This window comes from Paramormyrops kingsleyae, chromosome 16 (genome assembly GCF_048594095.1).
Source record: "Paramormyrops kingsleyae isolate MSU_618 chromosome 16, PKINGS_0.4, whole genome shotgun sequence".
Lineage (NCBI taxonomy): Eukaryota > Metazoa > Chordata > Actinopteri > Osteoglossiformes > Mormyridae > Paramormyrops > Paramormyrops kingsleyae.
Genome location: NC_132812.1, coordinates 2,592,282 through 2,653,229, shown reverse-complemented (window position 1 = coordinate 2,653,229; position 60,948 = coordinate 2,592,282). Strand labels below are relative to the sequence as shown.

At 42.3% G+C, this 60,948-nt stretch overlaps 1 protein-coding gene across 2 annotated transcripts; it reads left to right on the top strand.

The window, feature by feature from the left end:
• Positions 1 to 533: 533 nt before the first annotated feature.
• Positions 534 to 28,586, top strand: tbx15 (T-box transcription factor 15). 2 transcript variants are annotated; one of them, XM_023837141.2, is made up of 8 exons: positions 534 to 1,027; positions 8,429 to 8,636; positions 11,287 to 11,388; positions 12,580 to 12,751; positions 15,101 to 15,268; positions 21,130 to 21,194; positions 23,769 to 23,866; positions 24,395 to 28,586. In XM_023837141.2, exons 1-8 carry the CDS (start codon positions 826 to 828, stop codon positions 25,204 to 25,206), a joined length of 1,827 nt encoding a protein of 608 aa, XP_023692909.1. In that variant the 5' UTR covers positions 534 to 825; the 3' UTR covers positions 25,207 to 28,586. The 2 variants fall into 2 exon arrangements, with proteins under 2 accessions (XP_023692909.1, XP_023692910.1); XM_023837142.2 differs by having other exon boundaries at positions 836 to 1,134.
• The last annotated feature ends 32,362 nt before the right edge of the window (positions 28,587 to 60,948 follow it).

Here is a 60,948-nt window from a genome sequence, read left to right as displayed (position 1 = left end):
AAATCACACAGATTAATGCAAAACTGACAAGTGTAGTAGTCTCAAATAAAATGAAAACATTCTCTTGCTTTTGCACAAAACAATTTATAGTATTTGATTAACGTTTCTTAACGCATCGATTATTTATTCGGTATTTTTAGAATTACGCATACATCATGTTATAAAATTTATGTGTCCACGTTCTGTGAACCATTAGGTAACTGGATCCATGAATTTACATTAAATGAAATGTTAAAGTTGTATTCGTATTCGTTGTAGATTGCACTTTAAATTAAACGACTTTATATTGTTTTAATGATAAAAACAGGCCTATCTCACACAATCAGCACGTTCAATAGTGTGCGCTTTCTGACCTGAGTTAATTTGGTGCATAACGTCTTGTAAAGGCAGTCCACTTTAAGGTTCCAGCGCTAAAAGTTACAGTTACACTTTTCTGCCATTGGAGGAAATATTTTGGGTCTTTCTGTTTTGGCTGTTCTTATTGGACACACAAGACCCGACAAGGGATGAGAGGGTTGCCCTTAGTCCTTCGGAAAAGTGCTCCAGAAGTGTGTATCAATCAGAGTGAAAGAGGGAAGGAAACAGAAGAGGAAAGGCAGAGAGGAGGGACACAAAGCCAGACACCATCACAACAAAGTTCTCTGAGGCACTAGCTAGCGGAAGAATGTCAACTCAGCACCCATGAAGTTTAATGCTGCTAATTAGTTATAGTGATTGGATTTCTTTTTACTATATCGCTACATCTTATTCTCATTTTAATCATTCTTTGTATCCCATTCTTCTCTTGGAAAGAGTTTTTTCTTGGTTGGATTTGCCGTATAAGAAATGAGTGACAGGAGGCGATCTGCCGCCGCTCTGAGTTCGAGAGCTCACGCCTTCTCGGTGGAAGCCCTGATAGGGACAAACAAGAAGAGGAAGCTCCGCGGCTGGGAAGGGAAGGAGCTGCAATTGTCCATAGCCAGCCTTGCAACAAACGGACAGTTGGGAGACAGCGAGGATACCGCACATTGTCTGGATATGGACCCTGGTTAGTGTATGATACCCAGTTTATCCTAAAACGCAATTTTTGTAAAAAGAAAAAAAGGAAAGAAAAAAGGAGTTTTAAAATCAAATGCTGTTACACATATGTGGCACGTAAGTTTATGATTTAATGACCTATACCTGATCAGAAATTATTACACACACACACACATATACACACACACACACACACACACACATATATACATATATATATATATATATATATATATATATATATATATATATATATATATATATATATATATATATATATATTCCCTGTGAAGAACGGGTTCCATTCTCTCAAAATCTACAGTTGCGGTTATATGATCCTAATGGAGTGTGGAAGACTATATTTATTAGACTAGAATATTAATAATCTCGTGTGAATATGAAAAAGTCTGCATTTAAATTGCCACGTATACAGCAGGTTTTGATTATAAAAACGTGGATGATACCCCTTGTAAATATTAATTGAGCAAGTTAATCTTTGAACTGTAACAGGCCATAATTACCCTTACAAAAGTTGGTTTCAAAATGATGGTATAAAACTACTTTTATTGTAAAAGTACAAGGTGATGATAAGGGGCTAACAGTAAGTTTGGTGAACGTATTATTTAAATGATTTTGAGATAGGTACGTGCATTGTATACGTTTATGTTGTATACTGTTTTCTGCAATTCCAGTTTGCTCAACCTATTTCGGACGCATACATAACATTTCAGTTGTAATATATCTGCCTAAATTGTTGTATGCTGCGGTAAAACACGTTTCAAGTGTATATATAATGAAATATTAACTTCGATATCTGATGTAACCTGCTCAGGCCGATAACATACGATTCAGTGTCAGTTAAACATCGGATAAAAAAGAAATAATCGTCTTCCAATTAATATTAATTATATTAAGTAATGAGTTTGATATTTTACGAATAAATGAATATTTCATGTCCATGTTAATAAATTAATTTTGGTATGCCAATACGGTTTAACACGCGATGTTTTCCAAAGGTTTCTAAGGTTATTTTTATATATGTCTACCAGGGTTGAAGCAAACAATTTTGTGCGTGTGTGCGCGCACCGGCGCTCGCGTGCGGGAAACTCAATCATAAATACCAATAATTTGAACGGAATCTTAATATTTATTTTCTCTATATTCATGCAGTAATATGAACTTGTCTTTCTAGGCCGAACAAATACAAGTTACGATTTAGGAATGGTATCAATATATTTTAATTGCAGCATCACGACAGGGATTCAGTGTGAAATCCACCACGTAAAGACTCAAAATTAAAGCGTACATACCGTTATATTATTTATTTAAGTTGTATCGATGAAACGCAAATGTTCATTGAAATGATAATGAAATATCGTATGAAAAATACACGCACCACAACACACAACTGTTGTTATATTGGGCCCACAGCTTACAGATGGGTGCAATGGCTAGTGATTCCTATTTCATAAGTCTAATTAGGGCACTGTTCCACAACCTGACAACTGAGCTTCACCATTTACTAATTCATAGTAGCATTAATATGAACTACACTACTCTGGGTGCACTTGTCCAATCAATACCAGTCTGCTTCTTCACAATAACAACACGCCACACGTTTTTCTGAGTTTGAAGAAACACTGCCATGAGGAAATACACGTATATTGGCAGTTTGTTTTGCTGAACATATTTAAAAAGTATTTTTAATAAGTAACAAAAAAAAAAACAAGGACAAAACATAGCAAAAAGTTAAAGTTGCACAAAATCGTACTGTAAAGGTACTAATCAGTTCATTTCCATTATAGTTGTTAGATATATAATCGGAAGTTCTACGCTGTGTTATATATGTCTTTCCCTTAAATAAATGTGATTAATTTGGAAATAAGAAATAAATGAGAAATAAATGATTAGTTTGAAAATGAAAATTACAATATCGGAAGTAAAATATACATATACCTGCGATGGGTTGGCGCCCCGTCCTATAGATTATTCACGTGCGCGCATAGCCTTCGGAATAGGCCCCGCACCCTCGCGATATAGGAAATAAATGGATGGATGGATGGATGGATGGAAATACATACATATACACAGAATAACTTTATAAACACAGCGCTGGCCGTTTCACACAAAGTGACATGGTAATTGAATCTAACAGATTGAATATTACTTCTGATTACATTTATTGTTTATTATACAGTGAAATTAGAACTGGGCTGTTGAATTCAGGAGCATCGCTCGACTAGTGCATATAGTCATGTTCTCGGTGAGGTTATCGACCAAGGCAAAAAAAAGCGCTAAAAGTATCAGGCATTAAATTGAATTTCTAGGTTTTTTTTATGAATGTGAAATATAATTTATTGGCAAAAACATTATAAATCACGCCATGCGTGAATTAACTGCTTGAAATTGATAGAATAGAATACAGAAAACTAATAAATGCATTAAGAAACAATAGTATGCAACACAAATATTAGTTAATTGTAAAACTGACTTTTTTTTTCCATCGGCGACCCATTAAGAAGCCACGGTCACAGCTGGAAGTTGTTTTGAACCTAAGTAGCCTATTATGTTTAAAATGCTTTTAGGAAATGTACAAATGATCATTTGTTAATTTCACCGTCATTATTTAACTAATACCACGATATCGATTGGTTGGTGTGGATTATATCAGTCTTCTAGGGCCATATGTGCGCGTACATTTGATTGAATCGACTTGTTGAAGCTAAATGCAAGGAAATTTTAACTGAATATACGTTGCATTTTAATATATAGGCATACAAGCACAAATAATGATTATTCTTGCTTAAATATATTGCAAATGACGAACGTTATAGTAATTCAAGACCTTGTAAAATAGTCCAAACTATTTGCCCTCTAGAAAGTATTGCCTGACGTGAAACAAAATTCTTTTAAATAATAATAACAAATTTTAAAATTTGAAGCGCATAGACTGTTGGAAAAAGTAACTACATGTCATGATACAAGAGCTTGATGAAGCGCAATTATAACAGGCAATGGACGCTGTATAATGAGAATCTAAGCTGGGAAACGGGCGCTCATTTCGGCGATTCCTTTTATAATGATGTATAGCTTTTGCCATCGTCTCCATTTCTCGCTACAGGATACTCGATATATTACAAAGGCTTATACGCGCCTTCAACCGACGACGGTTTACGTCCACGGGATGGCGAGCTGTTTCAGAGTGTGGAGTTGATTGAAAAGGTGCCTGGATCCAAGCCGTTGAAAGGAAGTTTCTTGGCAGCATCGTCTTCAGGATCGGGGTGTCCTGACTTTCAGAGCGACGGGAGGTTCTACGCTCATTGAAAACAGCTCGATTCTGCGCTGGGCTGTTCTGTTTTGTGTAAACTTTGTCTTGTGTCCCATTTTAAGCCAGAAAATAAACCTTATTGCGGGGTATCAATTTTGGGAAATACAGGAAATATTTATACTTCCCAGCGTTCTTTTTGAACTTCCCATCGTTTAAATTATGCATGCGTGATCTTCATTAAGCTTGGCGAATAAATTAAGTGATTTAATTCCTATGCATCCTACAAGAAACCGTAGATAACTTACATAGATTAAGTTTCCTAATAAGTGTGGTTCTTGGAGAGACAATGTTAGTTGTTTGTTGAGTTGTCAATTATTGCGGAACTTCGGGTTGAACAGATCACCGTGAGTAATAGCCTTATTTCGTAAGAGAGCATTATCAGTCATCTTTGTTTGTGTGTAAATATGTACATATACAAATATTTCAGTGGAAATCATCAATATGTTTAGGTCTCCAGTTCAGTACAAGTTTTTAGTCCAAGAAATTCCTAACGATGATCACACGTTATTCTTTAACAGATGTTTTTAATAATGTATTTTTTATATAACATATTTTGGAAAAAAAGTACTCGTGAAATATTTCATTTGTATTTAAAAGTAATACATTTTAAAAACATAGTTAAATTATGTCATATAAAATAACAAAAATATGCATTATATATATAATATTATATTCCAAACAAGTTAGTATATAAATACTCCACCTTTTTTGTCTCTGCTTATCATGGTAATAAGCTTTTGAACTGGTTTGAAATTTTAACTTTACAAAATTTTAGTTTTATTAATAATTATAATTATTAGTGATAGTTGTAGTAGTATTTAGACAAATATAGATAATTTTGGACTAGTGATGTCTAGGGAATTGAGTAGAGAACTGTACTCATTTTTATTAGAGTGTTTAGAATGTGTTACACACACACACACCCAAACCCAAATCACTGCCGTATGTACCAGGTTATGTGCCATATTGTCCAGAAAAGTCCTGTGACTTGAAATGGCATGCATATATATATATATATGACAGATGTGAAATTGTTATTTATAAATTATATAATGAATTGTTATTTGTGTGTGTGTATATATATATATATATATATATATGTGTGTGTGTGTGTGTGTGTGCATTACTAAGGGGATTTCTTTTGCACTGTACTGATTCTATTAAAACTGCATTTCTTTGGAAATATTAATATGAGATTATTTAGGCTCACCACAGTGTGGGGTGCATTTACCAGGGTTATTGGATTATTTTTCCCTTTCATAAATGACCAATAACCATTTATTGCATTCAGATTGCTACTTAAAGACAATACATTGTATGTATTTGAAGTATATTATTCAGAAAAACAATTGAGAGAGGAGCTCTATAAATCTGAAAGCCAGTTGGGTTAAATAGTGGAAAACAGTTCCCTAACTTCGGGAAAATAACTTGAGGAAAGTAATGAACAGAAATTCTGCACTGGCTGAAGCTCCAGTTTAAAAAACCAGTTAATACTGTGATATATAAATGCTTCTCCAGGCTTGGGGGACTGTGGAATTGTCATTACAGTAATGTTGACATCAGTCTGTATGGATCTTAACCTGTGACAATTTGATCTCAAGTTCTTTGGTATTTATGGGCCCCCCAGTTTTACAAATATTTGCCCAACATGATAAAATAGTCCAGAAGTGATTGAGGGTTAAGTGCTGTTACATATCCTTATAGCATACAGCGAAGTCCTACTCTGAAACTCTTATGCTTACAGGTTGCTGTATTCATTAGATCACTAAATTCTGTCAAGACATCAAGACTTTAAAAAAAGTCACATTCCATGTAGAGAACATGAAAATGTGTGGCTTGTTAAACTAGCTCAAGAAACATTCAATTAGGTTTAGCTTATTGTTTCCAGCAGTGAAAAGAAATCTGGGTAACATCACATATTACAGAAAAAATGGGGGCATCTTGATGAGCGTGCAAATAAACAATAGGACAGGACCTATCCGGCCACGTTCACTGGCTCAGGAGAAGACGGGCTCTCTTTTTGGCCTTGGTTTTTTGTTTGCCAGTGGTGGTGGTCTTTCGTCTCTCCCTTAATGTGGCTGGTACACTAGACTGTCTTAGACCTGACCACTCTGTCTCCCTGAAGTGCTAGGGTGGTATGGGGGGATTGTTGTTGAGGTCAGGCCTTGATACACACTTTGACCAACTGTCAGGCATTCTTTGTGACATCCTGCATGCACCCTCTCCTTTCTGAACTCTACTGGAAATTTGATTAAAATAACAAGTTATTCAGAAATATTCAGAGGTTGATTTAAAAATAACAGAAAAACTCCAATCAAAATGAAAACATTTATTCATTTTTGTTAGACTATCTCCTAAATCAAAATTTCAACCTTTTTTTAAACTGAGTCCCTCAAAAGAAAATAGGCTCAGGACCCCCCACCCACTGTCAATAATAGAGGTGACATAGGTGGCCTAGGGCTCCACTGGGCTTTGACCAGCACTGGTTCTGCCACTACTGCATGATCACATATTTCACTAAGAACCAAGCATTTCTCCCCTTGAGTATCTTTCTAGTTGTGTGAAGTGGATTTCACCCCCGGTCAAAAAGCCCTGTGCTAAATGTTCTTTATAAAATTAAAATCAAACCCAAATTACTGCCGTATGTACCAGGTTATGTGCCATATTGTCAGGGAAAGCCCTGTGACTTGAAATGGCATGCAGGTTTGTGCCTTGGGACACTGCAAGTTAATTTTGATGGCAAATAATTTAGGGCAGAATGTACCACTAATGACTTCAACAAAGCTGTGTGTTGACGTGCAAGGTGCCCTCACAGCCAACACTTAACGCGCCACCAAGGCAATATGTAGTGCCTGGTAAAAGTAAAATCGCAAATAATAATAATAATAATAATAATAATAATACATTTTATTTATATAGTGCTTTTACAAGAACTCAAAGTCGCCTTACAGAGTGAGTACACAGAAAACAGATTACACAAATACACATTATGCATACGGAAGGTTGAATGCCTGAGCAAAAAGAAAGGTTTTTAGCTTGGTATTAAAATCTGAACCAGAGGTCGATAAACGGATGGTAGTAGGTAGTGAGTTCCAAAGGTGGGGAGCTAAACGGGAGAATGCACGGTCACCATAGCTATCAAATTTGGAAGTGGGGATGAGGAGAGAGCCAGCAGAGGAAGATCTAAGACTGCGGGGAGGCTGGTATTGGTAGAAGCAAATCAGTAAGATATGGGGGACCTTGATTATTAAGAGCCTTAAATGTCAGAAGCAGTATTTTGAAATGAATGTGCTCTTTTATAGGGAGCCTGTGCAGGCTCTGCAGAACGGGTGTGCTGTGCTGATGGGAAGGGGTGTGGTTAAGGAGGCAGGCAGCAGAGTTTTGAACTATCTGAAGTTTATGAAGAGATTTAGCGGAGATACCAGCAAGTAGTGAGTTACAGTAGTCAAGACGGCTAGAGATAAAGGCATGAATGAGGGACTCGGCAGCAAATGCATCCTTGGAGTATTACATACATGTATCTGAAGTACAGTATTCACTACACTTATACGATGTATAACTGCGTATGTGACAAACATGAATTTTGAACTTGAAATTAAATGTAACTTATGTCAATATTACATAGATATGGGGTATGTATTTGAAGCGTTCAATACAAAACTTTCCTTTCTAGAGGGTTCCAAAAATTTGGTGGCAAATATGAACACATTGTACATAGTTTTTCTATTACTATATTATTATTGTATTATTTCATTTTTAAATGTTACATGTAGCAGTCACATTGAAAGACCAGATCAATAGCCTAAGTAAAATGAATGTTTCATTTACATTCACGGGAAACTTGTATTTGCGCTATAGTTAGAGGTAAAATTATTCATTCGCAGCTACATTTTATGCTTATGTATTATCTTTGTCAATTTTACATCATATTGGACAAAATAGCCTGGCAAATAAATATGCTCAAATGTTGCAGTAACGCAGATAATATTGTTGCAGCTGTAGTCAACATATCTGCACATTTACATATGTGCAGAATGATTTGGACAATGTCTAACGAGTCCATTGAAATTGTGTACTTTTCAGAATCAGAGGCCAGCCCGGGCTCAGACGGCGAAGGCCTGGCTGAGAGGTCGTCCTGTTCCTTTGGTTCCACCTCAGATCTGACCTCAGCTACTTGCGATCCACCCACCCTTTCGTCCATGGATGAAATTCAGGTGGAGCTGCAATGTGCTGACCTCTGGAAACGATTCCACGACATCGGCACAGAGATGATTATCACAAAAGCGGGCAGGTAAGACAACATGTGCAACGGAAGTGGACATAGCCCGTAAGGTATACGCACGTATTTCTGCGAATAGATTTCCATTAAAATGTTTCTAATTAGTGAGTACACTAATTAAATAAGGAAAAGAGGTTGATTTACTTTAATGAATAAAAACCGGTTATAAAGCTTATATTGAACGGAATACGAGTCACCCGCAGGTTCACGCATGTCCACTTGGCTATTAAGCGTATACGGGGTAACAATCCGTGAAAGTTACGTTTCTGGGTCCTTAAGAGGAGAGTTTTTAACTATCGAACATATCAGGGGCTAACTCAAGTTTACCTGGGGCTTGACTTTTTTTTTAAAGGAAGACTGGCATCTGGGCTATGTTTAACATTCTCCGCCTATATTATATTGAAAAACATTCAAATAATCGTGACGGAAATTTCTGACCAATGATAGGTAGCCTATAGGTGAACTCATAGGCCTAAGGGCTATGGGTCTGCTGAACTGACCTGCCTCGAGGAATGCTTTACCTGTGGGTTTTTTAATTTTATAAACAACAAATAATTAATTATACTTTAAGTTTTAATATTGTACATCCGGCAAAAGACCAGCTCTTTCGTTGTATAAATTATTTAGAGCCGTCGATTCTTTATTCGTTAATGCTTTCATTACCTTGTCTGTACTAAAACTAATCAATAGTACAATATTAGGCTATTCATTTATATTAAAGTAGGAGAAGATCACCGGGACCATCTATAAATTGCTAAAAAAAAACAATTATGCTAGCATGGCGCTAAATTTGTCGATACTAAACAAAATGGCTCATAACAAGCTTTTAAAAAAAGCTCAATAAATAGCTAATTATTTTGGCTAATTTTAATTGGCTACTAAAAACGTATTGGTTTCTATCGCATCTTTTAATCGAGTATAGCTATTTTAACATTATGGCATTAATACAGCTTTTATTTTATTTCATTTCATTTCGTTTTTTACAGGCCCCTTGTGTTAAAATGTAAAAACAATATAGCCAGAGTCACAATGAATGTACAACTGGCATTAATTAATTTATTTGTTTGTGTTAAACTGATTCCATTTTATAGTCAATGCAGTCATTGTTATACTATTACTGTTAACTACCCTTAAAATTAAATCTAAATTCTTATAATTGGTTACAGTTGTAATTGGTTAATGTTGAAGTTCTGTAGTTATTTATTTTAGCAATTCTTTACAACTGAATTAATCCTGAAATAACCCTCACTATAGCTCGAGATAAATCGAGGAAGGAAACCCAAAAAGCATACATTTTCATATTGTCGAGTAATTCATTTTTTAATTATTATTATTGAGTGTTGTTAAGAAAATCGTCATAGACGTGCCCTTGTTTTATATAAGTTCTTAGGCCCGTAATTAGTGCAGTTTTAATTTTTTTATTACATTTGCAATGGTGACTGGGCTTTAGGATTTAATTACTTCAATCGTTATAACGAAAGTTATTTCCTCGAATAGGCCACATTTATTACTTGCTTCAACTAATAATGATCCTCTAAATTTAGAAGAAAAGCGAAAAAACAGTCCTCTCCTTTCATTATAAAAGGAAAGATTTATGATACTTAATGAAAAAACGCGACGTTTAAAATGGTACAGCGGGGAATTGACTGGAAACGTCTGTCTGCTCCAGCCGTACATTTTAATATGGCAATGTCGCTAAAATGTTAAGTTTATTTCAAAGCGCGCAGAAATTGCTTAGAGTGAATTGGGTCCAGATTGTGAAACAGGCTAGTTTACTGCCAGCTTATACTTTACAACTACATCGTTTTCTTTCCTTTTAGATTATACGGAACCGCTGAATCTAAGTTTATAGATACACGCATTACACTTTGAGCGTATACCTTGACACCTTTATTATGGAATATATTTAACAGGTTTATGCGTTTTTATTTTTACCCCTACTCACATTAGCACCGTTGTATATTGGATATCGTTATGAATGAGGTTTACACACGATAACTAATATTCTTATTTAAATATGATGTTTTAAATCCATTTCATAACAATGTAAGCATTTGTAATCCATTTCATAACTATGTAAGATTTTTTGGTAACAAAACTCTCAAATCTCCACAGCTGTCCCCAGATAAAGGTTGGGTTACTGGGTAAATTTGTCAATCAAGACAGGCATATTATATGACACTTTACACTAAAACGTGTTCCCCTTTTATATGAAACATATTAAGCAATTCAAATCTAACCTTACATTCCTCTAGCATCCTACTGCAGCCTGTGTTCTGGGAATCACATTGTGTTCAAACTATGTGAATTTTGTTATATTAGGGCCATGCAGTATGCTCTGACAAATGTAGTAATCATCTATTCAAATAAATATTGCCGTTACCTTTCTTATTTTTTATTTGCCCAAAATCACCTTAAATGTAAAAATAAACACAACTGGTTTGTAAAAAATAATGATCTGTAACTAACTAAATATAACTGATGAACTAAAATAAGTTAAAAAGCATCATCCATTTGAGGTCCAGGTTAGAGAAACCGCAGTTGTACTTTGGTACAGAAAAGGGGCCGCATTGTACCTAAAAGCCACTTGAGAGTGTGAAAATGATGGTGGTCATGTGGCTACCATTTTTTCACCTCCGCCTTTTCACTTCTTTCCCTTCAGGAGGATGTTTCCAGCCATGAGAGTGAAAATCGCTGGCCTGGATCCCCATCAGCAATACTACATTGCGATGGATATAGTACCAGTAGACAATAAGAGATACAGGTCTGTAATCCATCCTTTGTGTCAGAATGGAAAAAGAAAATTCAGAAAAATCCAAAAAGACTGCAATATTGTTTAGCCCCAAACACTCCTGGGACAAAGACACTCTCTGATTGCCATTGGTCTGCCAACCAGACTTTGCACAGCTAAATATATGGGCTTGGAATCTGTAGTTTTTTTTTACATTTCAAACAGTTAAAATGCAAGCCTTAGGCCTTTAAGGAAACCCTGTAGAGATCCTCAAAATGCATGCAAGACTTTAGAGGCCAAATGTAGTTATAAAAATTAAATTGGATATTTTCCCTGGCGGAGACATTTCCCACAGTCCACTATAACACTATAACCATTACATCATGGATTGCCTTTAGTATCACCAGAATGTTTGCTTTTTTCTTAGCTGGATCCTGGAATTAATGACTGAAATGTGGACCTTAACAACCTTGTCCTGTTTTGGTAAATCAAATTGGGTGTCGCCCATGCATTGTTTATAATCTTTGAACTCAGAAAGAAATAAAGAGGAAGTTGCCCTGTCCATTTGACAGCTTGCCAATCCTTTAAACATTAGAGGCACATGCATTTTAGCTGAAATCACATATTGACTCTCATCCTTTGTATAGTGGACTACACAGTAGTGATTCACTGGCAGTGTACACGATTGTATTTGTGTGTGTGAATACCCCCCCCCCCCCCACACTTCCTGTCAGACAGAATGTCACATACAGTCCAATCTTTATTGCTTATGTTTTTGCCAGATGGCACATCTATAAGAGTTAATAGAGGAATATTCCAATTTCCCTCTGTTTAAAGTTAGACGTTGGCTTGCTTTAACACGTTCCTTGCTTGACACCTAGACCCCTCTCACATGAAATGAAGCCAAGCCTGGCACTCTCTGTGGTTGGGGTGGGTAATAACAAGGGCCCTACAAGGGTTTCTGTCCATGTTTTATCCCTCATAGGTGACCACAGCTGAAGCGTTTCTATGATGTATGGGGGCTATTAGTTGCTAGTAGGGTTTTGGAGGGGGACAGAGGCATTTTCTTTTCAGCTTTTCTGTTGATTCGCCAGCCTTACTGTTTATTCCTCGGACAGTGACTGGTCCGTCTCCCTGATGCTAGAAATTTGACTGGTCTTTTTCAGCATGTCCTCCTGCCCTTTGGACTCTGATTAGCGTCCCACTCTCTCCTTGGCTCTGCAGATACGTGTACCACAGCTCCAAGTGGATGGTGGCAGGAAATGCAGACTCCCCCGTACCCCCCCGTGTTTACATCCACCCTGACTCACTGGCCTCTGGGGACACCTGGATGAGGCAGGTGGTCAGCTTCGACAAGCTAAAGCTCACCAACAATGAGCTGGATGACCAGGGCCATGTGAGTTGCTCCGCCCCCTTTTCCACTTGTATGGGGAACATGCACCCATTTGTATCCATGGATGAGTAACAGTACTGATTACACTCAGGTTAAGCAGCATTCTAAGCCTGTGCCCCTGAGTAGAGCTCTTTACTTTTCTTACGCATTGCTGTACTGTATACCAGAGAGTGCCAGGCTTGGCTTTATTTCCTGTAAGGGCGCTTTTCCACCGCACAAAATACGGTACTTTCGCTTTTCCATTGACTTCCAGTTGAGTACCGAAAGTGCCAAACCAGCTGGGGTACTTCTTTGGTACTTTGGTACTTTGGGGTGGGACTTAGAAACGTATTTGCTGTCGATTGGTTATGTAAATAGCCTGCCGCTGAAATACAAAATACACACAGCTAACAGCGAGAAACAAATAAAAAGCAGTAGAAACAAAAATATTTAAAAAAATGTAAAATGGAAGGATGGACAAACGAGGAAACACAGGCTTTAATCGCCATATGGTCGGAATAACAGATCCAGTGGGATTTGGATGGCACGCCTCGAAATAAAAAAGTTTTTGCCATTCCGGGCAATTCAGTTTCCCTGTTTCCCTTGTCGCGCGCTGATTTGTACACGGTTTCGCTGTTGTTTTCACGTCTTTTTACGAAGCTCTTGAGGTAAACAAGCCATATATTTTAAAACATCACATGCCTTTTCGATGTTTTTCGTTTTTACAGATAATAAATTAAATTATTTAATTCGCTGGATAGAGATATTTCTTGATGAAAATGGTATAGTATTGCTTATAAGACTATATTATGCGTGACAATCTTCTGTATTCACATGTAATAATGTACCTGAGTGATTTTCAGACATCTCATATACATCTTTGCCTAAATGTTAGGAGAAACATTATTTCCTGACATCCAGGATATTTGGTCCCCCCCTGTTAAAACAGGTATACAGCAACTCTGGGCCTTGGTACTAATAACAATACAGTATTCACATATAATAATGTACCTGAGTGATTTTCAGACATTTCACATACCTCTTTGCTTTAATATTAGGGGAAACATTATTTCCTGATAGACAGGAGAAACATAGGGAAACTGAATTGCCCGGAACACCGTAATACCAAGCCACTTGAAAGAAATGGGGCACACGTGAAACACCGAACAATTGCCTCTTGAAAATCAAAAAACATAATTAAATAATTTGTTTGCTTTCAAAAGACTGAATTAGCAGTAAGCTAATTCTTACTGCTTTGATCGGCTTAGCCAAAGTAAGTGTACCTACGTAAACGTAAATGATGGCAGGATTCATGCAATTTGGATATTACTGAATCTTATACTGTGATAGAAGCTAATATAACATGACATAACAATAAACCGCATTTTCCAGCCTAAACTGTTAATTTAATTAATTGGGCTGTTTTTTTAATATTTTTTATATTATGATTTAAGCTGCGCGTTGTGACGATGTCAGTCAGGGGCGGTCACTGATGATGTCATTTGGCGCCGGTACCATTTTTTACGCCAGTGGAAAACATACTTTTGGCACTTTATGGAAGTACCGAAAGTACGGTACCTGGTGCGGTGGAAAAACGCCCTAAGAGTGGTGCCTGTTTTAGGGTTAATGTGCCCTTCTCTGGGGACCCAAGGCTGGCAATGCCTACGTTTAATGCCCATGCATGCCCCTGTGGGTTAGTTACTTTTTTGTCTTGTTTGGCTCCCTCTAACTTTTTTTGTGAGTGAAGATGGTTGACAAAAGTAACAAGTACCTTATCTGCACGATGAAAGTGCTTCTCTGGAAGCTTGTAACACAAGCAGAGTGTGTTGGACACAGGTGATGATTTATAACTGCAAGGAAAATGATAAGGTGCCCATTTACATGAAATGTTTTTACATTGTATTTAGTTGAAGGTATTTTAATAACTAAAATGAGCTATGGGATGTTTCAGGTTTGTTGTGTCCCAAAGTATACCGTCAGCTGGTTTAAAAGGGCAATGTCCATTTGATCTTCAAAGAGGATAAAAAGGCCTGGCTCTCAAAATGAATGTTCTCAGCTACAACACAAACTCGTACCTGAGTTCCAGCTCAGTAGAACCATCTCACACATGGATGGATACTCTCTGCTTAGCACCCTCTTCCACAGTTATGCACATACTTTTTTCTCAGTTGCACTTTTTTCTCCCATACAAATAAACTATATAAATGAATTGTTAAAATGGTGTTTATCTTATCTTATTTGCCTTATGGAGATGATCCCATAACGTCTTTTTTCAGTAATCGCTGTTTTTTAGAAGCACTTGTCCTAACTTCTCCATGCAAAGTGACTTACGGTTGCACAGCGTGTGACTGCATATTCTCTGTCTCCTTATAGGTCATCCTGCACTCCATGCATAAGTACCAGCCACGGGTCCATGTGATCCGGAAGGACTTCAGCAGTGACCTCTCACCCACCCGGCCAATCCCAAGTGGAGATGGAGTCAAGACCTTCAGCTTTCCAGAGACTGTATTCACCACTGTAACAGCCTACCAGAACCAGCAGGTCAGTCTGTCATAGTACAATGCCCTAGTGAGCCTTCTTCCAATCACTGGAATCCAAACACAAGACATTCCAGTTCTTTCTGAAGTTCCAGAGACTTCCGCAAACTGACAGTAGCTCCCTGACAGACACAAATGATGCACAGTGTTAGAAAAATCTGCTGTTCTACTATTCAGCAGCAGTAATATTCGTCTGCTTCCCTGACAATGGATCATATATATATAAATAGGCAATTTCACATGTTCCCTGCTGATTTACTGATTGCACAGTTTGATGGCCATTGGAAAGAATGATTTCCTGAGCCACTCAGTGGAGCATTTTATGATGAGGAGTCTATGACAATACATGCTTTTCTGTCCAACCACAACACTATGAAGCAGGTAAGTAGTTGTCCATAATTGACCAAAGCCTGGACAGCATCCTCCTCTCTGCCACAGTGCCGATAGTGTCTAGCTCCTAGTATGTTCATAAAGCCTAATGGCTGTAGTATGCTTATAGAGGCTAATAGCTGTTATATGCTTATAGAGGCTAATGGTTGTACTATGCTTATAAAACTTAATTGCTGCAGTAAAGGACAGTATAGTTCTTTGACCAATCTAGTTTGTTGTCTAGGTGGACCCCCAGATGCTGTAGTGTGCTCTTGAAGGTTGTAGGATGCTCCTAAAACCTAATGGCTGTAGTATGCTTATAAAGCCTAATTGCTACAGTATGCTCATAAAGGCTAATGCCTGCAGTATGCTTATAGAACTTAATGGCTATAGTGTGCTCATAAAGGCTAATAACTGTGACATGCGCATAAATACTATACAGTACAATCCCATTATAATGGACTTTAAGGGATCTGGCAAAACAGTCCATTATATCCAAAGTCCGTTATATCCAAAGTCCACAGGGCACCATTTACTCATGCCACACCCCAGCAGACACACTTGTGGTGTAGATTATTACATTGTAGATGCAGTAATCCAACTTTACCTGACTGTTGGAAGTATATATGGCCTATAAGTGGTTATACATTTACGGTACAGTTGTAACCTTGACCTTATTGCTTATTGCATTCCTCCAGCTGCGAGCGTCGTCTGCCGACACACAGCGTGCCTGGTGATGGACAGCCACACAGACCAATTAGTGTTGCCTGCTGTTACACCATGCCTATTTATAGAGAGTGACTATTAATAATCCCGACTACGTATCTGCACTGGATATCACCGGCATACCACGCGCCTTGTAGGCGGAACGTGCATGTCCTCTATACCCGAACAAAACTACAGCTAAAAGCAGCCCAGGGGGCCAAGTTGTTTGTCCATTTTATAAGCGAAATTCCGTTATATGCGAGTCCGCTATATCCAATGCTTTTTCTGCATGTTCGTAAAGGCGCACGGCTCGCACTAGCGGACCTCGTCCGTTATAGATGATTTTCCATTATAAGCAAGTCCACCATAACGGGATTATACTGTAGTATGCTTATGAAGCCTAATGATTGTAACAGCCAATGGCTACAATATGCACATAAAAGATTTGTGTGCTGGCTTCTTTCCCCAAATTCTGAAAATTTATCCTTACATTTTTAATTATTTTTTATTGATTCAATTAATCAATTATTACCCTACAATATTTTAGAAGATGTAGAGCACTGATCATCAACTGGCGGCCCGCTGAGCCGTTCAATCCGGCCCGCGACTGGATTCCAAAATTGTGAGGATCAAAAAGAAAATAGTGGTCCACACTATTAAAGCAACTAAAAATAACAACAACTGAGTCTCTTGTCAGAATAACCACCATTTATGACTATATTTAGGCTATGAAATGGAAAAAGTATAAACATTAAACATAATGTTAAGCAAAAATTAGATTTTTATTTGATTTTCTTCTTGGGGGTCCGGCCCCCAAGGAGACTGTCTGGTAAAACTCTGGCCCTCTGACAAATATAGTTGATGACCCCTGATGTAGAGGCTTGTTTGTGCTACCAACCATTTCCATCCATCCATCCATCCATCCATCCATCCATTAACTTCCGCTTATCCAAGGTCAGGTCGCGGGGGCAGCAGTCTCAGCAGGGAAACCCAGACTTCCCTCTACCCGGCCACTTCCTCCAGCTCCTCTGGGGGAATCCCGAGGCGTTCCCATGCCAGCCAAGAGATATAGTCCCTCCAGCGTGTCCTAGGTCTTCCCCAGGGCCTCCTCCTAGTGGAACATGCCCGGAACACCTCACCAGGGAGGTGCCCAGGAGGCATCCTAAGCAGATGCCCAAGCCACCTCATCTGGCTCCTCTCAATGCGGAGGAGCAGCGGCTCTACTCTGAGTCCTTCCCGAATGACCGAGCTCCTCACCCTATCTCTAAGGGAGAGCCCAGCCACCCTGCGGAGAAAACTCATTTCGGCCGCTTGCACTCGCGATTTCGTTCTTTCGGTCACTACCCACAGCTCGTGACCATAGGTGAGGGTAGGATCATAGATCGACTGGTAAATCGAGAGCTTTGCCTCTTGGCTCAGGTCCTTCTTCACCATGACAGACCGATGCAGCGCCCGCATCACTGCTGACGCCGCACTGATCTGCCTGTTGATCTCCTGCTCCATCCTTCCCTCACTCATGAACAAGACCCCGAGATACTCCTCCACTTGGGGAAGGACCTCCTCCCTGACCCGGAGAGAGCACTCCACCCTTTTCCGACTGAGGACCATGGTCTCGGATTTGGAGGTGCTGATTTTCATTCCAGCCGCTTCACACTCGGCTGCGAACTGTTCCAGTGAGAGCCGAAGGTCATGGTCTGATGAGGCCAACAGAACCACATCATATGCAAAAAGCAGAGACCTAATCCTGAGGTCACCAAACTGGACACCCTCAACGCCCTGGCTGCACCTAGAAATTCTGTCCATAAAGGTTATGAATAGAATCGTGATAAAGAGCAGCCCTGGCGGAGTCCAACCCTCACCGGGAACGAGTCCGACTTACTGCCGGCAACGCGGACCAAGCTCTGACACCAGTTGTACAGGGACCGAACAGCCCTTATAAGGCAGCCCGGCATCCCATACTCCTGGAGCACTCCCCACAGGATTCCCAGAGAGACGTGGTCGAATGCCTTCTCCAAGTCCACAAAGCACATGTAGACTGGTTGGGCAAACTCCCACACACCCTCCAGGACCCTGCCGAGAGTATAGAGCTGGTCCACTGTTCCACGGCCAGGGTGAAAACCACACTGCTCCTCCTGAATCCGAGGTTCGACTATCCAACGGACCCTCCTCTCCAGCACCCCCGAATAGACCTTACCAGGGATGCTGAGGAGTGTGATCTCCCTATAGTTGGAACACACCCTCTGATCCCCCTACTTGAAGATGGGGACCACCACCCCGGTCTGCCAATCCAGAGGCACTGCCCCCGATGTCCACGCGATGCCGCAGATGCGTGTCAACCAAGACAGCCCTGCAACATCCAGAGCCTTGAGGAACTCCGGGTGGATCTCATCCACCCCTGGGGCCCGGCCACCGAGGAGCTTTTTAACCACCTCAGTGACCTCTGCCCCAGAGATAGGCGAGTCCACCCCCAAGTCCCCAGACTGTGCTTCCTCATTGGAAGGCGTGTCGGTGGGATTGAGGAGGTCTTCGAATTATTCCTTCCACCGACCCACAACGTCCCGAGCTGAGGTCAGCAGTGCACCATCCCCACCATAAACAGTGTTGATGCTGCACCGCATTCCCACCCTGAGACGCCGGATGGTGGACCAGAATCTCCTCGAAGCTGTCCAGAAGTCGTTCTTCATGGCCTCGCCAACGTCCTCCCATACCCGAGTTTTTACCTCAGCGACTGCCGAAGCCGCGTTTCGCTTGGCCCACCGGTACTTATCAGCTGCTTCCGGAGTCCCACAGGCTAAAAAGGCCCGATAGGACTCCTTCTTCAGCTTGACGGCATCCCTCACCTCCAGTGTCTACCAGCAGGTTTGGGGATTGCCGCCGCGACAACACCGACCACCTTATGGCCACAGCTCCGGTCAGCCGCCTCCATAATGGAGGCACGGAACATGGCCCATTTGGACTCAATGTCCCTCGCCTCCCCCGGGACAAGTTCTGCAGGAGGTAGGAGTTGAAACTCCCTCTTACAGGGGATTCTGCCAGACGTTCCCAGCAGACCTGCACTATACGCTTGGGTCTGCCAGGTCTGACCGGCTTCCTCCCCCACCAGCAGAGCCAACCCACCATGAGGTGGTGATCGGTTGACAGCTCTGCCCCTCTTCTCATTAGAGTGTCCAATACATGCAGCCGCAAGTCCGATGACACGACCACAAAGTCGATCATCGAACTGCGGCCTAGGGTGTCCTGGTGCTAAGTGCACATATGGACACCCTTATGCTTGAACATGGTGTTCATTATGGACAATCTGTGACGAGCACAGAAGTCCAACAACAAAACACCACTCGGGTTCAGATCGGGTGGGCCGTTCCTCCCAATCACGCTCCTCCAGGTCTCACTGTCATTGCCCACGTGAGCATTGAAGTCCCCCAGCAGAACAAGAGAGTCCCCGGGAGGAGCGCTCTCCAACACCCTTTCCAAGGACTCCAAAAAGGGTGGGTATTATGTTGGCACATAAGCGCAAACAACAGTCAGGACCCGTCCCCACACTCGAAGGTGAAGGGAAGCTACCCTCTCGTCCACCGCGGTAAACCCCAATGTACAGGCGCCCAGCCAGAGAGCAATAAGTATGCCCACCCCAGCTCGGCTCCTCTCCCTGTGAGCAACTCCAGAGTGAAAGAGGGTCCAACCCCCTTCGAGGAGACTGGTTCCTGAACCCAAGCCGTGCGTCGAGGTGAGCCCGACTACATCTAGTCGGAACCTCACAGCCTCGCGCACCAGCTCAGGCTCCTTCCCCATCAGAGAGGTGACATTCCATGTCCCTAGAGCTAGCTTCTGCAGCCAAGGATCGGACCGTCAAGGTCCCCGCCTTCGGCCAACTCACACTGCACCCGACCCCAATGGCCCCTCTTACAGGTGATGAGCCCATTGGAGGGGGGACCCACATGCCTTGTTTGGGCTGTGCCCGACCAGGCCCCATGGGTGCAGGCCTGGCCACCAGGCGCTCATCATCGAGCCCCACCCCCAGGCCTGGCTCCAGGCGGGGTCCCGATGACCCACGTCCGGACAAGGGAAATCCTGGATCCAATATTTTGTTCATCATTAGGGGTCTTGTGAGCTACACTTCGTCTGGTTCCTCATCCAGGACCTGTTTGCCTTGGGTAACCCTACCAGGGGCATAAAGCCCCGGAAAACCTAGCTCCTGGGATCATTGGAACACGAAAACCCCTCCACCACAATAAGGTGTTGGCTCCAGGAGAGGCCAACCATTTCCTGTTTTAATAATTTCAGAACTAAACAAATTGATACACCAAGACCCAATTTGTCCTATATGAGGACAAATAAAACAATAGGAAAGTGAATAAAATGTACATGCTATGTAGTGATTTTGGTTAACAGAATTGTATAAGAGCTCAAAGAGCAGCACAGATCATCATGTCTGATTGGCCAAGTTCATATGATGACCCCTCTCTGATGTCACAATGCTTAATAGCAAGTTCCCAGACAAGACAAGATCCCCCTGGGGGCTATAATTGGGTGCAGATGTTGCAGGATCTAGAGCTGAGCCGTAAGTGTGCTGCTCTAAAATGATGTGATTGTTGGTTCATTAGAAGTGAAAGTTAAAAATAATAGAATGGGTTTGTTATCTACTGCCCGCTTTTTATTATGCTACTTATGTATTTGTTTGTTTATTTAAGGGTCCAAAGCACTATAGTGCTATGGAACCTTATTGTTTTTCTTAGGATTTTTCTCTTTTATTATTATTATTACTTATTATTTTTTCTGTCCTTTTTTTCACAGATCACCCGACTTAAGATCGACCGTAATCCCTTTGCAAAAGGATTCAGAGATTCTGGCAGAAATAGGTGAGAAACTCAAACATAATGAGGACATGTGTCTGAGTGTTGTACAGTGCATGTTATTTAGTGTTGTATATGATTGGTGCATGTGACTGTTGTAAAGGGGCATGTGTGATGGTTTCACATTGCCAAGTGTATGACAGAATGTGTGATTGTTGTGTAAAATCTTTTTTATTGCTCAGTACGTTTACGTGCACAGAGAAGTTGAGCTACTGTTATAGCTCAACTATGAAATTGAATCAGACTACTGCCATTGTCCTATTATACATGCATGAGAGGGGAATTGTTTTATTGACCGAAGTATGTCCGACTCCACTTCAAATGGGCTTTTTCCGGTTTACGTTTTACGCCAGATGTAAAAATAATAATAAAATTAATAATAATGTATGCGTCGACAAATGAAGTAACACAAGCTTTAATTGCGATCTGGTCAGAAGAACATATACAATATCAGGACAGCAAGAAATAAAGTATTTTACATAACATACTATGACAACACGGTATTGGGCATTTTTGAAAAATGTGCATAAGATGCGATATTGATATGAATATTTACTGGTACCAGTAAAACCAACATCTTCAAGTACCATACTTTTGGTACCTTCTTGAAATACCAAAAGTATGATTCCTGGTGTGGTGGAAAAGCACCCTTTAGTTCAGCAGTGAATTGGACAGCTTTCCAGCGCTGTACATTTCATACATGCTGTACGTCCTCTGCTATAACCCAAGCTTCTTCTGTGTACAGGCTTCTTCTGTTACTTCTGGGTCAAAGCCCGGGTGGGGGGATGACCAATGACCGTGGAGCATGCGCAGAGCGCTTAGACCAGTTTGAGTCCAATTGAACGTGTACATGCAGGAGTAAATCATCTCCCAATTGCATTATCTGGGTGTCTTAGTCCGTCTTTGAGAACTTTGATTTAGCACAATTTCAGTCAGACTAACATGTTTACGTTTACTTTAAATGTCCGATTTTAGTCAGACTAACACAATAATTTGATTTTCTTAGTGTTCATGTAAGCTCCAGATTGACGTACATCATTACACTATAACAGTATAAAGACAAGAAAAGACTAGGCACCTATCACATCTACACATCCATTCATATCAGGACATTTTTATATAACAGTATATTTTTGTTCCTGCTAATAAACTTGTATGATATATACTACACACACTGTCTCTATCTATCTATCTATCTATCTATCTATCTATCTATCTATCTATCTATCTATCTATCTATCAGGGGTGTAACAGTATTGAAAAATCACAGTTTGTTATGTACCTCGGTTTTGAAGTCACAGTTCAGTATGTTGTCGGTACAGCAGGAGTAAAAGAATCGAAACATTAATTGCTCCTTTTTTCTTTATTAAACAGTGGTTTACAGAACATGGTATGACTGTCTTTCTGAAATAAAACACCTCTGTGAATGATGCTGCAACCAACTAATAAAAAACTAAAATTTACTCAAAAGTAAAATTAAAATATATATTCTCTCAAGTAAATAAAAATAAAATAAATATCCATTAAGGTGCATGTTTACAAAATGAACTGTACCTGATCTGTGTTGTTCAACTTCATATTAGAACTGTGCAACAAAAACGTCTCATAAGATACAAAGCATAACAAAATCAAAATTCATTATGGTGCAGCATTTTTAAAATACCTGTGCTGTACTTATATTCACATAAACAACTTCGAGCTTCACATTAGGACGTACACGCACATGTGTATTGGCGCGGCTTCATCCACCCCTTTCCGAATGTTGCTCGAGGGAAACACACAAACACACACAGGTTCTGCATTTGCTGCATTCGTGCATACCGAACCGAAAGACCTGTACCAAAAATTGTTGGTATGAATACATTCACACACACAGGAAAAGTAAAAAATTTATACATCTTTAAAGGGAAATTTTTTGGACTTTGTTATAATTTGTAAATTTTATAGATATAATAGATGTAATAGAATTAATCATAAATGATAATGCAAGTATAAGTAGAAGTAATTATTATAATTTTCTCAAATATTTGTAGATGACATGAGTGGCATTTTACTGTAATGTTAAATGAATTAGAATTTCCAGTGAGAGTATATATTATGGGTTGATGAGACCACAGCACTGGGACCTCACAGAAATCCACTTTCCTTATGGTTTTATAACCAGAAATATCATTTTGACTGTATTTTTTGAGGGTTCCTATTACTGTGTTTTGGAGAACTTGTGAATTATGAAGTCTGAGTTCCCCCGAAGCTGATTGGCTGGTGATCTTAACAAGGCAGCCTTACCAGTGAGTTACAGCTCCTGCACAGGGGCCAGTCCTTGGTGAGGCCCAGCCCTGGTGACAGCAGTAAATCATGCAAGAGGCAGAGATGAAACACAGCCCAGATTTATGTGCCGCTTCAGCAGCCTGTCCTTCCCGCTTCAAGCTCTCTCTCTCCCCTCCCGCCTCTCTATCTCTCTGAACCCTAAACTCCAGACTTCCTCTATTGCACACCACTCTCTCTTTCACACATACACCCTTGTACACTAATAAGCACAAACACTTTCTCTCTCTGTCTCGGCTGCTCATGTGTGTTCAGGACCGGCCTGGAGGCCATCATGGAGACCTACGCCTTCTGGAGGCCTCCTGTGCGAACGCTGACCTTTGAGGACTTTACCAACATGCAGAAGCAGCAAGGTGGGCCTTCCCGGCAGCCTAATTAATAACTGCGAATGCTGCAAACCAAAACTTTGTTGGACTTATTAGTGAAATTTTTTAATATTACAATGAATCATATGTACAATTAATTTAATAATTATATTAAAAACAGACATATTGAGAGATTATTAATATTACATATAGATAGATGAACATGCAGAATATTTATGTGCTTGATTAAAATAATGTTCTGCTTCGCTCACTTGTATGTCACTTTGGACAAAAGCATCTGCTAAATGAAGTAAATGTAAATGTTGAGGGAGATTAAAAAGTTTTTTCCCCCCCATGGATGCAACAAAAGAGTTTCTTCTGGGACTGATCCTGCAGCCAGGTTTTTTTTTCATTAGGATCAAAGTCAGTGTGAGTCATATAACAATTAATGTGTTCAGGATGCTGAGAGTGTCATATGAATATGAAAGGCCAGGCAGCAGCATATGAGCTGCAGCTTGTCTGGGGTGTCATTGACATCTACCTGACAGCATGTGTGTTCTGTCTGCCCCCCCCCAGGTGGCAGCACAGGCACCTCCCCCAGCACCTCCAGCACAGGGACACCCTCACCCTCAGGGGCTGCACACCTGCTCTCACCTTCCTGCTCCCCCCCCGCCTTCCACACCTTCAACGTGGGCTGCCGAGAGAGCCAGTTATGTGGCATTGGCTTGTCCGAGTACCCGGCCTGCGCCCGCGCCAACATGGCAGCGCTGCAGGGCTACACAGGGCTGGCTGAAACCCCGTATGGCCGACTTCAGGGGGGGGGCACCCCCACCCCAGTGTCAGAAACCACCTTCCTGCCCCAGCGGACTCCCTCCCTCATTGCTGCAGGGACACCAACCGGCGGAGGTGGAGTCAGTAGCAGTGGTGGGGGCAAGTTGGATGCCTACAGTGGGCAGCTGGGCTCATTTCCTGCCTCACAGCTGCAGTATGTGATGCAGGCAGGCGGAGGCCATGCCCCTGGCTCTGCCCACTGCCCCTCCGGCACTGGCCACTCCAGCCACATATTCAGCAATGCTGGCGACAGCACCGGGCACCACTTGCAGCAAGGCTCTTATAACACCTTGTCCTTGCACAGTCCCTACAACTTATATGGATATAACTTCCCAGCCTCAGCACGGCTGGGCCCCGGCCAGGAGAAGCTGGCACCAGTCCAGACGGGCCTACTGTCCCCCTCGGCCCCCGGGGCCTTCGGCGAGCGTCAGTACCTGTCCAATGGTATGGATGGTGTTCACATGATCAGTGGTCCAGCTGCTAACCAGCAGGGGGTGGGCCAGTGTGATGGACGTCAGTATGGACCCTCCTCTCAGATGCCGGTGCACATGGTGTAAAGCAGGATGCCGGCCCTGCGGCTGCCCCATGCCACCGACCACAGCTCTGTTCTGCCCTTGCTTTCTATGGCACACGTGACAACGGACTCGTGTTCAGAGGAAGGCCAAACAAGGACCGTTGAGACATTTTTTGGCTGCAAAAGACAGCATTTGTCCAGGGAAGCCATTAAAGTAATTCTTTTTGGAATGCCTAAATTGAAAGCCATGAGTGTCATTATGGATGTTATTTAAATATCTTCTGTGGACATATTGTTATCCTGATGTTATCACCTGTGCCTCCCGTTTGCCAAAAATAGTCACTTTTTTTCCCCATTCCTGACTTGCTTTTGCCACAGCAGAGACTTGGTGGATTTTTTTTCACCTGTGGCAGGTTTGGGAAACAGCTCAACTTAAAAAGCCTGCCTTGTGATTTTCATATGATACAGCACCATTGTGGGATGTTATCTGACATCTAGAGCTTTGGTGTTTAGTTTGGAAACAAGGAGTTGTAACGGAAAGATGATATGAAATAGGAAAGTCTGTGTAAATGGGGGTAAGACTGGAATGCTGAGAAGAGAAAAAGTGTGGATCCATTTAGTACTGTGAATACAGTATGAGACAAAAAGCATCAGAGTTTGGAAAGGTATTTCAGATAAAGGAAAGCATGGTTTCAGAGTCCAGCTAACAGCGAGCAGAGCGGATCATCATGCTGCAAAGGCAGCCATGCTGTTCACACTCCTGTTTGCCAGGGCTGACTGTGCCGTTTCGTTAGCAAATGCATGCTGGTGAACATAGGCGGCAGAATAAGGATTCAGGGTGCTGTGTGTTGATGCAATTAACGAAGCGACGAATGACTCCAGCGGTCCTATCCTACTATGTATTGCCTTTCCCTGTCCCCATGAAATGTCTTAATATATTGTCAAATGTTAAATTCTTAAACATTAAAAGATGGAAATTATATAATTAGTATCAAGAAATTAGGGAGAAATGTACCTCAAGGTCAATTTCTAATTATTTCCCTGTTTTGGTTTGAGTGGAAGTTACGAGGTTTGCATGTCAGATGCTTGGCATTAACTTATAATATCAGACTGGCAATTTATATTATTTAAAAAAACTCAATATGTTTTTTTCAATCCCTGATGTAAATATATAAAGTGCAAATTTTCGTCAAAGGGCACAGTGACACTCACGAAAAAGTATTCGCCTTATTTAGTACTATTACAGCTGCGCGACCTGACAAGGAGAAAATTGGCTTCCTAGGGCGTTTTCGCTCGGTGTTCATTTACAGGAGCTCTGACCCGCGAACTTGCGTAGCTAAGCCAATCCCGTGTAGTACGAGCGGGGTCGACACCGTAGTTTCACAGAAATGCAAAACTGAGGAGGATCCTAATTTAATGCGCATTTGCACGTTATGACAATTAAAAAATACAGTGGTACCTCAGTTCTCGAACTCATTAGAACTCGAATTTCTTAAAAGTCGAACCAACCAGTTCGAAAAATTTTTACCTAGAGCTTGATCTGAAACTCAGAAGTCAAACCGTAAACGCCGACTTAAGATAACTTGTACACGTGGGGAAATGAGTCACGTGGCACGTCTCTTAGCGGAAACAAAGGGTAACGCTTTAGTCTCAGCCTCGCATTTGCTGTGATAGCATCCTGCATGTTTACACTAGCTGAATACATATATTTAGACAGTAAAAATACATTTAGACAATGATAGTGACAGTAAGTATTATTATATAATAAAGTACATTTAAAAATGAAGATCTCTTATTATTTTAATATTAATAATAAACCATTAATACATTTCATTATAATAATATTGTCCTGCTGAGCAGGGACGGAAGGGAAACAAAGACGCAGACGTCAGGGTATCAGGGAATACGGGGTTTAATTACAGGTAAGGCAGGCAAAAGGCAGACGGACAATACAATGATCGGACTGGGGAAACTGAAACGCGGACGAAATACAGAGGGCTAATGAAAACAACCTGAAACAGCTGATCACACGGGAATTCCACACGAGGTTAACGAGGGTGCCTGGCACACGGAAGAAGCCGAGGATAGGTCAGAACACATTGTTTTTTTTTTTTACTTTAAACATTGTTTGGATACATTTATTTTCTTACTTTACAAATTACTGTTTTGATAAATGTGCTTAGATGTGTTTAGTACAGTATATGCTCTTCTTGTTTTATCCTGTTCATTTTGTTTAAATGCTAAAAAAAAAACCCAGCTAATACGGCCCCCCCAATAATCATATTTCCCCCGTAATGGGTGGAGACCTAAGCACCCCCCCCCCCCCCCCAACGTTCCAGCCAAAGTTACGCCCTTGGGGCCGGTAACCAATTAATTGGTTTTCCATTATTTCTTATGGGGAAGATTCGATCAGAACTCGAACTGTTTAGGATTCGACCCGGAATTCTGAACGGATTAAATTCGAGTTCTGAGGTACCACTGTATACTGTTGGAGAGTAACTGTGGAGGGTGCCATTAACCCTTTATCACACGAAAGCGTATATACTTGCGTACCACTCACGTCAATCCTCGTTTATAACACAGCCCTAGCTTGCCATACGTAAAAGTGTCATGCCCTGCTCGTCCGATCCTGCCGTGTGCCACGCCCCCCTCGTTACCTCGCGTGGAATCCCTGTGTAACCAGCTGTTTCTCTTTGTTGTTAATTAGTCTGACGTATGTAGGTCGGCGTTTGAGTATATTTCCCCTGTCCAGTCATAACGTCATTTCGTCGGTTCTGCATGTTCGGTGTTCCTCCTCGTTTTGTACTTTGAATTAAACCCCGTGTTTCTCGACTCCTTATGTCCTGCCTCTGCTTCCTCGGTCCGTGCCCCGTGACACAAAAGCAACGATATTCCGCTATTTTGGCGGGGGGAGGGGGTGTCCCACGAAAACATTCGCTGAATGAAAATACCGCGTTATATTCAAAATCCGTTGATGCTCATTTACCACACCTTGGTTAATGTCGCTTTAATATATTAAGTTTTCCTTGCACCGTTAATACACCCTTGGGAGTCTTGCATCCCACATCTTCTCTGCATCTGCAATTCGCATGTTCTCCTCTATGGTCACGTCCCCACACTTTAAACGTGTGAATGTATGTCATATATTAATATATTAAGTCATTTGATGGAGACAGGAAGACGTACTACATAGTAAGAATGAACCAAGTATATTTCGAGTGTTGTGAATTATTGTATTTTTGTCCCTAGAAATAAGACAGTGGTATCAATCCGGACCAGTGAGTTTTGTCTAGAATCCAAAAAATCATTACAAATGGATTAAAATGAAAAACGGGACTTTTTTTTTTTTTAAAAAAGGTCCTTCTAAATGTAAATACACGTGCCAAGCACAAAAAGCTTAATAAAGACTTAAGTTCTTTTCCATGTGTTGTTCTTTTTGTGCATGAAAAGCACGTCGGTTTGAGATTAAATTATTTTGGATTTAAGCTTTTGACTGTTAGGGGTGAAAATCTCGTTCAAAAGTTTAAAAACGGGTTAATGGAATAAACCCCCCTATTGCTGATACCCAGGCTAATTCATCCTGAAACTTAAAGTCAGATGTCAGTGCCCTGAAAAAGATCTCTGACTGAATGCGTTCAATCAGTCTCTGTTATTTAAAACGCAACTGAAACGTGATTTTCTTTTTCCCGATCGGTTGCCATTATTTTTTCCAGTCGTGTAATAGCATCTCCCATATCTGTCTGTTGAATACGATCGCATGGAGAAAAACAGTGTACGATTGGAAACACCTGTTTTCCAAGTCGTCTATTTAAGAAATAGCTGGCGTAATGACTCGATCAGTGTAGAAGAACATGACTTCAGGATTTGGCTGAACGCCCTCTATCTGGACATTATTTACAATAATTATCAATGTACTGCGTTACATGCTCTCATCAGCTCACGATGTGAAACCAACAAATGAAGCAAATCCATTTCCCAAGCCGAAATGCTCTTTATAACACGGCACGTAACGGAGAACGTTCTGTATTGTCCATTATGGACATTTGCAAATTATTCATTCAAAATTATTCGTCATATAAACGTAGGTCTTTCATGAATTGATGCGAAGTTTAAGAATTGTACCATCCCAAAATAAACCAACTAAATACATTTTCTGAATTCGATTCCCGCGGTTCCAAGTTTTGCCGTAGTAGTGCGTAACTTTGGTTTGAACAATGGGGGGGGGTTTGAGGTCTCCGCCCATTTAGGGGGAGACATGATTATTGGGGGGTTGTATTATCCGGTTTTGATTTGGTTACAAACCCCCCCCCCCCCCCCGTTACACCGAGGTGTGTGAAGCGGACAACACTGACCTGATGGATGGACAACATATTTCTTATTTGCCTCATTTCTCGTTTGCCTAATCTTGTTTTCAATAAGTAACTGTAATGCCTACAATCCCTAAAAAACAGAAGTTGTTATAAGCTATGCAATTTGCCAGGCAACTGATCTGGAAACTGCCTGAAATATCGATGTAAAACTCGGACCCAATTCATATTGCCAGAATAATAACTTGACGTAAATCCAAGACCTCTCCAATAAAGATGCTCATTTTCTTTGAAAAGATTTCAAGTTTAAAGTTAAAACTTTAGCCGACTATTTCTGGAGCCCAGCTGTCCATTCCGCGGTATGCCGACAGGAAAAAAGGCAAGCGCGAAAACACTCAAAGAAAATGCTTTATTTTAAATGCTGCTTAAATAAGTCCACACACAACGACGTAATAATAATCATGGAAAATTGTTGCCCTCTTGTGTTTCTGCGTCTGCTTGTCAGACCGTCTACTATTGTCGAGGCTTTTCCGGTACTAAAGCTGTATCGGGTAAGTCACTTACGATATTATGTACCCACATTGTGCCAACTGTATTATTTTGTAACCTATTCTGAAAAAATATATCATGATAAAAAATTAAAACCACTTCTCGCCAATGCGTCTCTTTAATCGCAGGGCACAGCCCAGCCCCATCTAAGTGGTTGTCCTGAAAACCACGTGTCACCGATTAGATTTAGTGAAACCATTGTTGATGCTGCAAAGCAGGCGCGGTCTTTCATCTCTTCGGTAAAGCCAGCCCCAATAGCTATTGCCTGTCTATAGCGTGGCCGTTTCTTCATGTTACTTTAAGCCCTTAAATTTTGCATGCTAAAACTGCCAATATATTTACTGTGCAATAAATCGACGGACTGAGTCGAAGTTAATGGTTTGCAGTGTCTTTTAATACACTTTTAATCCTTATGTGCAATGTAATGTTTACTTGGCAGCTTGGTGCTCCTGCGGCCAGATGGACCGCATTCTGGGTCCAGTTAAAGCAGACCAAGATGTTGGCCCTGCTGCACATATCAATGTGTCTCCAGGACAGCAGTGGCTGTTGATTCATGGCTTCTGGTCGCTACAGTATGTTTGATGGAGAGCAGTGGAACCAGACATGCTATCACAGGCTACTCTCAGGAATACAGTTACGGGGGATAGGGGGTGTCAACAGGAAACACTCTAGAAAAAGAACAAGGCCATTGCCCTTGATACCAGTCACCCCAAACCACCTCCCCCTGTCCCCCAGACAGATGTTACTGATACAGGCCCAGTCAGAAACAGCTGGGGTCTCGCAAAAGTTTTGGTACCTGTTGAGCTCAAAAATAGAGCGCCTGTTGATGCTGCTTCCACCTTTAAATGAGGCAGGTCCAGTCTGCGTCCGGAGACACTGAGCGTTGTGTACCTAATGGGAATGAACAGCACAACCTCTGCTCTCTGGTCAGGCCCCCTCAGGAGCTCAAAGAGAGCACGGGCGGTGAAAATGGCAGGACGTGGGGCAGCCCACTATCGCATTGCATTAGGGACTCATGGAGGCCTGCCGCCTAGGACATTTGCACTTGAAAAAGAGCCATAGCACTGGGCAGGAATGGCGTGCAGATGTGGCTCCTCAATGGGGGGGTGGGGGATCAGAGAGAAGGGGAAGGTACGGGGGTGCCAGATACAGGGAAACAGGTGTCCTTCCCCTGCCTGCCAGGGGAATGGGCCGGGGGTGGGGGCTGGCTAATTTTTATGAGTGGCTGAGCTATTCTGACTGGATTATAATGAGGTATTGGTGCTGGCCCCAGAAAACTAGTCTACCTTCAGGCTGCAGTTACACAGAAGAGTCCAGTGGATCCCTTTTGTTCCACAAGTCAACACAACCATGTCTCCTGTGTGAGACAAGGCCATTGTGAGTGTTCAGGCACAGATGTTGACTGGTGTTTGTCAGTCACCGGTCTGCAGCCCAGTACGAGGATGTGAGCGGCCTCCAGTGGGCCATGGAACTGTGGCAAAGAAACGCAGTTTGGTCCATAATGGGCCACCACACAAACAGGAACCTGCTCTCCTGATCTTTAATGTTTGACATCCAACAGATGCTGCTGTATACTGTAAACGTGATCGAAACTAAACTGGAAATAATGTGAACTTATTTCACCACTGGAAGCATTGCCATCCAGTGTAACATACAGAATGCTAGTGTTTACAGTTACCAACACCAGCTATTAGGGTTTTCACTTTCAACCTGACTAAATACTGGACAATTTGCATCCAGTGCTGGTTAAAAATGGGACATAGTATTTTATTTTTCACTTGGGATGGGTGATAACTCTACCAGCAAAGTCAAACGCGTTTCATGAAATGAGCAGAGAAGCAGTCAGTGAAAAAAATCAGCAACAAACTGTACTGTCATGTTTTATTTTATATTGTTACCATTTGCCCTTTTTTTGTCTATGTCTCTTGCCTTGTCGGTTTGTCTTGTGTCTTGTTATCTGTATTTTTATATAGAATGTCTATTCAAATTCAATCAAAATTTTGTAAGCTAGATTAAACTTTCTAGTTCTAATTGTACGGTACGCACACCAGTGAGCGAGAAACGGCATTTCGGTTCTCATGTATGTCTTGCACATAAAATGTGAATTGACATTAAAATATCTTTTAATCTTGAATATAGTGCTGTACTGCCCTAATTCAAAAAGGTTAATTTTTGTATCATTTATTAAGGCTGTTAAAATTAGATTTCAGTTTGCAGTCCATTCAATTTGTCACTTTTTCATGTTCTGAATCGGTTTAAGGGAAATCCTAAAGAAATTTGAAACAAAAACGTGGCCATGAAGTAAATAAATAATGATTTATGAATTATACAGTGATAATAATCATTATTGATGGATGGAAAAAAAATAATTGTGGTAAAATATTTTGCCATATGGCTAAACCTTATTAAGGAACCCTGGTCAGCAAAATTTACTGAGGGGGACTGCTGGAAAACCCTTGTATACAGGATATTCCATCCATCCATTCATCCACTGTCTATCTTGCTCAGGGTCATGAGAGGCTTAGGGCCTGACCTCTGCCCTAGCTCCATGTGTGTGGAGTTTGCATGTTCTCCTTATGTCATTGTGGGGTTTCCTCCGGGTACTCTGGTTTCCTCCACAGACCAAACACATGGTAAGGTGAATTGGTGTGTGTGTGTGTGTGTGTGTGTGTGTGATCCAGGTATACATTACATTGTGGGGTCCAAATGTCCTCTACAAAAAACCTGTTATTTTTGATGTCATGGGGACCATTTTTTCAGTCCCCACAAGGGGAAATTAAATTTTATAAAATCTGTGACAAACAAACAACTAAGATGCCAAAATATTTGTATTTTGTCTGGTTACTCATGGTTAAGGTTAGGGCTGGGTAGGGGTTAAGGTTGTTATTGTTGGGATTAGGGTTTTCCCCATAGAAATGAATGGAGAGTTTCCACAAAGATATAATTACAAACCTGTGTGTGTGTGTGTGCGCACAGGACAAGTGGGTATAGAAAATGGATGGATGCATCTTTGCTATCATACAGTATCATCTACTGTAGTTGTCTGCAGCTATGGTGGCTCCATTGCCACACACATCATTTTCTACTGAAATTTTGAAGTTAGCAGACAGGGTCCATCAAAGATCCATCCAAAGTGTTTGAATATTCTAGAACATATTTGAGGCTACACACAATCATTTCATGAAATAACTTTATAATGCCTGTCAAACGTAAGGTTATAGGAGCCATTGGCCAAAGAACAAGCCAGCAATTCCTTGTTCTCAGAGCCATTGGGCCCATTGCTGCTACCTCCATGGCCAAAGCTACGTATAAATTGTGCAATGTGCATCAGATATTTATGTTCAGTACATGCTTGAATGCAAATTTTAAAACTACCTCCCATTTTAGCCTAGCAATCACCTGGACCAAGCCGAGATTCCAGAGGGGGAGTTTTTTTTCCCCCAGATAATGAAATTTTGGCTCCTTCTTCTATCTAAATGTTTAGTAATTGCAATCTGGTTGCTGAGGGGGAAATAAATAACATCAGAGTAATCTAGTCATGAAACAAATAACATTCAGTTTTTGTGACCATGGCTCTATTTCCAGTCTGATTAAGAGTGACAGCTTTTCTCTTGTTTGTCACACCTGTTTGGGGGGTTGGCATGTGTGGGATGCTGGTAAGGTGCTTTCCCCCCCCCCCCCCCCTCTTTCTCCCTTGCTTGTTTGACCTCCTGCTATCTGGCACTGCTGCACATGCTCTGTGACCCTCCTCCCTCTGATGCTATCCATGCTGTCATGCACCAAAGCCCCTTATAAGTCCCTGCAATGCACACGCTGTTCCGGCATGGAGGCTGGCTATAGATAGGGAAGAATGGTACGTGGACCCATGTGTACAAGCCTAGGGTGGCTGACCTTTGACTCCCATGGAGAGTCTTGGCAGGTGCTTGTTCTCGAGGGCTTTTTGTCTTATAGCTGACCTTCTGTCACAACTTTCTGGGGGGGTATAGTAGGGGGCAGAGGGAGCATATGTGGGTGGCCACCCACCTCTGACACCTGTTCTGTCCGCCTACAGGTGAATCAATGCCGAAAGATATAAAAAAATCTTTCTGGAATCTCGCCCAGAGAGGCAGGAGAAACATTGAAACTAAACAAAGGAAGGAGATTCACAAACATGTAAAGCTGACCAACTGCATTGTAGCTGATGTGTCCTGCCCTTTGCCTTGCTCATCTGGCCACTCAGTATCTGCTGTTGACAGTGATATTATTAGTTAGATATAGCTTCAAATTGCATATGCTGTTTCCAGTTCCTGTTGGATGTTAGCCATTGCATGCAGCTTGATGCTTTAATTATTGTAGATGTGGTTTTCATATTACCTTAGTTAATTTCATTCATTCATTCATTCATTCATTTATTCATTCATTCAGCTTCCCTGTTTTCCTGAACAACTCATTGTTAAGTCATTGTAAGGTGTTCTAGTAAAATTATGGCAGATCTTTATAATGTAAAAAAACAGATTTGTAATTTTGAGAGAAAAATTAAACATTGTGTGTGAGTGTGCACCCTGTGTTAAGGAAGTTTTAGGTAATTGTGGATAGGAGGATGTATTTTGAGACAATCTGAAGGTGCAACAGCAACATCCCTTTAGAGACTTACTTTGTTAATTTAAGTAGGCTACTGTGACGCATGGTGGGGAAGAAGGAGGCGGACCCCAAAGTGCGGGAGCAAACGGGTCTGTTTAATAAATTGAGTGCAGACAAATCCAGGGGGTTAATCCGGTCGGGTGGTCGGGTCACAGGCAGAGGTCGGTTTCCGGGTTGATCAGTTCTACACAAAAGGACGAGACGTGGAGACGAGAGGGGGGAAGGACCAGGGTCAGCAGGGTAGCGGGGCAGGATGGGGCAGGCAGGCAGGCAGGGAGGGAGGACACAGCAGGCAAGACAAACCGGGAGAACATGAGACAGGAAAAGTGCTTGGTAAGGCTCATTGAAACAATGGCAACAATACTTCGCGAGAATAGGTTGTATGACTGATCTTAAGTAGCAAGGTGATCAGCTGGAGATCCCCTGCAGGTGCTTGGCCCCACCTGCGTGGGCATAACAGCTACAGGTCTGTCTGTCATTAATTATTGTGCAGCCTATGACTATGTTTCTTACTTCTATGAAAAGTCAATACTTAAAGGCTCTCCTACGTACAGTTTTATACTGCCATTAGACTTCTGAACGGTTAATAAAGTGTGAGAAGAGCCGGCCCATCCTCTGGCTGTCTTTATGATAAGATGATGAGATGTGTGTGTTCATGTGTGTGTGTCCCGGACATGTGGCACACACACGTGGATGCCCCCTAGCTCACTCACAGCCTCCACGCCAACTTGATCAGACAGAAAGTGCTGCTGTGGCACAACCTGTGTATTTATGATGTCTGATACTTTATATGACGATGGAGGAAGCCGTTTTAGGTTGGGCGGTGGCTGATTTCTCTGGGGATGTTTTCCTTGTGGAATGTAAAATTGTGAATGTGTGAATTTTAAGTTCAAATGAGTTGACATCTTAGTAATTTATATGATTGATGACATTTATAAACACCTAAATAATTTTAATAAAGTATAATAAGAGTCCAAGCCCCGTAAAAATATTCGTCTTATAAGACTAACAGAAGTCAGGGTAACAGTCCACTATGGGCGATTTTGGGAAACTCACTGGCCCAGCTGCATGTGTTTGCACTGCAGGAGGAAAAGCATGCACAGGGAGAATATGCAGACTCAGGCACGGGGCAGAGGCAGGCTTTGATACCCAGCCCTGGAGGTATGGGACGACAGTGCCACAGCACCACCCTGCCACCCCCGTGGGGGCCTTGCTTCAATACGAAGTTTTCATAACCTTTTTAATGCCAAAAGTGAGTATTTGTGTGATTTCATGAGAGTAAATGCCCTTGAGCAGATGGACTGGCCAGTCAACATCTAGGTGGAGTGGGTCTGAGGACAGACGAGAACGCAGAATTCCCCGCGTCATGCTGGACTGCAGCGCTGTGTGCTGAAAGAGCATGTGAGAGGCGGGTGGCATGTCCTCCGCGGGCCGGACATGCCGGCCTGACAGCTGCCATGTTTATAGGCTGGCTTTGATGACAGTCAGGGGCGGATGGCGCGGCCTTTTTCAGACACGAATTATGTTTGTCATCAGATTCTAAAATCTCTTTGATTTATAACATTTCTATTGCTGCTTCCTCCTTCATTTACCCCCCACACTTACCAATGACACTTAAAAAAGCGATGTTTACTCCTTGGTGTCAAATGAAGTTTCTCCCTCATGTTATTTCAGTATTCACTTTTTACTTCTGTTTCCCTTCTGTCTTATCTTTGTTTGTCATGCTGTATTGTGTTATTGTTTTTCTGTACTATGCTATACTTTGTTATTGTTTTTCTGTACTATGTTGTATGATGTTATTGTTTTTCATTTAAAACAAAGACTATGAAACCTTTTAAAAGTTTAATCACTCATCAGAAGAAGTTCCAATATTTTGGCCAGGGATACTAGTTAGTAACTTAGATGATGAATAAAAAATAAAAAGCTTCAAAAGTATTAAGTGAAATGTCAATGTAACTTCTTGTGGGAATGGCTGAGTGGGTTCAGCCACCCAGACTATGGGGGGGGTTCTGGTTCTCTGAAGAAAAGCATGTGGTTCATTTTTTGACAAGAGTTTAGGTCGCAGCCTGTGTCTTAGTGGTTTAGGTTGCTGTGATTGGAAGGTTGCTAGTTTAAATCCTGCAATCAGCCGAATGATTTTATTGTTAGGCTAATTGTGTTTAGCTTTGGATAAAAGTGTCTGCTAAACGAGTAAATGTTTGAGTGTATTTTTTTTGTAAATGTTTCTGTGTTACATTCATAAAACAGCCTTACGATACCTTATCCAACATGGGACTGCAGGTAGCTTGGCGTCTGTGCTAGGCAGGGGACACCCTGGGGGGGAGGGGGACTCTTAGTCATTACAAATTAGCCTACTTGTATAGAAGACCTCTCTCAGGGTTTAAGCCTACAGCTATCTTTGCTGAGTTACAGACTCCATTTGTGGCCACAGTAGAAGCCTTTCCAGAAAGGTAAATGTGCAACTTGGCAGAGAGTCCATATATAAGTTTGAATTCATAAATGAAATACTTAACCACTTGGAACACTGGCGCAGGGACAATGAATCAACGGAAAAATCAAAGCGGATCTTCAATGTAGTTTGAGCATATGTGGGTACAGACTTAGTCTACTTGTAACATAACATGAACCGGGCACAGCGAGAGACCAGCCTGAAGATTACCTGGATACCGCTTGACCCATACAGCACTTACACAAATTCATGATACACCGTAGACACTCATCTTAATTACTTGTATTCCCACTTGTATGAACACTGAAATGAGACATAAAAGTATAGAATACAAACACAGGGCCTTCTACAATTCATGTTGCAAAATTTGCAATAAATTGTCTTGGCTATTTGAATTCAGCCATCTTTTTTTCCATAAAAATGATTCCATAAAATTAAAAAAGAAAACATGATTGACTTTCAGCTTGAAGCTGGTTTGTGAGCTGAACTGCTTATTTGACCACACAGGCCCAGCTGGCACCGGCGAGGCCGTGATTTTACAGCATTGCAGTATTTCAAATGCGCCGTCTCCCCCACTGCTATTCCTCACATCTTAAACCCATGACACCTGGTTGTGCAGCTTCACTGCTCTCCTTACCAGGACGATTTATGTGCCTGATGGAGGTGGCAGTTGGGGGTGCCAGGCTCTCCTGGGCCTGGGCACGGGTGACGGGCGCTGTCTACATTCCTAGGCCCCGGCTATTGTAGTGTGGGGGCTCTCTGTGCTGCTGTAAAACTGGGGGAATTTGGCAAGCTGTAAACTTGTAACAAACCTATAAATCACTGAGTGAGACGGTGGCCTCATGGGGACTTAAGGGGATCTCCATGGACCACTGAAGTTGGGGGATATCATGGACCATGCTAAGCACACAGCAGGACGTGGCAGTCAGTAAATCAAGTCACTGCTTCAGAAACATTTATACAGAGATATGTACATTTATATTAAATTTTATACATATCAGTGCCACCTTACAATAAGCCTACCAATATAAAGAGTTTAGGAATGATTTATAATCTGGCTATTAATTAGATTGTCACACGTTGTAAATGATTAATAAACAATTTTAAACAAGTTATAACAGTTTCCTTTTTATTCATGAGGGAGCCTTATTGTAAAGTGGTATCATGCATATCTGTGTATCCTTTCCAACATGTTTAAATGCATCACTTGTTGCAAAGGTACAACTTGTCCACAGTTCTTTCAGAGGGATGGTCGGTTTGAGTCCATGACATTGGGCTTGACCTACTTAAGTTCCATTGTGATGGAAGTAGATTTCAAAAGGGGTCAGATGCAAAATGCTTAGTGCTGGGGGAGGGGTCAAATCACCTGGTGGTGTCAGCAGCTGGTGCTTTTCTACGAAAAGCCAGCACAGTCACATTTGACCCCCCCCCCAAAGGGTTTGGGCTTGACCCACTTATGTTCCATTGTGGTGGAAGTAGATTTTAAAAGGGGTCAGATACAAAATGCTTAGTGCTGTGGGGGGGGGGGGGGTCACATCACCTGGTGGTTAAGGCAGCTGGTACTTTTCTATGCCAGTGCACTCAGAGTTGCCCCCCCTCACCACTTACCCTGTTGCCCCCCAGCCGGAACTCAAAGGAGCAGAAGTCTAGGCCAGTCCAAGATCTTTCAATGGAGAGCAAAGTTAGCTTCCACAGCAGCTCTGTTTCTGACCTACAAATTCCCCCCCTACCCCACACCCCCCACTGTCCTATGCCATGCGTCCTCGCGAGAACATGCCACAGCTCTTGGGGTTCTGACCCCGCCCCCAGTGCTGGGCCAGGCTTATTTTTGGCCTGCTCTCTTTTGAGTGCCTACCCTCTCTATAAACACACAGCCGTCCTCATTAATCATGAAGTGCTTTGAGGTGAAAAACACTAACAATACCCTGTGGACATGAGGGGACGCTTCTGGACTGGTGGGAACAACATTGCAGCTTTTGGAAAATATTCTGCCTCAGCATGTGCTTTTAGCCCATGAATCTGCCAGGTGACAAAAGCTGACACTCAGCTGCCCTGTGGGGGGCGCCAATCACTGACACTCAAGCCAACAATTAGTACTTAATAAATCTGACGGCCTGCGCCAAAGTGAGGAGCAGAGGTTAGTCTCTGCCGCATGTCACTGCTGAGAGACAACATCCTCAAGGCCACTATTGGTGGTCTGCGTCAAAGACTGATCCAAAGGCTGCCACCAGGTCACAAAGCTTAAACGTTTGGGGAATTTAGAAAACAATGAAGATTGAAAAAACTGAATTGAATTTAGATTGTTCTAAATGTTTAATTAACCAACATAAAGAACCAACATAAAAGGTTAAAAAAACTTTTATTGGGATGGGTTATGGAGTGAAGCGTGAGGGAATGAGGGTCTGAAAAGCATGTAGGTGTGGAGCTTCTTGGATGGAGGATGAGAAACCTAACCTGGCCTCTCGTGCTTCCTCGGTATGCCCTGGCTACTCCAATGGAACATTCCTCCCGGCCGCATGGGCACTTGATACGCCACTTGCTGGCCTCTTCATGTTTTAATGACCTCACTGGCAGGTTGACTGGGGCAGTGAGTGGCAGGTCCTGAACACGCACTGTGGGGGCCCCGGCCCATATGCCATACTCAGCCCCTCCGCCCACCCATCCCTCTTCCAGGTATCAGATTCAGATCTACAAAAATACTATATTTGTATTATAAATAAATGCTATAATTATATTGCTCTGTTTATTAATTGTACCGAGTTGTTTTTCTCTTGACCGACCTGCCTGGAATGTCGCCACCATGATCCTCATCAGAAAAAGTGCTGCACTGATAAAGTGTTTTTCAATTGTACTTCATCATGACTGCAGCCTGAATAATTCAGTTATACCTGCTTTTCTGCTATCCTCCTTTATCTCATCAATAAGCCTGCCATTATCTTTCTTACAGCCCTGCCCGCAGCATAGTGCACCCTACCCACAGCATAGTGCACCCTACCCACAGCATAGTGCACCCTACCCTCAGCATAGTGCACCATACCCACAACATAGTGCTCCCTATCCACAGCATAGTGCACCCTACCCGCAACATAGGGCACCTTACCCACAGCATAGTGCACCTTACCCACAGCACAGTGCTCCCTATCCGCAGCATAGGGCACCCTACCCACAGCATAGTGCACCCTACCCGCAGCATAGGGCACCCTACCCTCAGCATAGTGCACCATACCCACAACATAGTGTACCCTACACGCAGCATAGGGCACCCTACCCACAGCATAGTACACCCTACCCACACCATAATTCACCCTAACCACAGCATAGTGCACCCTACCCACAGCATACTGCACTCTACCCACAGCATAGTGCACCCTACCCACAGCATAGTGCGCCCTACCTACAGCATAGGGCACCCTACCCACAGCATAGTGCACCATACCCACAGCATAGTGCACCCTACCTGCAGCGTAGAGGACCCTACCCACAGCATAATACACCCTACTCACAGCATAGTGCATCCTACCCACAGTGTAGTGCACCATACCCACAGCATAGTGCACCGTACCGACAGCATAGGGCACCCTACCCACAACACAGGGCTCCCTACCGCATCATAGGGCACCCTACCTGCTGCATAATATACCCTACTACAGCATAGTGCACCCTACCCACAGCATAGTACATCCTAACTACAGCCTAGGACACCCATCTTACAACATAATACACCCTACCTGCAGCATAGTGCACCCTGTAGACCCTTGGCACCCCCTGGGTCATTTAGAGATGTCCTTCGACCTAATGGCACATCTTTGGGTAGGATTACCTGGAGGAAATCCATATTACACAAAACAGAACATGCAAAACTCCACACACACAGACCAAAGGTCGAATTTTAGCCCACAGTGAGCGCTCGAGGTAGGACACAACAATAGTGCCTTATGACCCACTGTGTGCCTCCCCCCCCCCAGCTTACTGTCATGGCTTATTATTCAAGTCAAGTAAAGCCTTATTGTCATCACAGTCATGTATAACACACAGCGAAACAAAATAACATTCCTGCTGAAGCCACAGTGCAACATTCATGGGAGGACAAACATTACAGTGCTAAAGACCAAGCTATGGAATCATTTACATAGTACAAAAATCCCATACTACTGTCAGTAATTGAAGGGGGGAGACAAAGGGAAGCCTACTACCTATATCTACTGCCTAATGTAAAATAACAAACACTTCATATTAGTCAAACGATTGACATGCGCACACATACACTGGACATTCAGGATGGACAGTACTTCCATGCTTAACCAAAACCAAACCAAACAGATTTACAGTAAGCAGTTCATCAATTTTAGGACCAGCAGGTCAATTGAGGAAAATCACCCAAGGGATGGTTTGCAGTGTATGGCAGTGAGCAATGGTCACACATTAGCCTGCAATGCCATGGCAACATTGGCACAATGTTGTGACAACATAGCCTCAGCCGGGAGCCCACAGGCCAGAGCTGCAGGCACCTGGCCGTCGTAGAAAGTTACGAGGCGCCGTCTCCTGTTTCCCTCTCTGGCACAGCCGCAGACATGCAGACACGCCGCGAAATGGCCTCTAATCCCCCACTGGAGATATATTGAGCCCCAGTGGGCCCGAGTGTGCAGCCACAAGCCCCAGGCCCCGACCTTTCCCACAATCGCAGTCAGACTGGGAGCTGAAGACAGCAGTGCCCCCAACCCCACCCCCCAACACCTCAGCATGCCCCCGATCCCGGGAGAAAGTCTGTGAGGAAGTGTGATCCCAGTGGGAATTCCGGCATGTTTGTCTAAAATAATTACAAAATAGCACAACTTTAAACATCCAATGTGAATATTTGCTGAATATCAGTGTGTGTGTGTGTGTATGTATATGTATGTCGGCATGCAAGAATGCAGATTTGTTTATTTCTTCCCCCAGTTACAAAAGCACTGGTGTTTCCCCTGTTAACCAAGAGGTCGGGTTTAAAAGAACTTCTGGGATTTAGCATAGGACATGTAAAACTGTAAAAAAAAAAAATCACATCCACCAAAAAATCCCCGCTGAGACATATGTAACGGCATGTGACATTTATGAAACAGGCTTCAGACGCAACAACAGGAGGCCTCGCTCCCTCCCTGCCGGGCTGCCCCCCCCCCCCCCAGCTGGCCAGGGATGGGGACGCGGGGAACTTTTTCGGATGGAAGGCCTGAGGGGGTGCCAATCTAAAAACTACGTCTATAATGCGTACAACATGTAGATTAATAACATCACATGGACATTCCAAACTGCACAGGCCAGTACCTCAGCAGATGGACATGTTTTGCTTTCGAGGTGTGGGCAGAAACATCCCCACATGGATAAAATTTACAAAAGACCTTTGGGAGATATGCCTGTATAGGTCAATGCCTCTTTTTTGGAATGCCATGGGCAAAATATTATGTTTATGAGCATTCATATTTTTTCAGTTCTGTTTAGGTAAAATTAATAATCACATTTTACAATAAAATGAGAGTCAATATAAATCTGAGCAGATGTGTGTCTCATTCTACAGTTTTAGACAAACCTGATGATTCCAAGAGTAAATATTGTGGCCATGCTGTGACAGTGTATCACTTTGTTTTGACAGTGTAAGTCATTCACAGCATTAATTCCCCAATAACCTGTATTTCTTCCTCCTCTGGAATATCTTGTGAATCATTGTGGAGGTAATTTCTCTGTGATTGTTCATTTTTGCATATATGAAAAGTTAGCTAATGGGATTGGCTGACACTTTAGCTGACAGGTGCTTTGTTATAGAAAGGAATAGATCTCCTGCCCTCGAGCCTTTGCTCTGGTCCCTTGTTGAAATATCTCCAGGATCTGCAGCAGCATTGCCAGAAATTAGTCATGTCTTTGTTCAGTGAAACTATGAAATCATTAAGTATTTTAAAGAGAGAGGAACAGTGGGTGAGCAGGAGCCAAAGGAGGGCCATACTGAGTATTTTCCCAGTTCATTAACACTTGTTGGGAGTGATTTGCTTCCTCTGATGTGTGAACCTACGACGCAAATGAACTGTGAATGATGTGGAGAAGAACTTCACTGATTAGAGAAGAATGAAAAAACTAGGATCACGTCCAACACAAGTTATCCTCTAAGTATTTACAAGCTGAGGAATTTGGGAAACCAAACCAGAAAAAATGAGGAGAGATTGAGAGAGAATGTAAATAGCTGAGCAGGAGATGTCTAAGGTGCCAAAGTTCAGGATCTTTCTAGGCCAAAAATGCATTTGGAGATTCAGATAACCAGAGATTACATCTTTTCAAAGTAAATAAAGGAAATTATGTTTGTTTTCCTTGGCTGTGCTGGGTGTTTAACATAGAGTAGAAAGCAGCTCTTTCATACTTAAGGTGATAACTAAATTGAGCCTTTGTCTGGCCCTTGGATCTCTGCAGAAACTCAAATTTACTTTGGAGTCTGAAACTGTGAAGAAATTTGTGTGCAAAGTTGTCAGGATTTATTTCTTGTTTTGAGAGCATAACCAGTGTTTCTATGAGCGTCTTTATTTCCTACAGAAACTTGGTTATGAACCAAACCAAATTCCTGCCGCTCATTCTCAAACTACTGGCCGATGCTTGGTGTTGATTATCCGCAGAAATGGAGTCGCCTGCCCTTCTCCTCAGGCTGCCGGGTGAAAGTTACACAAAAATTCCTTTTCTTTAGTAGGTAATCCTTAAACCTTTTGGCAGCTAGCTGTTCTATAACAATGAATGCAAGACTCAACACCTAGCACCTCCATGCCTTTGTGCTATAAGAACCAACGGCTGTTTTCAGGGAATGTCACTGATAAAGACTGACAGGTCAATAAAAGCAGACATATTGCCAGCTCTGTGACTCACTGGGGCAGCTGTCACACATCCCTGTGGGTCACATTCAGAAGGCAGTCAACTTTCTGTAAAGGTGATAATTTTACAGCATTGGATGGCTAAAACCCACAGATATGCTAAAGGCTTTTGTCATAGATTTGGTTCTGTTGGTTGGACAGTGACCTCCTGTTTGCATGCCCTGCCAGCCGGCGCTCGCCATTCATGATGACGCTGAGTCTGGCATTGGCACTCTGTCACTGGTCCATTAGGGCATGTGGCAGCCATGTTTACATCTACCCAGCGTCAGGCTGCAGTCCATAAGGGAAAATGTCAGGGCTACACTCAGGTTCCAGTGTTTAACATATTTTTTGCCTATGGAACAATGAATGGAGTCTTGAGCGAGTTTCCTGCTTTTCCCGGTGATTGCAAATGTCTGTGTGAAATGGGCAGGTGTGTTGCCAGCCAGCGTTGCCAGCATTGTGCATGAGAACACTGGAGGTGGAGGAACCGATGTGCCCTTGGTTTGCCTGGTGGGTTTGTGATGCAGTTGGGCTATTTTAGACAATGCTCAGACCTCATGTGTTGCATTAATCATGCCCCCTGACCAGTTATGTTTAGCATATTCTGTCAGTCTCATTAATCTGACCTCCACTCCCAGGGCAATTTATTGGAAAAAGGTGGCTATATTTGTAACGAAACCTTTTAGCAGTTGCAGCGTCAGTTAATTTTTTGTCACCCGAATCTAATACGTTTTCTCTGTGCCAAGTCATTTTCATGGGCTCATACTGTTCTGGAGAGAATCATAACCATCCTCCACCATCCGTCACTGCAGAAGCACCCAAGCCGTCCATCTGCTCATGTTTGTGCACCAACTCAAGTTGTGTTGCTATGGTTACGGCCTCGCCATATGAAATTGTCAGTCAAATGACATGGGCTGAACATTTGGTTTTCCTTTTTTTAAGGGAGGTAAAATTGGACCTGTGTCAAATGAACAATCTCTGTTTATCTGTTTACCACGGTCCTCGCTAAGTGTAACCTGGGTAGAATCATTCTCTCAGCCTGGGAATGCATTCCTTCCACCAGCCATCAGACTGTTCAGCGGTAAATCACTCTGGGCACATGTGCAATCATATCTGTTTTTAACAATATCTGCCCATTTATTCATGTTTTTCATGCAGTGTTTTGAGTGAAATTTGTATATTCAGCTCCACGTTCCACTTTTTTATATCATATACTCAAACAAAAGTATTTATTTTTAATTGTGTGTTGTAATGTGGTATACTGTCTTTTCAGGTAGCTGTATACGGTTTATACCATGCAGTCTGTAATCGCTGGCAGTTTCATCCAAGATATTAAAAGTATTCTGATTCTGAATAATTCGTACAAATGTATAACTGACATATTTGTGTACCCTAGCTATTGAAATATCACTTACATTTCACCAAGAAGTGGGGACTCATCCATAGAGCACTGGATTCCACTCCCAAGGGTTGTGGATTAACATGGAAACATAAAGTTCTGGATGCTGGACCTGGGTCCAGGGCGTATTTATCATGGGTATAACTGCATTTGTAGCATTGCATGAGGGCCTATGATGTTACTTTCTCTTTTGAACTAACGTCGAAAAAGTTAAAAAGTTTTGAGATGTCTTCAAATGTGGCACTGGGTGAGGATAATAAAGCAGCACTACAATTTGTAGATGAGCCACCAGCTATACCAGGCTATCGTGATGCCAAAATTAAGGGAAATAAAATTTTCTAAACATTTATAAACATTTCTATATTTCCAATAATGCAGTTTACTTTGAGATACATATCAAGTTTCACTGGAACCATTACAAAAGCAAGCAGATATGTGTGAAATGTGTGCAGCATTTTTCTTGTTTTACACGCAGTATTAGAATTGTTGCGATTGGAAATGCTTCCATTTCACATTGCTGTAATTCTACACTGACCCCTTGTGCCCTGAAACAACCCAGTGCCTCTCTTATTACTTTTATTAGATAGTTTGGGAGGAATTACAACATTACTTTGACCATGATGGGTAACATCTACCATTGTCGGTGGGATGGGGGGGTCCTATTTTGCAGATGTAAATACTAGAATACCAGTGTTGGGTCATAATTAACATTACAACATTACATATCACATACATCCTTGTGAGCTGAGCTCCATGGTAGCTTCAGAAAAACTGGCACTGTTGGGAATGATGGGGAATGTCATTATGGAAAGTCTCCTAGAGTAAGTCATGTCATATGTGTTTTTGTCCACCTGCTATTGTCTAGCATGTAATGCTGTCAATAAGTGAGACGGACAACCAGGATAAAAATTTATGACTGACCCAGATGTTACCAGCTGTGTTCTGCATTCATGTGTGATTATATGGTAAAATGTTATTAATGTTCATATGATTGGATGGCCAGTGGATGATTGCACCATAAAACAGAGAAATACTTCACTTTACTAAGTTTGATAAATTTAGTAAAGAGAGTATTGCTTTATAATCTATATTTTAAATTTTGAACCTGAAGCTAATTGATGAAAGTGCAACAATTACATTTTTAAATAGTTTTGTCCAAAGAGGAGTAGTAGTAGTAGTAGTACTACTACTACTACTACTACTACTACTACTACTACTAATAATAATAATAATAATAATAATAATAATAATAATAATATAATGAAAGGGTGGAGTGCTGGCTCAGTGGGTAGCTCATTCCTTCAGGGTTTGGTGTTTGATACCTCTGTGTGTGTGGAATTTAATCATAAAAATATTAATACAAACACACACACACAGGTTTGCAATTATATCTTTGTGGGGACTATCCACTCATTTCTTATTTGATTGCATTCACAGATTCTTATGGGAACCTAAAAAATGGTCCCCACAACATAAAAAAACAGGTTTTTATCACATAGTGGCAAAATACCTATATATATATATGTGTGTGTGTGTGTGTGTGTGTGTGTGTGTGTGTGTGAAAGTACCTGTGCAAGTAAAGTATCATTTTATCCAGGGCATTGCTGACAAAATTTTTTGAAAAAATTAAATCCATGGCTGTGAGATTTTTTCAGAAAAGCAGTGTGTTGGATGTGGCAGTGATCTTGAAGGAACAACAGGCTCTATATAGTTACAATGCACACAGAGGAACAACCGGTCCCCCCATCAAGGGCGCTGCTGAAAAATGAGTTCCTTAAAGTCCGGAAATGTGAACCTGTCACACCAGTGATTGCAGGGGGATTAGCCACATTAGTTCTGGCCGATGTAAGCACACACTTGCGTTCGTATGGAGTCATTGAGGTCTCCCTGCTAATTATAGCCTGAAATCTGACAGAGAGAAATTAGAGGGAGACAGGACAGCTGCAGGATCCAGGATCACAGGGGAGAGTGGGTGGGTGTCTGGACGTGGGGCTTGGCACAGGAGTGTGGATAGAATTCGCGCTAAATCCTCAAACCTCTTCCACAGTGGAAAAAGAATCTGACTGTTTGGGGTCTGTGGCCCTCTATGCCCCCCCCTGCCCCGCTTTGGCCATTGCTGCTTCACTTGACCTCCCCTTGCCATTCTCACCCCTGCTTGTATATTGGCAACCCTGCTTTCCAGCGCTTTTCCCCATTTGGATTTTTCTTGGGGTCCGAGGAAAGACACATGGATCTCCCCTGGACAGGCGTGAACCTTGTTTACACTGCGATTGTTTTCCTTGGAGACCTGCTGAAGGTCTGCCTTTCCGGGTCTGTTCAGGTGTCCCTTCTGGCTGCCGTGCCGACAACATCCCAGACAGACTTAAAGCACAAGTTGCTTTTCAGCTGCCAGAGAGCCCAGCCTCCCCCCGGGGGACGACACTAGAACAGTTGTGGGGTGCTAAGATTCCCACGCATTCTGTAGTATCTACTGATGATACGGTTGCCCGCCGGTTGGCGCTGAGAGGCAGTGGAAGGGGGAGGGAGGGGGGTGGTTGTCAGTCCACTGGCACACAAAGGCCTTTTTTGTCCCCACCATTGTAATTGTTTACAGTTGAAATTTTGCACACAGCTTTGCAGTGTTAAGAGACTTCTGCTTTTGATTATGCACCTTACTAGCGATAGGAACTGTACAGGACTGACCTCTTTGCCAATTTGGCTGAGTCTGATCCTGCCCTAATGAGTTGCAACCACCTAGACACCTTTACTGGGAGCCCGTGATGTGCTGCTAGTGTTCTAGCATGCATAGGGTTATAATGATCCTGGAGCCTTGATTTAGAGGGTACTGGTCACCTTAACTGAACCAAGAGGGTCTAATATTAGCAGACCTTAAGGTCCTACATGTGTTTTTGAGAAGCAGCTCATAACAACTGATAGGACATGTCCTGATCAAAGGGGATGCCAAGCAAAAGCTTCTCATTGGCTACAGAATTGAAAACAAAAACCACCAAAAAAACACCATGTTGTTTACAACACAATGCGATGCCCAGTTGCTTGATGCATATTTAAAAGCATCAGTTGTTAATGTGGCTCTAACCACAGGCTGGGTTGTCCAGCATTTTTTTGTGGTGGGGGAATTAGGCTTTTGAATGTAAGTCAGAAATTTCCTTTTTTCTTTTTGAACGGCTGTTCTGTTTTTCTCATTTTTCTGAAGGAAATTAATTTTCTTATGGACCAGATGACATAATAGCAACATGTGCCAACCGATACCATCTGTGAAATAAATAATAATTTTATACCAAATGACAATCCTCCTTCACAGAGAAGGTCAACCCACAAGCTGTGCTTATGCCCTTTTCTGTGTGCATGATAGCCTACATGGAAAGCCTCATTGCTCAGCCTGCAAGTATACAAATATATCATTTTCACTGGTGTTCATGCGTGTTTCTCATTGTTCTTTACTTTGTCTTGACATCTACCTGAACTTCTGATGCTTTCCATTTGGAATTGCCTTTTCCATTCATGAAGGAATAGTCGCCATTAGGAGCTATTGCTGGCCTCTCTATGTCCAGAACACTGTGGTTTGAAATTCTTGAAGACATACACGAAGTATATAATACAAACATGTATGGTTTCAGTTTGCAGTCTTTTTTTCCTCATTTCTAGGGAAAAACTGAGCTTGTTTCTGACGTGAGAGTGGAGACATCACCGCTATAACAAGCATGCTGACATCTTATTTCTTGATTGTGGTCAAGGACTGTAGGGACTGAAAAGAGAAGAAGGAGAGATTCACGTGCATACACACACAGAAACCCCCAGAGGTTTTTTAACCAGCTGCTTTTCTTTAATGTTGTCAGTATTGGCGTCTCATGGTTCAGAGGTTACCCTTAGACTTTCCTGAGCAGTGTGTTCTTAGGTGTTTATGAGATGAGAGGACTTGTGATTTAGCACTCTCACTCTTATGCATGATGCACCCGTGTCCCTTTGTTGATTTTCATGCACTCTCCGATAGCATGTTCTTATGAGTAAAACTCCTCCAGCAGCCAGTATAGAAATTAATGTTGAGCATGTAACAGAAGATCCATATGCCATCTGCTTTGACCTGTCATGGAGACCATAGATAAATGACACCCCTAGATTTAGTTAGAGGGACACCTGCAGACCAACCTAGAATGATTTAGAAGGGACACCCACAGACACCAAGATTAACTTAGAATGGACAGTCAGAGACACAGTCAGAGTCAGTTAGAAGGGACAGGCACAGACATACCAGAAGTCAGGGAGGACTTCTCTAAATTAGTACCTTTGTGAGGTATCCAGCTTGCTCCTGAACTGTATTACTATGGGTTTTTACAATCTGATCTCCCAATTCAATATGATTATTATGATTATAGGCAAGATGGTGGCACAGTGGTTAGCACTGTCGCCTGACACCTCTAGCACTGGCATTGTTGTGCGGTTTCCTCCGAATTTCTGGTTTCTTCTCGCAGTCCAAAGTATAGAAGATTGATGGATTATTATTTCTATTTCTGAGAGGGTTTTTAGCATCAATATTTTAAAACAATGCCTTGTAATGAACTTGCATCCTCTACATAGCGCATCATGCCTTTACAGCAAAATCCAGAATCTCTCAATTGCTTAATTAATTAATGCTTTAATTTATGGCATTTTTCTTGCTTCCTGGAATTTGTAAGGAGTCTATAGCTTCATTATACTCCTGGCTGTGTGTGTTTTTCCCCCCTCAAGGAGGCTGGGTCTCCTCCAGATGGCCATGGAGACCAGAGGTAACGGCTAATAAATCCTCATCGCACTTCACTGCACGTGCGAAAGGCGTCCATCCAGAACTTGTGGCTGTGGCCGCTGGCACACTCTGTCCAGGAATGCCAAGCTCAGTGTGGTGAATGGGGTCCCAGATGGCTGCTACAGGATAATGGCACAGACCACCGAGCAAGTGCTAAATGCCTGTTGTTTTGCCCAGACTTATCCACACTGACTGACTAATAGAGACATGCATTACCATGGAAGCCACACATACTGCAGATACATGGCTATGTTGGCTAGCATCACAGAATTCTGATGAGCAATCCTGTCCTGCTGTTCAGCAAAACTTTTAGGTTTTGACTATTTATTTAACTAAACCTGCTGAGTTTAGCTAGCAATTCCATACCTGATGCTAGGTCAGGGGTATCAAAACCCTGCACATTTTTGGGTTTTCCCTCATTTAACACACCTGTTTCAACTCCTTACACCTCCTTGTGCTACTTACTGTACCACACAGCTCTTGAGCTGAATCACTTGTGGTACAAAAGGGAAAGAAACTACACAGGGCTTCGGCCCTACGGGACTAGAGTTCAACACTCCTGTGTTAGGGTGTCAACTAGCATTGAGAGGGTGAGGCTATGGTCTTATCATATTTTTGGACAGATCAAAATAAATTAATTCTGATCATGTCTAAAGCGATAACATGAGTCAAATCAAGAGATACACTAAAGACTGGTGAGACTAAGAGTGAAAAGCAAAAGTTACTGGCTCACAGTTGGATTTTTGGCACTGTTTGGAATTATAATACAGTGGTACCTCAGTTCTCGAACTCATTAGAACTCGAATTTCTTAAAAGTCGAACCAACCAGTTTGAAACAAAACAATTACCTAGAACTTGATCTGAATCTCAGAAGTCAAACCGTGAACACCGACCTAAGATAACTTGTACGCGCGGGGAAATGAGTCACGTGGCACATCTCTCAGCGTAAAACAAAGGGTAATGCTTCAGTCTCAGCCTCGCATTCGCTGTGATAGCATCGTGCATGTTTACACTAGCTGAATACATATATTTAGACAGTAAAAATACATTTAGACAATGATAGACAGTAACAGTAATTATTATATAATAAAATACATTTAAAAATAAAGATTTCTTATTAATTATTTTTATATTAATAATAAACTATTAATACATTTAATTATAATAATATTGTAGTGCCCAGCGGGGACGGAATGGAGATGCAGACGTCAGGGTATCGGGGAATACGGGGTTTAATTACAGGTAAGGCAGGCAAAACGCAGACGGACAATACAATGACCGGACTGGGGAAACAAACTGAAACGCGGACGAAATACAGAGGACTAATGACAACAACCAGAAACAGCTGATCACACGGGGATTCCACACGGGGTTAACGAGGGGGCGTGGCACACGGAAGGAGCGGACGATCGGGGCATGACACATTGTTTTTTTTTTACTTTACACATTGTTTAAATACATTTATTTTCTTACTTTAAAAATTACTGTTTTAATAAATGTCCTTGATGTGTTCAGTATATGCTTTTCTTGTTTTATTGTGTTCATTTTGTGTTTAAATGCTAATAAAACATATTTCAGTGTAATTTTTTGGGGCCGGGAACCAATTAATTGGTTTTCCATTATTTCTTATGGGGAAAATTCGATCAGAATGAACGATCAGAACGATCAGAATTTCGAGTTCTGAGGTACCACTGTACTCCTACAGTTCTGGTCTCATTGGTTGCTGGCCCACTGTGGTTCTCATATGAGAATGTATGGACGCAAAACATGTGGGATTTCAGCAGTGCTCCGTTAGGGTTGGAGGGAGCAACCATTCAGACAGACTGCACACAGGTGACAAAATAATGAGGGGAGACGTCCAGTAAACAAAGAATGCTGTAATGGCCTGGTCTTCAGGGAGAGGGTCTCCTTTCTCTACTGCCACCACTTGTTAAGTCAGGGTACAGTGATAACACCTGCTATATATGCACCTATGCATGTGAATAGGTGAATATATATATGTGAATGCACATATATATATATATATATATATATGTCACATAGAGACACACATACATGTAAGGGGTTGTGAGGGTGGAGGGGCCCAGATTATAATGACATCAGTGGAAGACCCAGGACTAGCAGTCTAGCTGTAAGCCTTGATTTGTTTGAATTAATCTGATATTTAGTTAACAAAAGAAGATAATCTGACAGTCTTTCAATGGCTCACAGGAAGTGAAGGAGCACACCTTCTTCTGCAGTTAAAACACAGAAGGAGCACTGAGCCTATCTGAGGAAACGGTGATGTGTAACAGGTGTACACATTCAGAGACCGTGGCACTATAAAATCACATGAGCGCTGCACAATCCCAGACAGCGTAATGTTTACTAGCCTGATCTGATGATGGAGATGAAATTTGGGAAGTGAAGCACAGTCGTTTTCAAACAGCCTGGTACGCTGAGAGCTTCTGAGGAGGACAGGAGTAAGGATCGCACTTTGCCTGAAATGTTGGGGCAGCTGCTTGAGAGACCATTTTGATGGCCAGTAGGGATGTTATTTGGCTGTTTGCCCTTGTGGTCCAAGCACTGCTGCAAGGTCACAGTGTCACAGAGGCAGTATGCAGTTTTGATCTCCATGAAACGCAACACCACTTCTCCAAAGTATACACAGGTTACAGCTCTGCCAGTGGTTTTCCCATCACCATCTCACTCATTTTGACTTCATAACTGAAACCAAATCTGTAAATGACCTTTACACATGGTTGCTGGTAAAGAGGCACAGGAGACAAGGATGCGGGCAGATACACGGGTGTGGGGGGAGGGACCATGATTTATTTGGGGAAAATGGGCAAATGTACAAGGGTTATGGCAATAAAGGGCTGTTGTTGCCAGATCAGGCGCCTCCCTCAATACAGTCAGCCTTCAGCCTTTTTCGCTGACATGCTCCCCAGTGCATGTGCCAAATTGCTACCTGTTTGTCCAATCAGCAGCCAGCATGCAGCCTCTGGGTCCTGCTAACTGTCCTCATAGGTGGTCTCCTGGATGACTGTGAGGTCGCCGCTGCTGCTCTTGGCCTGAGTGGTGCTGAATGACGTGTGCTGGTGAGTGCTGGTTGCCCAGGGGCCAGCTTGTCATTTCAGACTCTCTCATTCAGAAGCTGGACTTACGACCAAAACGGACATAGTAAAGTACAGAGAGGGGAACCAGATATACCCTTATTATATATACAAATGGGCAAAATATCAAAATGTAGAAGTTGTTTCAAATCAATGAATTTAATGATTTCATAAAATTGAATTATGATTGAAAGATGGATGCATTAACAATATCCAGTGAAAGAAGTATGTCTGCAGCCAACACCAGGAAATTACCGGCAACAGGAAAGCAGATGATCATTCAGATTGCAGCACCTATGGCTCTGAAAATGTCTTCATTGGGGGGGGTCACTGCTGCTGCAAGGGGCACAGGAGTTGAGGGGAGAAGAGGAATCACGTAATATTTCCAAATAGTCATCGGGGGAATGCTGTAATGAGAGGAACAGATTCCACTTTCCCCCCGGAATTCCCACAAGGCCTGTGCGGCCTCCCCTCATCCCGTGGCACCATCTCACCTTGGCCGGGGCGTGTGATGTCATTGGTCATATTTCTGGGCCGGCATAGGTGATGACACGGGCAGTTTAGTCTGCAGTTATGCGCCCCCTGGACAATGTCGCCTGGGGCAGAAGGGTAGCACAGAGGCCTTTTAAAGAGTACAGCTCTATCCTCTGTCTGCTTAAACATCCCCACAAGTAAAAAAAAAAGCACATATGCTGTTTGAATGGTGTAGGCAGTACAGCACACCTCTAATCACAGCCATAGACAGTAAAATTGCAGAGGCCTATACAAATGAACAACAGAAACAATAATAGTAGTGGTTGTAACATGATAATGACAGAGAGCAGAGTGATAGAAACACAATTAACTGGAGCATTTGCTTGGATCATTCTGAGGTGACTTGGGCCATGAGCCAGTCTGAAGCAATGCTGTTACTCATACTATTTGTTAGGTCCACTGGAAATGTTATTTTTACATTCAGTGCTCAATACTTTAAGCAGTGATGCTGATATAGGCAACATATAAAATATACATGATTACATTGCTAATATATTTAGTTAAGAAGTTAGAAGTTTAAAACTGAGCTAAAATGTAATAGGCAGTCTTGAAAGGAAGAGCATTCAGTGGAACAGTGAGAGGCTGTATTCTGTACGGCAGTGTTGAAATATAAATTTATATTTCATATTAAGCCAATTCATAGAATATGCCAGCCATAAAGCACACATACTTAGTATACCAGTATCATTTATCAAAAGCAACATGATTGAGAGAGCAGAGTGAGACAATCCTTGGAACATTTGGGGGTTAAGGCCTACGCTCAAGGGCCCAGTGGTGACAGCACTTTACTAGCCACAGGATTTGAACCAGCTACCTTCTGATTACAGGCACAGGTTAGAAGACTGTGTTTGCTTTGTTAAAATTAGCAGTGTTTACACAGTTTTATGGTGCAGTGCATTTAGAAATGGGCAGAGCTAAGATAATTTAATAAACACAAGTCCTTTATTTTCTCTGGTGAAAAACAGAATACACAAATATAGTAGATTTGTTGTTGCAGTGCACTGTGTAATAAGGCGTCCTCAGGGACCCCCTCCCAGCTTGCCTGCCTTGCCTCTCCTGTCACTATGCCTTTGCTGCCTCGACTCTCTTAAGCAGTGGCTGTCAACTGGGGGCCGTGGCCCACTAGGGGGCCTCAGTGAGGCCTGAGGGGGGCCATGCAATTTATCCGAAAAGCACAAAAAAAATGGTGACATTGCTAAAGTTAGGACTGTGTGGTGGCCAGTATCGAATTTTCTATGTATTTTCAAAACAAAATATAGGATGTCACAATACTGTTTGTATCAATTTACTTTCATTGTGCGTTATTAATTACAGTTTTATTAAAGATTTTAATGAAGACCTATAGTATTGTATCCTGGTTGTAAATTGCACAAAAGCTTGGGTCATGGCATTATGCAGAATCCCAGAATTCGCAACCAAAAAAAAACTATTCAGTTAGCTGTGTCTCATGGCAATGTTGATATAGGGGAACAGTATGGAATCATTGTTACTTAGTTCATTTTGTTTTAAAAAAAATGTAATACAGACACTTCTCTACTTACGAATGAGTTATCTTCCGAATGGCTGTTCGTAACTTGAAATGTTTTGTAAGTCATTATTCAACATCATTTTAAGGGTATATGCAAGTACAAAGAACTAGAATGCTGGGAGTACGCTGCTGCGTGGGGAGAGTAGCAGCCAGAAGTCATACCAGGCGGAATTGGAGTGCAGAAGAAAAAAATCATGTTGCGGACAGGAAACGGGAGCCCAATGAACACAATTTGGACTTAGAGTCCTCTTCGTTCGTATGTCTGAAAGTTCGTAAGTTGATAGTTCGTAAGTAGAGTAGTGTCTGTACTGTATTTTCAATAATTGTTTTATTTTGCTGAAGGCTAATACCTTAAGTGAGGGTCTTTCAGTTATTAAGTGCACTTTTCATGGTTGTCAGGCTTGTGATTTTAAAGCCACTTGCCAAATGCATGTAGATAGTATTTTTGTCCATAAACATTGACCTTATGACTTCAGAGCGATGTCATAAACTGAGGAAAAAGAAGATTGAAAGCCATAAGTGGAGTTGCGTGTTGGTCACTGTTCTCTGGAAGTGCAATGTTATTACTGTACTGTTATTAATACTATCTCAGATGATTTCTGTATTATTAATAGCACATTAATTTATTAGCCATCATTAACTTGTCTCAAAGTTCATCTTATTGTTGCTTTAGGAAGCATGAGTCCCCTGAGCCAGACGCTGGTTTTTATCACCCCCATACACCCTCTAAATGCATATAATCCCGCTGCTTGATCTGCAGACAACTTTCAGGGAAGAAGGAAAACAAACTATACTCCCCCTCACCCAACGTCTCAGACCCGGAAATGAAAATGGCCGGCCCTCTCAGCCCGGGGGCTGTAAAGGGTGCTGTACTGTTGTTGTTACCGCTAATTGATTTCTGATTATTATTACGGTGGGACCACACCATCCCTCCAGCTTTAAGTGCAAAGGTCTAACTACTGCTCCACACTAACCCCGTACCATAACCTCTAATCTTTAGCTCAAGACGTGTCGTGCTGACTGTGTATTATATAAACATGACTGCAGAGTGAAATTACGTGAAAACCACAGACATTAGAATTAAGTGATCAGTGTTGACACACCGCAGCAAAATGTGTCCTCTGCATTTAACCCATATGTGACATAACAGGGGGCAGCTAATTCAGCGCCCGGGGAGCTGTGCTTGGGGGCGGTACCTTGCTCAGGGTACCTCAGTGGTGCCCTGCTGGTCAGGGATTCGAACCTGCAATCTTTCAATTACAAGTGCACTTCCCTAACCATCAAGCCACTAATGTATAGTTTTCCTTTTAATAAAAGACTTTAAAATCAGTTTTAATAGACTGTTTGGAAGTCAGTGAGAAAAATTCACAAACATACAGAAATGAATGAATGAAAGTTGCATTTATATAGTGCTTTTCAAGACACACAAAGAGCTTCATAGAACCAATGGGGAGCCACTTCAACCACCATCACTGTGTAGTCTCCACCTGGATGATGCAACAGCAGCAGTACGCTCCCCACACAGTAGCTAAAGTGGTGAAGGGGCAGGAGAGAATTTGCCAGTTAGATATGGGGGGTGATTAGGAGGCCAGATCTAAGAGGACCACAGTGGGCAATTTTAACCAGGGCATCAGGGTACCACCCCTACTCTTTCAAACGATGCCCAGGGATGTTTTATGACTTCAGAGAGTCAAGTACCACATGAGAAAATGACATTCAAATAATGCAGTTACATTTTCAAACTCAGCTGCATGAGTGTTTCATATTAAGCCAATTCATAGTATATGACAGCCATAAAGGAAACAATTTTCAAAATGACCTGAAGCATCTAACACAGTTCCAAAGAGCTGGTGGTCTCAAAATAATTTAAAAGGGAAGAGTCTGAAAAATCATTATAACAAAGGCCAAACACATACTGGGAAATTGCACTGGCAAAGAGAAGCGGAGGTCGGAATTTAAAGATCAGCAAACGATATAAATGGACACCTCAGAATGAGCACAGAAGTGAATCTGCACACCAGTGACCCATTCTCAACATAAACCACTGATTGTCACTTCATGATCTTCACAAAAGTGGAAAGTGTGGTATAACTGCCATTTGAAAACCTCTTGCAGCCCAAAGTGAATGCGCAGAGATGTATAACCTGGTGGAAGGAGCCTGACAGTCAGACCCCTAACAATGAAAAGAGCAACAGAGCTTGAGCCCTTTTTCATGAGTCTCTGTTGGCTGTTATGACCATCATTAGATTACAGGATCACCTTTTTCATCAGGCTCCCATGATGATGATGCCTGTGAAACACACCAATTAAGATGCATTTCATTTCTTCTGGGGGAAACTCTGCATTCAGCAGAATGAACAAGTGAACTAATGGACAAACATATAGTGTCAAACAGAGGAAGTACAGTATACATAGTGTGAACAAAGTAAACAAAAACATTTTAAAAATACATAGTACACAAATAATTAAAATGCTCTGACACACTGTGCTATTACAAATAAATATTTAAGGGTAAGAATAATAATTGTGTCAAAAAATTATGTGCAGTTAGATCAGAAAGCACTGGACTGTATTGTAAGAAAACGTGATGGCACTGGCACGTTATGGCTGTCGAGTGGCTCATCCAAGGAGGGGGCGTTGTGGTGTCTCGTGGCGGCAGGCAGGATCAATCCCCAGGAGCAGTTTTGGTAGAATTTTACTTGAAACTGTCATCTATAATGCATTATACAGTAGATACCTTCATAATGCATTATGATTTGTTATGAATGTGTTCTTGTATGGATTCTTATAGACATGGCATTCATATAAAGTTTTACCACATTTTTTAGCAGACCATGTGGAATGAGTTGGTGGCTAAATGTGATCCAAGATCACACCCCTTGAACTGGATAGACAGAATTATTTATAATATTGTCTTCCAGTGGGTCCAGGGTCAGTCCTGTGGCCTTCTTGATGAGTTTGTTCAGGCATTTGGCATCACCTGAATTGATGGCGCTTCCCCAGCCGGACACAGCATAGAAAAGGAGGCTGGCCACTACGAACTGATAAAACATACACAGCACACATGTTACAAGACCTGAGGCTTCTCTGAAAGTGCTGCTGTTTTGTCAGCCAAGTCCAGTTTGCAGTTCAGGTGTATCGCCAGGTACTTGTAGCCTTGCACCACCTCCAATTCCTCCCCGTTGATGGTGACTGGTCTCAAGGGCTTCCTGTTACACCAGAAGTCCACCCCACCTTTGTGTTGCTGATGCTGACCTTAAAGTTGTTCTCCCTGCACTATACTGTATAACAAAGTCATCTACTGGTCTTCTGTACTCTGACTCATCTCCATCGCTGATGTATCCTAGAATGGAGGAATCATCAGAGAACATCTGTAGATGGCAAGAGCTAGTATTGTACTGGAAGTCCAACTTGTAGAGGGCATATGGGAAGGGAGACAGGACGCTTCCCTGAGATGCCCCAGTTTTACTGACCACCATCTCTGACTCACAGTCCCAGAGCTTCACAAACTGTCATCTATTACTTAGGTAATCCATGATCCAGGAGAGCTGTATTGTCCTGAGCTTGTTTCCCAGCCAGAGAGGCTGGATGGTGTTAAAGGCACTAGAGAAGTCAAAGAACAAGATCCTGACTGTGGTGCCGGTTTTGTGGATCAGAGCATCGTCCACACCTATATGTGCCTGGTAGGCAAACTGCAGGGGATCCAAATGATAAGGAGTTTCTAAAGTGACTTCATAAATAGCAGAATGACACACAGCTCTCTGAGAGTGTCTCTCTGGGGTTGTGCAGTTTTGCCGAGGACATGCTGCCCTCTGAAAGTGTCTCTCTGGGGGTGGACAGTCTTCTTGAGGACATGCTGCCCTCTGAGTGTGTCTCTCTGGGGGTGTACAGTCTTGCCGAAGACACGCTGCCCTCTGACAGTGTCTCTCTGGGGGTGTACAGTCTTGCCGAAGACATGCTGCCCTCTGACAGCGTCTCTCTGGGGTTGTGCAGTTTTGCCGAGGACATGCTGCCCTCTGAAAGTGTCTCTCTGGGGGTGGACAGTCTTCTTCAGGACATGCTGCCCTCTGAGAGTGTCTCTCTGGGGGTGGACAGTCATCTTCAGGACATGCTGCCCTCTGACAGTGTCTCTCTGGGGTAGGCCATACCACTGAGAACACGCCGCTCCATGACTGTGTCCGTTTGGGGCTCGGCAGTACTGCTGAGGGGTAGCTGGGATGCAGTGACATGATATACGATCCCCTTCCCCCCCAAACTGCCCCCCATGATGCTCCAGGACACAATTTCATCCCCTTCTGCAAGTGAGTAGAGATTTATGGGGCCTGAAACCAGACTCATATATATACATTTTCTCTGTGGCCTTAGGGAGTGCATGAAAAGGATGTGTTTGACATGAAAAAGAAAGGATTAGGCATCTTTTTCTCTGTAGGGTTGAGGAGGGGGGTATAGGGAGCCAGCTAAATGTTTTCCAAGATGTGTTAGAGGTAGGGTGAGAGCTGCAGGAAGGGGCAGCCGAGGCCATATCTACAGCAACAGATCTGTCTGACAGGGGAGAGTCATCAGCTGGAAGGAAAATCTCCCTCATGATGGAATTTCGCTCCTATGCTCTATATGGTTCATTTATCTGCAAACACATTTAATGCCTTTAACATGCTCTCCCCTTCTTCTTTTAGCATTGCTAGCTGCTAGCCTGTTAGTTCAGCTTGGCTGCTGTATTAAGAATGCATAAACTGACATCTTCATTGTCTTGTGAAGAAACAGGTGACATATGTAGTTCCAAACATACTTTGTCAGTTGGTCTTAATCACTGCTTAGGTGTGTCATGCCAGCCTAGCAGGGCCGGTGGCTCTGTGCTCCTCTTTTCAAAGTGAGGTCAACCACCTTGCATCCCGTCTCTTTCTGAAGATGCTGTATCAGGCTGAGGTCCAGTCCGCCACACTGCTAAAGGACCTCGTTTTCTGCGTCATTGTGGTATAGAACTTAACTGTTTTCTGTGAAAGCCAAAGAGATTTGCTTAAATATTGAGATATAAAATTTACTAAATTGTTAATTTTAGAAATCAGTGTGATCTAATTACCAAAGCCAAAACACATGTCTACCAACCGGTTTCCGTTTGCCACCCTGGGGTAGTTTGTAGTGTATTTGTAGTGTATTTCAAATAGTGTGTATTTGTGTTTGTACTTTTACGTTTTAAGGGTTTGTCTTTTTGTGAGTGCGAGTGACCATGTGACTGTAAGTCGTTGTACTTATTGGTGTATTGATGTGTGTACATTACTACTTATGTTTAGTTTGGCATATGATATCTAGATTAACACAGATTAGTTGTATAAGGGCACCTCCCAATAGTGCTGGCAGAAAATGCATCTATGGGAACGTGGGGGCTTAGTGGATGGAGGGGTTGGCGTTAGATCTTGAGAATGTTCTAGCTGGATCTCAGGGGGACATTGAATAGCATCTGCCCCCTGCTGCTGGCACATGGCTTCCGGCCCATGCTGCCATAAATTAGTGCCTCGTGCAGGGAACCATCGGACAGGCCTCAAGGCATGCTGGGAAATTTACGACACCATGCGTCCAAGATGACAGCTTCCTCCCCATGAGGTCCCACATGCTAGGACCTGGCCCCTCAGGGGCAGCAGCGAACCAATGGGCTGTGGCGCAGAA

Coding starts and splice junctions, on each gene's coding strand:
- tbx15 (XM_023837141.2), top strand. CDS start 826: ATGAGTGACAGGAGGCGATCTGCCGCCGCTCTGAGTTCGAGAGCTCAC. Junction 21,195..23,768: donor AGAGATTCTGGCAGAAATAG/GTGAGAAACTCA, acceptor ATGTGTGTTCAG/GACCGGCCTGGAGGCCATCA. Junction 23,867..24,394: donor CAACATGCAGAAGCAGCAAG/GTGGGCCTTCCC, acceptor GCCCCCCCCCAG/GTGGCAGCACAGGCACCTCC.